Here is a 72,089-nt window from a genome sequence, read left to right on the forward strand (position 1 = left end):
AGATTTTGTGCACATAGTCACACTAAGGTTTTGCCCTGGCTGAGTTGCACGGAGGTTCTGTTGTCATTGTGGCTCTATGTACAGTCTTTTTCAGGACCACTGTACGGAGGTGGTGAAGTGCACAAAGGTTACCAGTCGTTCAATGAGGTCCAGTCTACATCAAGCTTGTACCTTGATTATAAGGGTCAGATGAAGCCTTCTCTCAGAACTGGGGGAAAATATCCCAAGTATCTTACATTTCAGGCAAAAAACACATAAAGACAATCACTTTTGCTTCCTCTTTTATTCAGTCAGAGTTGTGTTCAGAAACTGTTTTCAAGACAACTATATCACATTATTTACAATACCTATAAAACAGTATCTTAGTTCTTCAGGTATCAAAATGAATTAAATCCCAAAGGCATGAATGATATTCAATAGGTTCATCAGCTGAGTTCATCAGATGGATACAAGACATGTCCCTGGTGTCAAAGCCCAAGACACCTACAGACAACTAGCCTTGGCGAGATCCTGTATGTTGATGGGGCAGACACTAGTCCACTTATGCTCAGACTCGCAGTTATTCTGGATGACAGTTTTCTAACACTGAGTCACATGAACTAATTTCACAACAATCAATCAAACAAACCATGTTTGTGTAAGCAGTCTGTAATCAAGTTTGGACAAGACAATCCAGTGGTTGATAATGCATGCAGCCATCTGAGTACAATGATGCAATCAACCAAATTACCCATCTACACCATTACAGACAGCAAGCTGGGGAATGGTTCTACCGGTCCTAGATTTTCGAAGCTCTCTTAGTGCTAACATTGTCATAAGTGAATACTAATGTATGGTACGTACAACTGTCTTAGCGCAAAGGAAGCTTCGAAAATCTAGGCCTTGAGGAATACTCATGGCTCTATAACAGCTGTGAACAAATTGAATTTTGGGACCACTCGCCATTATTTATGAACAGTCCCTTAATGCACCCTGTGTAAAAACATATTTATAATACCTCACAAATAAATGTCGTTTTCTGATCAGCTAAGCGCTCTTCTATTATTTCAATGTACCCTACTACCCTAATGCAACTCTTTCGGTACTTTTGGGTAGTTCTTCATCTTGAATGACACTGAATCACGTATGATGCACAGAAATTACGGATGTTTTGCGAATGGAAATCGATGGAAGGGAGATAACTCTAAATCTGTTTTTCTTGTGTCATCTGCAAAATCTAGTGATGGCTATAGAAAGATTTCCCTCACATCCAATCAATAAATTTTGACAAAACGTTCAAATGTTGTGCCTGTGAATGCTAAGAAGGAGAATTACACCACAGTGACTTTACTAAGACAATATCTGTTGGAAAAACAGCAAGATGCAAGATTCGAATCTTTTTATTGACTGTTGGCTGAAGTGTATGATCCGATGCTTCAAACAGTTCAAAATTATCATTTAGGTGTTCAGGAAGATAAATACGTTGTTAACCGGTCCCACAGGGCCCATGGATTGATGTATCCTCAATGTTTGTTTATGTTCCCCTCGCCCTTAAGGCTCACGGAACATAAACAAACATCGTGGGTACAACAACCCTTGCCTCCCTTGTGACCAATGAACAACTTATATTGTATATATAACTTTCACCTGCAATCAGGCACACATATACATATTTATTAATTTAGCATTTAGGGAAGACTTTTGATTGGTTAGCTGCAAAATTACATGAAACCATTCTCTGAAGTTTCATGAGTAGTATGAATCCATCTTACCCTGGACAGTTTCAGATCTTTTGACTTTGTAGTCGGACTTACTTGCATAATTTCACAATTATTATCATGAACAGTTACTTTCATCATATTGTTTTTAGAATATGCTATCTTTTATCTATGAAGTGAATATGTTCTGTCCTGAAAGGTGGTATTATTTGAAATAAGCCACTTACTTCTAAGGTCACAAGAGTTATGCCCCTTTGACTATCAATCTCTAATGTTCTACTGTGACAACAAATTGATTTGTGTCCTATTTGAGTGCCCTGCCATGTCAGAAACCCCACAAGAGAAATTGATGAATCTGTTTTCAGAAAACACGGTTGCATCTAAATAATCTGAAGAGAAAGTTCCTGATGTCGAAGTAAACATAGATCTAAGTAGGCAGTACCATCACATACTTCAGTCCATTTGAGTCAAAATCCCTTCAAAGAATTGCACTTTAACTCAAAAACAAGTACTTGCAAATGCCTCAAATTAAAGCCAAAGTAAATAGGAAAGGCACACCAACTCTGCAGAATTTTCTAATAATATTTGTCAACAAAATATAAACATTGTTTAACAAACCATCATTATTTTCATTCGATACTGCAAGATTTGTGACATGGGTGTGGCAACACCCCAGGTAATGGCCAGGTAAACAAGAGGCAAAGGCCTGACAAGGAGCTTGGTAACAAACAATATCTTGCAAAATATGCCATTTTTCCTTAAGGTGATGTGTTAAGAGATTCATTTGGGTTTTTTCTGATCCAACTCCCAAGAATAAAACTTTAAATGTTTGATTTCAGATCCAAATCTCAATTCTGTATATGCCACAGCATGTATTTATAAGTCACAGTCTGTACACATAAGGCAAGAGTCTGTACATAAAAACAAACAACTGTACACAACATCTTTATGAAGAGCTTGGTGGCTTGGTCTTGATCTGCAGGCCATGCATTTCCTTTATTTCTTCTGACAGAGCCTGGAGCAAAACAGACTTAATATTTGAGCAAACACATACTGTGGGAGACCATATTTGACCTTAAAAATGTTTGAAGTGCAATTTTGAGACCTATAATGAATAATCCAGAAGGATTTCATAAACAACTTTCAACTTTGATGTTGGCTGAATGTTTTCAATTTGCAATGGTTATGAGGGTTTGATTTCTTGTTTAACGCCACACTCAGAAATATTTGATGTATGAGGCATCGGTCTCGTGAATTTAGTTTTACTCAGCAGTTAATTTTTTTTCCAGCTGTATGGCAGTGGTCTGTACATAATCAAGTCTAGATCAGACAATCCAGTGATCAACAACATGAGCACCAATCTATGCAACTGAGCAGCAATGAATTGTGTGAACCAAGTCAGCGTGCCTGACCATTAGATCCCAAAAGTCACCTCTTGCAACAAGGATGGGATACTAAAGATTAATTCTAACCCAGAACTTCACAAATGATGAAATTCTGTAAATAATTTCGGATGGACCAGAAAATCTAATGATCAACATCATGAGCATTGTTCTTCACAACTGGGAAAAGACAACATGTGTTAATCATGTCAGTGATACTGACAACCTAATTCCATTTACACTCTTACAACAAGCATGGGTTACTGAAGATCAATTCTAACCCGGATCTTCACGTGAGTGGGTGAGTGAGTGAGTTTATTTTACGCTGCACTTGGCAATGTTACAGCTATATGGTGGTGGTCTCTAAACAATCGAGTCTGGACCAGACAATCTAGTGATCAATAGCATGAGCATCGATCTGCGCAATTAGTAACCGATGACATGTGTCAAACAAGTCAGCGAGACTGACCACCTGATCCCGTTAGTTGCCTCTTACTACAAGCATTGTTGCCTTTTATGGCACGCATGTGTTACTGAAAGCCTATTCTACCCTGGGACCTTCACGGGTTTGCCTCTTTCAACAAGCATGGGTTACTGAAGATCAGTTATAACCTGTATCTTCAAGGATGCAATGATTATGAGAAAGACAAACTAAACCACACAGGGTTGTATAACAACTAATAGTACAATATGGTTTTGGTGTCTCCTATTCTTGCTTGTTTCCTATTCTCAAGGTAAACACGTTTTCTGTTGAGATCGCGATGTCTGATACTTAGTGGTTGTTTACATCACTGACCTGTAACTAGAAGTGGCTCAAGACTCTGAAGGATCAAAATTTTGCAATGTAACAAATATTGGTGAGTTTTTAATAACTTGGATAAATTATAAATTTTTCCCGCCGTTCCCGATAAGATTCCTCGTCCTTACACTTCATAACGTTACTTCCTTGTTATGCCGCGAGAATGGGAGACGCCTTGATAAGTCAGAGGTGGATGACCTGGTTTTTCTTTGAGCTCAAGAGTGGTAATACAACTGATGGATCAAGCAGTTGATAGATGCAGATTTTAGAAGGGGAGTCTCTTCATTTAAAAACAAGTACTCACACAATAAGAAATGTTTGCATTATTTTTTCAGCTGATATCCGTGAGTATCGCAAGAATAGGAAACACTAGTGTAAGTAAAGTATGCAAAAGTTTTCATTAGGACAATGAAATACAAATAAAATAACACAATCAAGTATTTTTCAGTATCTTTGTAACAACATGTTTGTTTTCATGCAATAGTTGCAGAACTAATCAATAAGATTAAATTTTAACTTTGCCAGACACACAGTTAGCATTGCATTCTCATGTAGACTGTTGCTTAGTCTCTGTATATAATTTTGAAAAAACATATAACATCTGTACCCATTTAAATTGAAAAGGAGCCCCACTGAGATAGGAAATGCATAACCTAATGAAATCTAGACTTGCTTCATTTAGATCTTTCACACTGCAGGAAGAATAATGTGGTTCAAGGACTGAGAGATAGACTAATTCTCATGATACAGTCAGGATTATACTGTCATGACCACGAAATGATTGTATGTCACTTTACTGAGTACTTGAAGACTTACCTTGTACACCATCCTCTGCTGTTGTAGTGTAGACTTCCCTGTGAACTCACTGGCTTCTATAGATATCTGATACATAGCGCCACATCCACCTGTTGAGGATAAAATGGTACTTGATCATATAGCTGTTGCAACATGCAGAATCTAATATTTGTTTGTTTGTATAGTTTAATGCTGAACTCTGCAATATTATGAAAGATGTTGGTTTTTAAACAGCAGAAAATAAACCTTTTCTTTATTTGGCTTAGTGTGATGCCTGACCCAACTAAAAGAAAAGTCTTAAAAATATATTTTGACAAACTAAAATATATAACAGCTCTCTCAAAGAGATGAGCTATCTTGCTGCAGTGTCCACCTGATGCGTTTTTTCCAGTTGCTAATGTACAGTGTTTGAACTTTAACTTGCAAAACAAAATAATCTAACCATCGTTTGGGGGTGCTATATTTGTGTGAGGGCGAAAGTATCGGGTGCATATTTTTCATGTGATATACTTGGGCAAAGTATTACTTTGTCATGGTAACATGACATCATGAACAATGCCATAACCTCGTGTTTCTTCCGTGATGTTGCAATCTACATGTGATGATGGGAAGTAGCCAGCTTATGTTTGAATTTAGATGTAGGTTTATTTTCCTAAATTTGACAACTTTGGTTGTAAACAGAACATCACATTTGTGCCTATATCATACAGTGTTTGTGTCATTCATGCCTTAATGATACTCAGTATAGTGCTCAATGTTGTTTGGGAACAATCAACATTAAGACATTCATGTGGTAAGTATATTATGACAAGGTTAGTCATATGATGAACAAAATTATCTGATCCCACGGAGTCACAGTAACTGCAACATTGATCACATTGATTGAACAAACTTAAGTCACATGACCCTAATTGGCACAGTCATCAACATTATTATTTAAAGCAAAGAAATGTACACAGATACAATGTGAACATTTCGACAAAAACCTACCTGATATGTCAGCAACCTGTACTGAGGTCGCCCCTGGGAACTTAACCCTGAGGGCATCTATGAGATTTTTCTCTCCTCGTGTCAGCTCGGGTGGAGCCTCGGTATTCAGACATCGGGGATGATCTGATACTGCAAGTCTCCAGATCTATGAAAAAGAAACTGTGAGTGACCATAAATCCATAAATGAACTAATTTGACTGATAAAGTAATTCGGAGGTACCCACAGGGGTTTGTAATGCAAAAAAATTTAAATGTTTTCAGTTTTTGTTTCTTTTTCACATTAATGTATACATACTGTCACTGAAGAGGTCTCTTAACACAATATTAAACAGTTTGGGCACGGAACTGAGAAATCCTGATTATTAGAGCAAGCTATCTCCCAAAGTACTACTTCAGTTTTTGTGATATATGTTTCAGTTTGTAGAATAATGTATTAGTTTGAAATGGCTTTAAATGCATGCATAATTTAATAGAATGTACACATTGAGCAGTGACAGCAGATATTAGTGATGGGAGTTTTTAGTGTTACAAAACCCTGTGGAGGCACTGTTATTTCGCTGCATCATTCTTGTTTTGAACAGATCCGTGAAGGTCCTGGGGTAGGATTGACCTTCAGCAACCCATGCCTGCCATTAAAGGCGACTGTGCTTGTCGTAAGAGGCGACTATTGGGATCGGGTGGTCAGGCTCGCTGACTTGGTTGACAAATGTCATCGGTTCCCAGTTGCGCAGACCGATGCTCATGTTGTTGATCACTGGAATGTCTGGTCCAGACTCGATTATTTACTGAACACCGCCATATGGCTGAAATATTGCTGAGTGCGGCGTAAACTAATCTCACTCACTCACTCACTTGTTTTGAACAGTGTTTTAGTTGCAATAATGGCATGACAACTTCATGTAGGAGGGTGCGTGAAGCATACTTGGTCTTATATATGTATGCTCTAAGTGACTGCCCCGCTAACACTGTTATGGTGACAGTTCCAAATAATGACCCAAACCTTTGACTTAACTTGAACTCGGATCTCGTGATACAGCCGCCCAGAATTGTCACAAAACTGTTGAACAATTACTGAATAAATTCATAGAGTCATTTATATGAATGGGCAGTTCTGTCAACGTACCATTTGCCTTTTGGTTAGGAAGCTGCGTATCATCTTGTCTATAGTCGGTACAAAGGTCACCACTATCTCCTTCTTTAGCAGGTAAACTCTACTTTTGTGTCCTTTACCTTGACCTATGGTCCCTGATGACAGGGACCACTGAGTACCAAGATGTAACCAAATAATGGATATATTTCAAAAGCATTTGTTTTCTAATAAATTATCTCGAAACATAAGAAAAACAAGTTTTATTACTTTTGACGTTTTACATATAGCATAAGTCCCTTTTAATTGCAGCCAAACAATCTCATTATTATTGTAAATGACATCTCCCTTTTAAACATCCGGGCTCTTACAAAATGTCTGCGCTCATGGATAAGTGTTGGAGACCGGTGATAAGGGCAGTGTACCAAAACGTACGGTTAAAGATTTTACTAGTTAAACTGTGGCGATGGTTTTAATTCATCTTAGACGTGATGAGATCGGTTTCTCACCAACTGTCACTGCATTACATTGCGTAACCAATGGCGTCACCTGATTTCGTGGTATCAATGATTCAGCGATATTGCACCAAATTTATCATGCACTTGTAATAATACAAGCTCAGTCTCCGGATAGGCAGGGACTCTCACTGACTAAACAGCATTCTAGCCAAATAAAGTTTACCCGGAGCAGCTTATTCAGCAGTATTCGCATATCCTAATGTAGTTCAGCAGGAACACGACGTTTAGCTAGCTGAACTAATCCTAATGTTTTTTTTATGACAGTTTTTTTCACCTGTCATCAGAGTGTTAGGGGTTTTCGACGGTATAAGACAAAAACGCAATTTTTATCTTTAATATCATTTTGAGTTTTGATTTTGCTAACCTTGAGTTATAAAGGTGTATTCATCTATTTCACAAAAAAGTATCATGTGTTTCCAGCAAAAATAGCGTTTATAACATCGTATCGGCGAAACTGTAGTCGCATGTCACATCCGAGTATTTTTGTATGTGTTTTCGACGGTGAGCCATACTTTTCCCTCCACACTGCGTGAGAGTGTTTTGATCACGTGGCTCCCTGTTTCATACATACCCTGTCACTATCAGACTACTAATCTTGTTGAATTTTGCTCGCTATTTTTTGTTATACAGGCAATTGATTTTGCATCTGAAGTGGTATTAATGATCGAGGGTAAATAATATTGTTGTTTATTTGCTGTTTACATAACTTAATTTCTTGATTTCAGTTGTCAATAAAACGTCTCACAACAGGAACTGGGCATCTGCCCTACCGATGAAACTGTTTGTGCACTCCTATCGCGCACGTACTTCCTCGATATAGCGCTAGCAATGCAATCGTTGAAATCATCAGAATGTCGAGTTCAGCTCGCTTTGGGATATATGGTCTCTGCTGTCATCATTGATTGATTATTTATACATGTACATCTCATCTCTGGCTTCGAGTAAAACTGGTATATATAACATGTTTCCTACACCTGTCCTTTAGTCACCAGAGTGTCGCAGGTCCTGGCTGCTTATAGAGTGGACTGAGGGGTAGTTGATTCAAATATGTTTATTCTGTTAAATATATAGATGAACAGCAAATGAAAATTATGTATGGTCGAGGCATGTAGCAACTCACCTCGGCCGTAGCGTGGCATGAAGTCGCCAACATGAAATAGTGCACAAGTTTTACCATTTTTTATATGGCCTTTACATTTTTTCATTTAATATTGCACTTGATGCTTTATAATAGCTATATTATAGATTAAAGGTCACATGCAACCAAAACGTCAAACATAATTTAAACACAATTATCACTTATTCATGACATACAGTATACATTGCTACTTGTAAAAAACAAAGAAAACTATAAGCGTACATTCGTGATTCAAAAGTGCAATATTTTCTACTGCCGGGCTTACTACCCTTGAAATGAAGCCTTTGGGAGACCGAACCCAGTCAGAGCAGGTGGGGGTGCACTCAAGTGTAATGACAGCTTCTGATTGGCTGGTTTATTTGCTGATACGCTGAGGGCTTATTGTGTGTACAGAAAGATCATCTGTTTGATGGGCATTTTAGAAGTCGAGTCACAAGAAAGTAAGATTCTTTATGGATAACAACTTCTTTTATTGTAGTTGATGTGTCGTTTCAGTATGGATTCATATATCGCTGTCAAATAAAATCATATACACTATATGATGTTATTATCCATAAAGAATGTGTATAGACATGTTGGGCTATGAAAATATATGTTCTCTGAATGTGCGTTTGATCCAATCAAAAATCATCTCAGTAGAGATGTAGTGAACTACTGCATGGCTGGAAACTCTCATTCGTCCACGTACAAAGCTGGACTTGAAACTGAGACAAAAGTTTGCACCAGTTTCCATCAGATCCAGTCATCCGAGAAAAATGGATGTAGTTTGTTTGCAATCCACAGACATAAAAACATGTCGTGTGTACAAGTATCACACCTGCCTAATTACGGAATGTGGCAGAGACAGGACTCGAATGCACTAGTCATAAATCAATTTATTTTGTTTATGGCGTATAGCCTGATAGGTGTAAAGTTTAAATTGTACATGGTCAGTGATTGAATTCGAAAAGAAATTTATTGAATCGTTTGAACTCAGATTTCATGGGCTTATTTTCATCGCGTTTTTTTCAACTTTATAGGCTGAATTGGCATTTTTGATGATATGTTTCGGTAAGTGCATACCAAAAGGTATCAGAATCTGCAAAGTTGTGTTTTACTTTGCATGTAACCTTTAATGTAAATACTATGATGAAATCATGAATCTTTAAGAGTATATGTTTCCTAGCAAAGAAAGAAAAGCATACAGGAAAGGTACAGGGAGTAGTGTTCTTTATTGGGCACACTTTTTCCTTTTTTTTTCCGATGGATATACTTGCACCAAAGGTAAGCCCTAACCTTTACTCACTAACCCTAAGGATCCAGAAGGGGGCTGCCCAAGGGCTAAGGATCTAGAAGGGGGGTGCTCAAGGGTTAAGGATCTAGAAGGGGGGTGCTCAAGCGCTAAGGATCTAGAAGGGGGGTGCTCAAGCGCTAAGGATCTAGAAGGGGGGTGCTCAAGCGCTAAGGATCTAGAAGGGGGGTGCTCAAGGGTTAAGGATCTAGAAGGGGGGTGCTCAAGGGTTAAGGATCTAGAAGGGGGGTGCTCAAGGGTTAAGGATCTAGAAGGGGGGTGCTCAAGCGCTAAGGATCTAGAAGGGGGGTGCTCAAGCGCTAAGGATCTAGAAGGGGGGTGCTCAAGCGCTAAGGATCTAGAAGGGGGGCGCTCAAGGGTTAAGGATCTAGAAGGGGGGTGCTCAAGGGTTAAGGATCTAGAAGGGGGGTGCTCAAGGGTTAAGGATCTAGAAGGGGGGTGCTCAAGGGTTAAGGATCTAGAAGGGGGGTGCTCAAGCGCTAAGGATCTAGAAGGGGGGGTGCTCAAGGGTTAAGGATCTAGAAGGGGGGTGCTCAAGGGCTAAGGATACAGCAGCATGCTCATTAGCAAACGCTCAGCAGTCGCCGGGTAGCGCGCCTGGTAAACTGCACTCTAGCCAAGGTACATACATGTAAAATATTTAGATGAAGAGGATGTATGACCAAGGGGTGTAACAACTCATCTCAGCTGTGATGTTGAAAAATTATGTGGAGCCCTGGTTTGTGGTGAATTTTTGTTAGGACCAAGCCTTATCATGCTTATATTGCAATTTTCCTTGCCACATCCATCTTTTGGTAATAGAGATGTGTGCAATTCCATACTGACATAAATCCTATGTTCTGCATGCTTGTTTGATTTCTAATGAATTGTGGTAGGATTTCCAGAGTATCAGGGTTTGGTTTATAGAGGAAAGGAATTCAGTTAAAAGTTCTTGCTTTATTCAAGATGTCATACTATACTGTGAATATAGTAAAACATAGCTATCCACAATTAAGCCTTTTTGTCTCAGTCTTTCAAGATGAACTACAAACCATCTTACTTTTCTAGGGTAGGCATGTTCGCCACAGCAGCTACAAGCCCTTGGACCAAGCAAAACACTTCCCACCTGTCTCCAATCCTATGTTGCCTCCAGGGACATTTGAAGGCAAGACAGCATTCATCACAGGTGGAGGAACTGGTCTGGGAAAAGGCATGGCATTGTGTTTGTCTCAGCTTGGTGCCAGAGTGGCCATTTCAGGCAGGTGAGTTGCTGCAACTCAATAAGCAACCAAGGAACAATATTTTGTGCTGATAACATCAGTACATGTACAGTGTGTGAACCCCGTTTCTGGTGTTCCTCCGAAGTGATATTGCTTGAATATTGCTAAGAGTGGCGTAAAACTATCCTCGCACACTGGTTGTCTCATTTTCTGACTAATTGTATACTGAGTGTGAGTGGAATGTGCTGTTCAGAGAAAATAGCCATCATTGTGATAGATATTTGTCTCATTTTGTACCTGTTATTTTATTGTTTACTTGCTGTGCTTGTTCGTAACATTTACATTTCTGACACCTTTTAGTGGCATTTTAGCTGCCTCCCTGGTATAGTGCATGTGGTTAGAGTATCTGCCTGAAAAGTGAAAGGTCTCAGGTTCGATCTCTGCCATGTCAAACCAAGAGACGTTAAAATAAGGTACTTGTAGGTTCCTGCTTGGTTCTTGGTCATTAATAGGGACAAGGAGTCTGAGTAGGGTATTCATGCTTAACTGCGGCATGGTATCCCAGTGAGCTAGCGAAATACATCCAGCATAAGTCTGGGCTAGTACAAGTAGCCACACATACACACACATGCACGTCGTCATATGAGTGAAATCTTCGTAAGTATGATGCTAAACCCCTTTCCACTTCACCTTGAGTGGCATTTTAGAAGTGGCAAAGTACAGTATTGGACAAAGTGTATGGATAATAATTTCTTCTATTTCATGAGTGCGACATTTTGATACAGATTCTTGTCAAGCAGGAGTCAGTCCAGATTAGCGACAGTCCTGGGTCATTCATGCTTAAGAACCTGCATGTAAACGTCGCACTCATTAAATTCAAGTTTGTTCAATGTTTTACATTCATCTTGCCCCTGCTGTGATATTGCTGAAGTATTGCTAAAAGTGGCCTAAAGCTAGAGTCACTCACTCTTAATACTTAAACGTATGTTTTTGGTTATGTATTTTCAGAAAAATGGAGCCTCTGCAACAAACAGCAACAGAAATAGCTGGCATAACAGGAAATAAGGTAAACAAATTGAGCAGCAATTGTTATATTAATGCCTACTATATCAGCAGTTTGAGCACACTTCGGAGTGGAGTTTTAACGCAATATAATCATTATTATTAATGTGATAAGCGCAAACAATATTTCAACCAAAGATATCTCTGGCCAGTATTCAGTGTAATGTTTTATAAGATATTTGGACAATATTTGATTAAGTCCAGCTTTTCAGTTGAAGAAAGAATGAGGTTAGTGAGCAGTCTGTTGTGCAAGAATTTTTGTTGCATATGGTGCAAAATGCATTCTTTAATGTGGAAGTAAATATGTTAATCACTAATGGTTTTGTTTGATTTAATACTATTAGAATTTAACTTTATGAAATATTTTGATAACATATGGATAGAATGTTCTTCTTTAGAAATTTTTTATTTTTATTGGAAACTTAGTAAATTGAAAAGTAATTTTGCTTTTAATTCAAACTTTATTGAAACATTTGATTAGCACACTGTATGGCTCTAAGTTAACACTGTTGGTGACAATTTATGTTTTCCCTATAATTTGTGATTTGTGTCCTTGTTTTCTCAGAATGCTGACTGATAACATGTTAAAAAAGCACCATTGTCACTTGACACCTATGTTTTATAAAACAAATGCATATTCATCCCAGCAGATGTCCTAAACATACTACATGTGAAGATCTGGGTTAGAACTAGTCTTCATGAAAGACTAGGGGGATATGGATTTGGTAGTCAGGCTCGCTGACTTGGTTAACACAACTGTGTATTCCAACTGTGTAGATAGAGGCTCGTGCTGTTGATCACTGGATTGTCTGGTCCACACTCGATTATTAACAGACCACTGCCATATAGCTGGAATATTGCTGAGTGCGGTGTAAGACAATAAACTTACGAACTTAAACTTAACATGGTTAATAAGATCTTGTTAGCTGCAGCTTACTCGTCGATAGAGGTGGCTAAGTTCATATTTTACAGAGCACCATTTTGGCGAATCCTAGATAGGACTCAACTCCGCAAAAGTATTACAACCAGTACTTCACCAAGAAATGTAATCCCAAATATAACATATGTTACACTTGACCACTTTCTAAATGGCAGACGGGTCCACAAACTCTCTTGTCTGGTCTACAAGTTGTTTGTGGCTGTGGCAGTGGCTGAAAAGGTTAGGCGGCTGACTTTTTGTGCTTGCGATTAGGTGCCTGACTCATGGTTCAAATCCCAGATGGGACTCATCCCAACAACAGTACTAGAATCTGTACTTAATTAAGAAAGTGTAATTCCAGTTATGACATTATGTACCTAGAATATCTCTCACTATGTCATTATTTTAGGATCAACAGACAAACTTCTTAATATTCATGAGGCGAACTACAGCATTAACTATTCCCAAACAATTATTTCAACTGCTAGGGGAGACAACTCTCATTAGCATACTACTTTGTACACATAATTATGCATCATGTCATTATCTGCAATGAATAAGAAGTACTTTGTACTGTATTAAAGATAACGGAAAAGATACTGACAGATCCATATCGCATCTGGCATCTAAATCTAAGCTATAGTGGCATCAGTAAATTAACAATGCTACGCTGTTGGAACAACATTCAAGCTAAGTCTGTTTCATAGATAATTTGTTACTCCATCATTAGGCAACTGAGATTGTTCAAAATTGCCTCTGCTCACCCAGCAGAAAATGGGTACCCGGTGGCATATGCCACATGACCATTAACCTTCTTTGGTCTCAATCAGCTTGTGTTATGTGGGGGAATGATAATCAAATTGTGACCTTTGAGCAAGAAATGAAGACTGGTGAGACGCTTTATATATATTTAACATCATTTTTTTTTATTTCTGTACTAGGTGCTTCCGATATCTGCAGATGTGAGGAGTGAAGATGCAGTGAAACAAGCCCTGGACAGCATCGCATCTGAGTTTGACCTACCCACCATCATCATCAACAACGCTGCTGGAAACTTTATCTCACCGACGGAGAGATTGTCGAACAATGCATGGAGGACTGTGGTTGATATTGTTCTGAATGGCACAGCTAATGTTACGTTGCAAGCAGGGAAGCGTCTGATTAAGGCAGGGAAAGGTAAAGAAGCAATGACGCTGTGGGTAACAGGTCTCCAGATAATGTTTTGAGACATCGTGTATTTACAGAGATTTTCCTAGGATTACGAGAGAAGGACCCTCAGCAAGAAAATTTGGGAGAATTTTTATTTTGATGAAATTGGTGATGTTTTACAAGTTGTTAATTTCTTTAATTATTAGGTATTTTATCAATGAATATATTAACACTGCACTCGATGCAATAATGCGAAAATTTGCTTTAAACATCTCTCCCTATTTTGGCCTTGAGTCTTGTCAGTGAAGTCGCTTCATATATACGTTATGTTGTACCTCTTTATTTCTCACATCCAAACAGATAGCATAGTAGGCCAATATGATTTAATTTATATATACTCATGGAAACAAATAAGGAACACATGAAAGTATGTGTTCCTTTATTCTTTTCTAGAATTTCATGCACAATGCAATACAATGCTTGTGAAAAGTCTGCAAAAGAATAAGGGAACACTTGTGCCCTGAGGTGTTCTCTTATTTTTTCCGTATGTACATTTTCTAATTATGTTTTGTTTTACTCTGGTATTGGTGAAGGGAGAAAATAAAAGACTGTCTGTCCTACCTAACATTCAGGAAGATGCATTGTAGGAAAAGATGCTGATGATCAGTACATTCTTGCAGGTGCTGCCTTTTTGTCCATATCCACCGATTATGCAGAGACTGGTTCCGGTTTTGTTGCACCAAGTGCTGCAGCCAAGTCAGGCGTTGAAGCACTCACAAAGTAAGCTGATATTTTCACATGAGGATTCAGTAAGAAACTATACTTGAGACCTGGGTTCGATTCCCTACATGGGTACAAAGTGTGAAGCTCATTTCTGGTGTCACCTGATGTAATATTGCTGAATTCACTCACTTAAAATGTAACAAATGTCCTTTACTGCAACCCTGCCCTGTGCTGCCTTATAAACACTAATTATCGATAGATTGCAATTGTTGATCTACTTATAGCAATTAATTGATGGTTGAGATGGAAAAACTACCAAAGTATTGACAGTTTGTGTGACTTTTATACCACCTTAAGAGTATTTTAGCAATATCATGGCAGGGGACACCAGAAATGGACTTCACACATTGTACTCATGTGGGGAATTGTCTTTGGCGTGACAAGTGTACGCCTTGACCACTAGGCTACCCAACCACACCGTTCCTAATTATACAGAAATTAAAAAAAATAAAAACCAGTAGTGAAAGTACATAAGACTTGATAATAGTGGTTAATCTGCAAACAATTATCAAACTTGATACATTTAACATGTATATATGATATACGTTAATGACTAGAGTTGTGATGATACGCCCATTCAACAATACGATACGTATCATGATACTGGTGGTCCGATACATACGATACAATACATATCACGATATTTTGTCCTTGTATACAGAAAAATAAAAGTACTGCACATTATTTCCAGTACTTTTATTTTTCTGTATACAAGGACAAAATATCGTGATATGTATTGTATCGTATGTATCGGACCACCAGTATCATGATACGTATCGTATTGTTGAATGGGCGTATCATCACAACTCTAGTCATTAACGTATATCATATATACATGTTAAATGTATCTGCTCTTGAATCCTGATAACTTGCATATCGATTAATCGTCACAACTCTATTAATGACAGTTTCCAAATTTCAGTACACCGGACCATTGTTCATCAAATGGATATTCATCACTCTATTTATAGAACATGCTTGAGTTGTCTGCAAAAAACAGAAGTTCTTGGTCCAATTTCTCTTATTTTGTGTTCCTTAGATCTCTCGCTGCCGAATGGGCAAGATATGGATTCCGATTCAACTGCCTGTCTCCTGGAGCTATTGAGACAAAAGTAAGTTCGCATCTTTTCACCAGTTTGATCCTGTGAAGAATCAGTCTTCCTTCCAAGCGACCACTGCTGATAGTGAAAGGCGACTAATTAGCTTGTCAGAATCTGTGATTCGGTTGATGCCTGTCATCATGCTGAGATGGCTTTGATCATTGTTTACAATAACAGTAAATGGGGTGTTTGTCCAACATGATTACATTTAGTGTTCTCACTTTGGACAGTTTGATAAATTTGAGATTCAAATAGCTATCTGGGCGGTGGGGTAGATAGTGTTTAATGCCCTCTCTCACCACATCAAAGTCCTGGATTCAATTCCTCACATGGGTACAATATGTGAAGCCCATTTCTGGTGTCCTCCTCCATGATATTGCTGGAGTATTGCTGCAACATGTTCAGCTTGGCCTGATCAAGCAGCATGACTGTGTCACAAAAGGTTTGGTCTATTATTGTGAAGGGGTGTTCCTTTGTTAATTGATTGTCAGTATGTCCGAATAGCTGAGACAAGGTTGCCGTTTGACATCTCAGTGTTGAGAAATTGTCAGCAATGACCTAATTTTCTTACAAATAAAGAAGCTACAGATGGTTTAATGTCTCTGATGTATACATGCTTCATACGAACACAGCTTTAACAACACTCTCTGCTTCCCTATTTGTATAAGTTAACTGGACCTGTCGTCGGTGCCATTTGACCTCCCAGTCATGCATATGAAGAGTAGCTCAGGTCAAGCTGAACAACCTGTAAACGTGGCAGTAAACCAAAGTGACTCTCTCTCTCTCCAACAGCTATCATGATGTCCCTGACTCGTGAAGGTCCGGGCTAGAATTGATCCTCAGTAACCTCTGCTTGTTGTAAGAGGTGACTAACAGGATCAGATGGTCATACTCACTGACTTGGCTGACGCATGTCATCGGTTCCCAATTGTGCAGATGTTGATCACCGGATTTTCTGGTCCGGACTCGATTATTTATGCTGGAATATTGCTAAGTGTGGCGTACAACTTAACTCCCTCACTCACTCATGATGTCCCAACATTCAGTAAGTTTGGGACAGTGGAAATTATTTTTTGACATGAGTGCCATAGATGTTCATGAGATATGTCTGCATAAAACGAAACTCCTTCATACACTGAACCACTCGTCCAACCAACTAACCATATGCTCTTATTTTCCACCAACCAAACCATCAAATTCACCACCCACTCACTCTGAAGCAGTAATGAGTAATAGTGTGACGTGCGTGAGTGAGTGAGTGAGTGAGTGAGTGAGTGAGTGAGTGAGTGAGTGAGTGCAGCAATATTCCAGCTATATGGTTTGTAAATAATTGAGTCTGGATCAGACAATCCAGTGATCAACATGATCACCAGTCTGGGTAATTGGGAACCGATGACATGTGTTAGCCAGGTCAGCGAGCCTGACCACCCGATGCTGTTAGTCACCTCTCGTGACAAGCATAGGTTGCTAAAGGCCTATTCAACCCTGGCACTTCACTGGTCTCATTGTTAAGTATCGATCCATCGACCCATCAGCTGCTAAGCTGTGTCAGACATAGTGCTCGCATCTTTCACAAATCTGTGTATAAAGTTAATTATCTCGTTTCCGAATGAACATTTGGTTTTGTTTTGATCTTAAGGTGTTTTATAGTTAGCGTTAGAATGAAAGATTTCAGTATTGCGATACGTGTCATATTGTCACCTTACGTCATGATTAGTATCATATTGCAACTAGTGTGCACAATACTTACCTGCCCGACGAAGGAGGGCAGTTGAAAACACCTCGGGCTTCTGCAAATGACAATGCCCTGAAAAATAGCTATATATTTTATAGCTAAAATGAATAGAATTGTTAATAAAATAAGAATAAAAACAGTGGCATCGGTTTAGAAGCATTTACTGCCAACAACAAAACGATGGAGGTCACTGACACACATTTTACAAATATAGTCACGTCATAGAACCACACAGATGACGTCACTATTGAGAGTGACGACATTCGACCTTGACCTTTGCTCATACTACCAGCCGCCATTGTTTTCAGTCATCAACAACGTTAGACTTTAAGTTGATATTTTCATTGGTGTATGTTGTCATTTATGGTACAATTGTGATGGCTGACACAGGCAGGAAAGCACATAATGGCACAGGCACATGTGACGAATGTGAGCCAGATATATGGTCAATAGTGAACCCAAGTTCTTTCGAGCCGTAGGTGATTGAACTTCAACAGCTGAACTACTTATGACATCACCTAACAACGGGCTTGATAATGGCCTGTCGTCAAGCATTTTGCGGGCGTTATCAAGTTACAGTGGACCGCTCATTTCTGATAACGTACGGTCGTTTTAATGATAATTCTATCTATTTTAGCTATAAGATATATCATATTTCGGGTTATTTGCCAATGACAGCATTACAAATAATGAGTAGTGGAAATGTCACCTGTAAATAAAACATATTTTGTTTACACAACAGAATTTAATAATAAAACAGAATGGTTTTCTTCATTTTGTTTCCTTTACCTGACCAAGCTTATAGGAGTTTTCACTGTAATATCTGAAAAGGAAGAGTGAGTAAATGAGTGTTGTTTCATGCCACTTTTAGCAATAGTCCAGTGATATCACAGCGGGGGACACCTGAAATGGGCTTCACATGTACCCATGTTGGGAATTGAACTCTTATGGACACCTGCTGTCTGTCTGAACTGATCTGTTTGTGCTGGAAGTGATAAAGGTCACCTCTCATTCATGTGATATGTTGATTATACACCTACAACTTTATTATACACCTTAAACAAATTATCATTGTTTCAATAACTAGAAACATGACTATAATTTGAGAAAACAATGAAAACAGTAATGATTATTGAGTGAGCGAATGTGGTATTATCCTGCGTCTAGCAATAGTCCAGCAATATCATGTTTGCATGTCGTACCCATGAGGGGAATTGAACCCAGGTCTTCGATGTGATGAGCGAATGCTTTAACCACTTGGCTACCCTACGGTCCACTGAAAAGAAACGGATAACATAAGTTCATGGTGCAGTGTTAATGTCTCTTTGCAGTCATATATAAGAAGACAAACAAACGTTGTGTTTCAGGGAGCATTCAGCCGCCTTGACCCAACTGGTCAGTTCATACAGAAGACTATACATCGTATCCCTGCTGGACGCCTTGGACAAGTGCCTGAACTAGCCAACTTGGCCACATATCTGGTCAGCGACTATGCCAGCTGGATCACTGGACAGGTAACTGACCGTAGACAGATGCTGATGGGAGTGTAGCATTGTGCATCCTCCCTTTGGTCCTGAAAGTTTTCTAAATGACCATTGAAGCCCATGCTAAAAATGAAATTTGCATGTTTGCAGAATCCATGACTGCAGTAGCAGTAAAAATATACAAATTGAACAAAAAAATAAATTAAATTATATTATCAAATAGCATATGTACCATACTCAAAAAATTCAACTTTGTACATACTTATTCCTAATTTAGGTATGTACATTGTTGATAACAGGTTCTTAGAATATCTATATATTGTGTATTAAATATGAAGATTCTTTGGAAAAGATCATACTCATTATTGGCCAAAATATTAATTGGATTAAATTAGGGTTGTCATCTCTTCATGTGTTATATGTGTTTATATATTTTAAATTGTTGATTGGGCCTTAAAGCCCCTATATGGCACCAAAAAGACCTCAATTTTGGTGGGTGATAATCTGTATGGACTCTGTTCCTGCAGGTGGTGAGACTGAACGGGGGTGAGTACCCAGGGTCATCGGGGATGTTTAGTCCTCTGGTAGAGGTCACCAAGGAGCAGTGGGACCAGCTGGAAGCCATGATTAGAGGGGTGAAAGGATCATGATCCATCCATGGGCGTCTGACATATCTTCAAACAGTCCCTCCAGCTAGCTCACACTATAGGGCACTGATTTATTTATGACTGAGGCATGGATCATTGATCACTGGGTCGTTGATCATTAGGGCTGCAATCATTCGATTCGATTTATCGGAAGCGGAATATGACTCCTGAACTTAGATGTTCAATAGCCATTATCACACACTATTTTGATTTGGTGTTTGAATGCTTATATATAATATTTCCACAGACACCGAACCTAATTTTGACTCTGGCAGTTTTGTACCTTGAAATAAGGCGAAATGTGATTGGTTGATGCTGGGCTAATTATCCAACGAAAAGTGTTTTTAGTAGACGTCGCTATTTTGATGATGGATTTCATGCTAAAAAATGATTACTCAGAGAGTTAAATGTTTATTCTTGTATGAAAAACTGATCGAATCTAGGTCTGGGTGAATCGTTGCAGCCCTATAGATTGTTCATGACTAAGTTCCTGATCGTTGATGATTAGGTCATTGATTGTTGATGGACAGGTCATTGATTGTTGATGGACAGGTCATCTAGTACTGAATAACCAGAATGGCTGTATATGAGTGTGCTTGAATGATTCATTGCATATTTTAAAGATGTAACCAGAGCATTTGTGTACATGATGATTGAGATTTGATCAATATAGTTTTGAAAGTCTTGATTGATGAGTTTGTGAATAATTATAAACGTAAAGTAATGCATCTTGTATTCCATAACATTGAGTTAAAAATTTGTTGATCATCAATTCAATGATTACTTTGCTCTATGTTATGTGACATTCTCTACAGCAAAATATGTTTCTGTTGTAAGGATTAAAATATTAAAACTGTTATATTTTCATTGGTTGTCTGTTTTATGACTTTGGCAAAGTGTGTGTTGTGTTTATTTTTTATATTACATCAGTACATTTTCAGTTTTCACAAATGTATACTCCTTGTCATTGGATCATTTCTCATAAAGGTGAATGGAGAAAATGTTTGCCAACAATTTGATTTAGGAATTGAGTTCCAGATCAATTTTGTTTTTAAGCCTTTATGGGAAAGGTAGTAAAAAATTGACAAATATGGACGATTTTATAAGGGTGGAATATCTTCATCTTTTGTGTGACCTCATGTGGTGCAGATTGATCCCTAGCTTTTATACTGGCCAAAAATAGTTAGGGATATAATAATTTTGAAATTATGAATAATGATCGATTTATTCATTGACACGTTGATGAAATATCAATCATAAAAATACCAATATCCCTGTATTATTTTGTCAAGTATATATAAAATTAGGATATTGATCTATGTGACCAGAGTGGTTGCCTTCCATGTGCCCCAAACAGGTGGATGCTTACTTCATTAGATTATATAATGTTTAAAATAATTTGCAATATATATGTATTTTTAATTTAAGGTTTTTGTTATGGAGCTTGATAATTGCTCACTGGCATAAAAAATACATTCACTGATCCACTTAAGACAAGCAAATTCTCTAAAATCCTTATGGTTTGTTTGAATAATTGAAGGCTCAGAAATGAACAAAGTTCAACATTGTTGAACATTCAGTACCCTTCAAAAAAGTAGGGGAACTTCATTTTTAAAAATTTATGATTAAAAATATTTAGGAGATTTATCCGAGTCAATCAATGTTGATATATTATTGAATGTTTTGAGAGTGCATCACCATTTGCACTTCCTTACAACCATAGTTTTATTTGAAATGTAGTCGCTTTTGAAAGATGATTGGTGTGTGGCATGTAATTTGCATGTATATGATTTTCATTTTAAACCAAATGACTAGAAACAAACACTATGAAATGTATGATTCAAGATGAGTGTCAAAATTAATGTTCTATGTGATTTCTTGACCGTCTTGAGAAAACACCAAAATCAAGAATGGGACTCCCATGAGAATGGGGCTACTGCATTGTGCACATGCGTATCATGCGTTGTTTATGGGTGGTAATAGAGGGAAATGTTGGTGCGTTCATAACATGTCTGTCCTTGAAATGCTTGTTACCATTTACACTTCCTATCCAAATTGAAAGTTCAGGTTCCCCTACTTTTTTTAAGAGTATATTTTTCACCAGTATTGAAAATGAAAAGCTAAACAGATATATTTATTCTTTGACTTATTGGCTATCTATCACATATATAGTGACATAGATATACCCACATGTCTTCAGAGTGTGAGGACAATTAGTCAGATGCTGAAGGAAGTGTCACCTGTAGTTTATTGAGATAATTTGTGACTAGATGAAGTTTGGGAGCCGAAAGTTTTGGCTAGAAGCCATCCCATGGTCATGAAGATCCTGGTTATGATTGGTCGCTTGTTATAAGAGGGGACTGGTATTGGTTGGTTCACAGGTCATCGCATCCCCCTTGTGTAGATCGATGCTCATGCTGTTGATCACTGAATTGTCTGGACCAGCTGCTATTATTTACAGACTGGAATATTACTGATTGGCCTTAAGCAAGAATCTACTCATGGGTGTCAATTATGTTCCTCAGTACAGCATTGTGGCTACTTGCCCTTAATTCAAATGCTAACAGGTTGTGATTCAGACCAGTAATATACAGAAAGGAGACATTGCATTGTGATAAATGACATTTAAGTATCAATGAACCTATTTGAACCTATTTTTTAAAATATAATCCAAAAGTTTGTGAAAACTATGAATCATGGTCATATGGCCTGTATTACCCTATAAAGTATTGTTTGAGATTTAGGTTAGAAATGGTTTTGTTTGTGGAAAGGGAAGTTTCCACATGTCTGAAAACAGCTAAATCCTGGTTCACCTGACTGTGTCGTATATCCAAGCTTTAGAGTGTGATTCAAAACCCCAGTTCAGCAGTAAAGATACCATATTTGTTTTTGTTATATATCACTGACACCCACCCCTCTGTTTTCGAGATGATGAGAAACAAAGCTTGCTGTAACTCTCTCACTATTCCAAAGAGACAGGAACCATAGCAAATGTGAAACATACAATCTACTGGCAAATGAAAAACAAAAAAATGATTCCAATTCATATTGTTTTAATTGTGTAACCAATGTCATTTGGTCACTATTGATTTTTGATGAAAATAATCACTGCACATGTATGGCTATAGCATTGTCAATGGCTGACCATAATACAAGAAATTATGCACAAGAAATGTCACATGTTAACGTCAGATGTGTCTGGCATCAGTATCGGGTGTGGATGACAGCTTGAATTCTCCTCCTCATGCTACTATTAAACCTTCTGATAAGATCAAGTTGCAATTCCTGCCATTCTTCATGCAAAGCTGCTTCCAGCTGTGCAAGATTCTGGAGAGGGGGTTCTCTCAATCTCACACTACGTCCAAGAAAGTCCCATTCATGTCCCAACGATGGTTAACAATTGCTCTGCTATCATGACATATATCAGGGGGTACTTAATTAAGTTCCAGGTGTATAGATAAAAATGTATTACTGGAGTAACCAGAATCTACCTGCTAAATGAAAAACCATTTTTTAAGATTTCACCATCTTGTTTTCTGTGTTCTTCTCTGTCAAAACAAACCATTGGTGTGGTAAATGCATGCTGCAGAAAATACAACAAAACACAAATTAACTAACAATCTTTATTTTAAAAATCCACCATAAGGAATTCATTATTATCAAATGAACACAGCATTAACACAACATGTAACTTTGCTACCAAAGTAGGAGGAGAGATCAAATAATTAACCTCAATCACAGCCATGTCTCCATTTCTCCTGGTAGACATTTATTTATTATTTTAACTCACGTGACAGTCGCTGTTGTCACTATTTGTTCTGTTTCACATGGATCCTCCTAACCTAGTAATCACCATCTAAATATATAAAAACTTAGTTCTTAGCTTAGATTTTGGTGTAGGCTATTTGGCTCAAAAGCGGACCGATGAACTGCAGTCTCACTTGAAAACTGATACTCAATGAAACACTGATCGTAATCAAAACATCAGACAAATTCTGCAATTTTTTGGTAGAATTTATGTTCTTAAAGTAAAAAAGTAGTTTAATGAACTGTCATTAAAATTTTGACACTGTTCAACACTTGTTAAGGGGGAGGAGTGCAAAGAGAGGAACAGCCAGGTGTACGTGAACCCCATGTACAACACCTGGCTGTACCTCCCTTTGCACTCCTCCATCAAAACAAAGAGTGAACTGTGCAAATACTTGTTAAACAACAAAGTTTTAGGACATACATTCTGCAAAAAATACCCAGAATTGGTCTGATGTTTTAATCATGATCAGTGTTTCCTTTAGTAGCATATATTTATTAGTTTTCAAATTAGATTCCAATTCATCAGTCCACTTTTGAGCCTAACAGACTACAGCAGTGTGTTCGTTCTTGTGAATCTGGTAACATGGATCTTTTAATAATAATTTTGCAAAATTTAAACCAATTCATGATCACTTTACCATATTCATATACTGAATAAACAACACAAAAATAAAGGTGACTTGAAAATTTTTTTTTTCAAAAATAGTTACAACTTCTATGTATAAATATGGTAAACTATTTGTTATATTCTAAAATTTAACAAATTTCTCCTTCTTAGCAATCTCAATAGTAGTATATTTTAACAAACACATGCACTATCCCATTTGGTGAACACTGCAAAATACTGGCTTCAAGTCAAGGTTAGTCTAAGCATAAGGAGTCAATAATGATTTAGTATGGCAGTAGATGCTACTTAAATATAAACACAATAGCATCAGCTACACATGAATAATACATTAAATACTTTTCAGAACTTTCCAATCCATATAAAGATGGACTGAATTATTTCTCAAAATTTTCAACATAAAATACATTGTATAACCTGGAAAAAAATATCTTCAAAACTTCTAAGCAATTACTAAATGCATAGTCAGCATATGAAGAAGATTGGTGAATTCCTCCAACAGGTGAAAATGACAAATTCAATCAACATAAATAAAAGAATGATTTTTTGCTAAAGTTTATATTTTGTGAATTATATCAAATTTAATTCAATTAATAAACAATGATAAATCATTCAACACAAAGGAATGGCTTTATCGACAAATTCACAAGGTAGCCACCAGAAATGTGATTCACATATTTCATTTAGTTAGGAATTTTATTTGGACCTTTCACATGAGAAACATCAGTTTAACCACTTTGTTATCACGCTACCAACAATTGGAACTAATCCTTTCAATGATATCTTACATACCTATTGTTCCACTGTATGATCTTGCAAAGATACTCGATGAAACAAAGTCTATCTGCTACATTTCCAGCTAGTGTTCTTAATATTCAATTTTTATTTTGACATTGACAAAATATATCTGAGAAAGGTAAAAATAGGTTCAAATACACACATCTGATATTAACACAAGTATAAAATATATGATCACCAGCACACCACTGTTAGTACTTGATTTTAACAACATTAGTCAGATCTCAGTTAAACATTCACAGGAAGTCATATTGTAGGGCATGTTCATACAAACATATCTCACATGAGGTCTATGGTCTCTGTTTCACAAACTACCTGATATCAAACATAGCAGTCATGTTGAAAGGTAATGCTGGCTTTGTTTGGAGGCCCAACAATTGCACATACATAGCAGCCAGTTTGAATGCATCCATCACAATCTCAGGACATCACACGGTACATTAAATCTTGCATTAATTAGGCCACATTAAGGTCAGTTTAAAGGGCCAAAGGGGCACACTACCAAATTTATCAAAAGTACTTAGCACTGGCTTACATCAAAGGAACACCCCACTGGATTATATGAAAGGACCATTCAAATGGCTTATGTCAAATGATACACAGCAACAATGAAGGTTCATACTACAGGGCTATCTCAAAGGACCTTTCCACTTGTTTATATCAAAGAACCACAGCACGATGTAATAATAAAGGTCCATACTTACGGCTTAAATCAAAGGAAAACCCCACTGGATTATATGAAGGTCCACAGCATGGGGTAATAAAGTTGTATACTACTGGCTTATGTCAAAGGACCACAGCATGGGGTAATATAAAGTTGTATACTACTGGCTTATGTCAAAGGACCACAGCATGGGGTAATCATGCAGGTCCATATTTCTGGCTTATACCAAAAAACATTCCACCATGCTAAATAAATCATACCACTAGCTTATATATATATTTAAAAAAAGAAACACAATAAAGACATATCACTGACACATATCAAATAAACAGAAAACTACTTGATGTCATTGGACCATATATAGGCCTCTATCAAATGACCGTACCACAGATATGCATATATAAAAGGATCGTATCACTGACTTATTTCAAGGAACCTACAAAAGGGCTCAAATAAAGGATCATAACAATTGTTAAAAATGCCTTCATGCATATTTCAGAGGACCATATCCTTCAGCTCTAATGATTTTTTTAAAAATCAAAGGCCACACCAAAGGATTTTTATCAAGGGGTCCTATGCCACAGTATTCATATCACTTGGCCTTTATCACAGAGCTCAAATCACATATTGACCAATGGGAATTAAATGTTCAGTTCTATAAAGGCATCTCTGTGAGAGGTGAACATTTTCTGTTACATAGAAACGTGTGATTAGGACAAACCAATTAACATGGTACATTTAACAGGCACAAAACTGGACAGAAAGCAACAGGAAAATAACATAAAATACAACTGAAAATGCCACTGATCTCCAGCAAACATCCTTTGAGTTGGGTGTAGAGCTGAGCTTAGCCTTATTTCACTTATATTCTGGCGTGTCAGTTCAGTGTGGGGGGCAAAGGCCAAAGTGTTGAAAGTCTTCTTATATTCCACATTTGGGTGAAACCCACAGCACTGTTATAGCACTTTCAAACCTAAAACAGGTGTGCAGCAAGAATTTTTTTTCGAATAAGCCCAACAGGTTGCAATGTTTTATATTTAGATAGTATTAAGGGCTTTAACCAACTTTAATAGCAAAAATCATGTGTAAGCCTGGGCTTTTTATCATAATGGCAGCTATGCCCCTGACAAACAATCTGAATGATCTAGGATTCGAACCCACAATCATGTCTCTTGACGTGCTAAAGTGACACAGTACTACGGCAACATAGACAAGCGGGCCATCTCTGACTTTTAAAACTCAGCAGAAGTCACACCATTAGCTAAAATAAGTAAGTTAAATAGGTATTTCAAACATAACCGCATTTGGGGAAAACATTTCTCCATTCTATTCATCTCATTTCTTCTTCTTGGATGAAGGTCAGGTGGTACTAATCACATTATCAAGTCTTCAAAGCTTGGAAGAAACAGACACAATCCTGCCTTACTGTTTAAAAGACTAGCAGAGTGAGTGAGTGAATTTTGTTTTATGCCACACTCAGCAATATTCCAGCTATATGACAGCGGTGCGTAATAGAGGAGTCTGGACCAGACAATCCAGTGATCAACAGCATGAGCATCGACCTGCCTAATTAGTAACCGATGACATGTCAACCAAGCCAGCGAGCCTGTCCATCTGATCCTCTTCTATGACAAGCATGACCTTTACGGGTCACACTCATTGGAAGAGACGGACACAATCCTACCATACTCTTTCAATATTGGAAGCATGTTGGATCTACAATGCCTCACCATCAACAATACTATCATCCTATTCACTAATCATACACCGTACCTAGGATATGTACCACTTCAAAATTTCGGTCAGATTGCAAAAAATATTTCACAAAGTAAATCGAACAGAAAAAATATTTTATGAAAAAATATTCAAGAACACCAAAAGAACACTATCATTAATTTGTTACTACCAGATAGATAAACTTGGGTATTTTGAAAAAATCTGGGTGTTTTTTTTTAAATTGTTGGATATAAATGTTCAGATTAGGGCTGGGATGGGTCCAAATTTTCTACCCAGGTACCCCACCCTTTATTACCCTACCTTACCTGGATACCCTTTATGTTAATTTCTGACATAAATTTTTAAAGAAATGGCAATGTATTCTTCAGCTGGGAGGTTAAAAGTTAGAGTTTTTCAATATATGTTGACCGTTGACCATGTATTATTTTCAAAAGAAATGACTAATGATGTCTTAATCTTCAAAGACAATACAATCTTTTACACATGAAAGAATAACATATTACATTCTTAATCTATTAGTGACTAAAGTCACATGATCATAACGGGTCTGGGTATTGAGATGGGTGCCTAGGCCTAACCCTTTACTCATCCATCCTGGGCTAGCCATCCGAACCATAGTTTAGATTCCTTGTTCAAGGACAGGTCAGTGCAGATCCTTTGCTATACAGTGTATGAACTCTCAAACACCGACTCACTACCTTCACCAAACTTCCAAAACAAATATATAGTTAGCTGTCCATATGAAGCATCAGATTAGAAGACAAAAAAATAATGAATATTAGTAAAAAAATGTTAAATATATCAAAATATATCATACCTGTATGAAACCTGTAAGTGGAAGAGTACATTCTTATATCAGTGTGAAATGCTTGTGTTTGGTGCTGGCCAACAACTGTCTGTGTAACATCAATACCCTTCTGTAGAACACATTATATATTCCATTGCACATTCCAGCCAAAGAGTAAACTTCGCCAATTTGTATAATGACCAAAATTTACAGTCATTTGGCAATATGACATATACACTCAGACATTTTACAATATTTCAGCAATTCTGCAAACAAGCTAAGTTTACACCCTGACTATGACAAAAATACATGACAAATTTTTGTAGACAACTAGATAACAACAACTTTTATTCTTTAGGCTAGACCAATTTTATTTCTTGTTTTATGATTTTTTGTACTCAGAAAACCTAAATGCAGGAGGGAAAGAAATATGTTATCGGTCAGGCCTTACACAATATTTCAGAGCTAATTCTTGTTCCTTAATCATGGCAATGAATGAGCAACAATTAGCACTGAAACATTACATAAAGAATAAAAAGTTGTTGTCCATAAAAACATGTCATGCATTAACGTTTGTCCAATTTCTAAATGCCTGTCAAGAATGACTGTAACATTACAAACCCACCAGGGCTGGACTGGTTGACATGGGAAAGAACTTGCAAGTTTCAAACATTCAACTTCGTCATAAAAACTGTATAAATGCACATTGATTGAGCAAATATATTTGTGCAAGTGTAATTATTAGTCATGTTGAGTGGGCAGTATTTAATATTTCAATATAACTTGCAATTGTAGTGCTTCAGCCAGGATTTTCTTGAGTGTTGCCAGTTGGAGCTCTAACTACTAAAATGAGACTTTAGCTATTCATGGTAACAATGGTATAGAAGGCCTGTGGATTATCTCAAATTTTGCACCAATATGTATGCTTTAGCTCTGAAAAAGAAAGCGCCATTGCATACCTTTTAGCATAAATGGCGTGACTGCCCTACCTGACTGATGCTCTGCAATTGTGGATCAGTGCTGCACTGGACTGTTTCAGTTTTAATGAATTCTGTCTATAGTACAGCAAGTAGCCCCTTTCATGACTCTTTCAGAAATAATCCTCTAAATCAAACTGCAACTGGTGAGGAATAACATATTAAGTACGTGTTAGAATAGTTAACTTAAGGACAACTTTTTCTTGCTAATTGCATTATTATAGGAAGACTTGTCATCAACTTACAAAAGTGAAGCTGCTTTTGCCAATATTCCAGCAATGTCTTTATGAGGACATCAGGAATGGACATTGTACCGGTGTGGGGAATCGAACACAGGTCTCCAGTATGACGATCACACGCTTTAACCACCAAACAAACCCACCGTCCCAAATACAAAATTTTATGTTAACACAAGCCATCATCTGAGTATTTACAATGTCTGTGTGACACAACACATCTTCTCATAGCATGAACACTGTCAGGAATAAACACTGCTATTTAAAGACATATTGTCTGATGATTTAACAGCTGTAGCATTTTACTGACATAAAACATCCTAATGAGAATCTTTAACATGTCACAGCCGTTAACCCATGAGGGTGAATGAATGTGTGAATATTATGCCATTTCAAAAGGCGTACCAATGGGTTTGTTACTGATGCTTGTGTTTATGAATATATGATTATACAAACAAACACGTTACCCACTGCTGTAACATGTACAAGTTTGAGACAGCGATATGGCTTAATCCTGCTTTTAACAGCACAGATATATGAAGAGCATCCATGACAAAAATATACTCCATTCATTTCTAAATATCACAAATATTTTACATGGCGATAGACCCCCAAAAGCCTGTGTTAATAGTAACGCCAGCAGACATTTATTCGAATGGACAAAGGCCAGTTTGGCTGAAGTTCATCTCACAACAGTTCATTCACAATGGCTCAACTGAGTCATTCAGTTACTGTCATATTTCTTTTCCAGCCTCTTGATCTCTTCTTCAAAAGTCAAAGGTTTTTCAGTTTTTAGTTTTGAGCTCCAGTTCCATCCAAAAAGAGGATCTGGAGTAGTGTCATGTTCAAACTTATCAAAATAGTAAGGCCTGTGAGTGGAATATAATGCTTTTAGAAAGTCGCTATCTTTTCTTGCATTGTCAATTTCTTTTAAAATTGCAGGATTAACTGTAGGATAGTCAAACTTGAATGTTGGTTCCTGGTTGGTTGAGCTGTTAGAGGAAGACGGATAGTGGCGGAGCACGGATGCTGCGATGAGACCTGCCACAACAAACACACCCATTACTGCTCCTAGTAAACAAACTGACCACTTCTTCCTGGCTGCAGTCTGTGACCGAGGGTCAGATGGTGAACTTCCACGTCCAGAACTATCTCTGTTAGGTTGTGACCGGTTCTGAAGCAAATATTGCAGAAATTAAGTGAATGAGTGAGCGAGTTTAGTTTGCAACTTTTGGTAATACTTCAGCAATAACGTGGCGAGGGACACCAGCAATGGGCTTCACACATTGTACCCATGTGGTGAATCAACCTGGGTATTTGGCAAGACAATCAGGAGCTAAACATAACATTGATTAGCATAAACAAAAATGTAATTAATATGATTATGCTTAAAACTCTACTTATGGAAGATACATACAAATACCATTACTGTTGTGAGTGAAAATGTTCATTATTAGCACATGCAGCATGCAAGTGGTTGCTTTAGAAGCCAGTTGTTCAGTTAGCTTTACTGTAGAGAAGAAACAGAACACAATAATGCGGAAATTAACTGTAGTGCAACGAGAGAGCTACTGGAATATCACGTATGGATGCAACGAACAGTCAAATCACTTGGTTGGTTGGTTGTTTAACACAGTATTCCAGCTATATGCTGACGGTCTGTAAATAATCAAGTCTTGACCAGACAATCCAGTGATCAACAGTATAAGCACTGATCTGCGCAACTGGGAACTGATGACATGTGTCAACCATGCCAGTGAGTCTGACCACCCGATCCCGTTAGTCGTCTCTCACGACAAGCATAGTCACTGTTCGTGGCAAGCATGGGTTGCTGAAAATCTGGTATATCGATGCAAATTGGAGAGGTCATATGCAAAATTTAGGGACTACGTTTACAGTGTAAGCATAGGAATCATGGTGCACAATGTCATGCAAACATTAATGAGTAATTGTTGTTCAAAAGGTTAATAGAAGGTTTCTGAACTTCCACGTGAGTTTGTTGTTATTTTTCAAACATAAGCTAAGATTTGTTGACAACAATACGCCCTTTAACATAAAGCTAACTGTGAAGTAGATGACGTTGCATAGTCAAATGAGTGTTCAGTAGAAAATTGCATCACCAAGCTTGTGATGTCACACATTACTATGCACAGATTTGTGACATCAGAGATATGCGGGCACGTCCCACAAAGTTTAGTTTCATGATCTGTGGCAAATAAAATGTTTTTCAATTTTAAAATTATAAAGTAAGAATGACATTGTTAGTTACACACTTAAGTGTTTTGGGATGGTTAATATCGCTAAATACAATGTTAATTCCTAATGCAGGATATTAACCATTCCAAAACACACTCGCATGATAACCTATATCTATCCTGGTAATCCCTTGTTATCCCTTTATCCATTATATCACTTGTTAACTGGTCTTCCATTGTGTGACCCGTGAAGGTCCCGGGGTAGACATGTAGAATAGGCCCTCAGCAACCCATGCTTGCCATAAAAGGCGACTTTGCTTGTCGTAAGAGGCGACTAATGGGATCGGGTGGTCAGGTTCGCTGACTTGGTTGACACATGTCATCAGTTCCCGAATTGCGCAGAACGATTCTCATGTTGTTGGTCACTGGATTGTCTGGTCCAGACTCGATTATTTAGAGACCGCTGCCATGTAGCTGGAATATTGCTGAGTGCAGCATAAAATTAAACTCACTCTTCCGTTGTGTGTGTGTGTGAGTGTGTGTGTTTTTGTTTTTTCATTTTGTGTGTGTATATATATCAATCACCTGTTCTCTCCCTGTATCAGTCACACTTGAAAATGATACAAGAACCTGCATCGAAAAGTCATCCTTTAGAATTAAAGAAGTTGTCATCCACATATACTTGTTCCATCTGACTTCCAACTTTTAAATATGCCACTCAAACAAGCCCTGATATCTGTCTGGGTTTGGGGCTTTTTTCACTGTTACATACTGCTTGTTATTACTGTTGCTATTTTTCACAAACAAATAACAAATACAAACAAACACATCACTTAGCATCCTCACATTACCTACCTGTGAAGTGGATTGATGTAAAATCCTGGGTTGCCTCCCTTGTCTGGGGTGATCAGCCCTTTCGATGCTAACAATAATTAGTCCAGTGAGGTCATTTGTGCTCTGCTCCTCGGGCTGGTCAGAAGGGAGATAATTGCTGGGGAACACATCATCCTTAGTAGCCTCTGTGTAAGAAGGTGGAGGTTCATCATTGCTGGCAATTTCACATCTGGGAATCTCTGGGGCAGGTGTCTGTACAGCTTCCTCATATGATGGTGGTGAAATTGGAGCATCAAAAGAAAGTGACGAAGCAGCCATATTGGAAGATCTTGAGGAATGATTAAGCATTTGTCAGAGTAGAACGAGTAGGCCCTTGTGCTTTTACACCCTAGACGTTCTCATCATATCATCATCCTGCAACAAACACAAGGATTAAAAATTTTGCATACTTTGTACATCACCTCAAAGCCAAAATGCCCTTGTGTCCCTGTAATAATGAGTTATAAGCAAGGCAACAAGACCTAAGGCAAAAATGTAGCCTTGACTGGAAATAAAAAAGAATAATGTTTGTTAAAAAGTGAGACATGAAACATGTTGAGGTTTTCACCTTAAATTTAGAGTTATTTCAAAAGTGCCTGCAATGCAACAGTTTATTACTAAGGGTATGACTGGACCCATGTCACCTGTTTCTTGGACATGTCATAGGTAAAATAAAAGTCAACTCAGCGAATTCATGAGATTAGTTAATACGTCTGGGTATTGTCAAAATGTTTGTATTGTCATTTATTGTGATATGTGTTGGTATATTGCAGTATGTAGTGCAACATATTGTGAAAGTGTAACACATGTTTAAGGTAATGAAACTATAGTTTCCTTTCTTTTGAAACAATGCCACTCGCCACTGTCATGACCCAGATGTGTCTGTTGAAATGTTTCCAAATTGAAGGCCGCACTCTAAAGTTTCAAACTTGAGAAAAAAGTGTCTGCAGTGGCATCTATCATTTTGGTTTGTTTACTAAATATGGTTTTAAAGCAACGCAAAGTCTATTGTATGACCAATAAACATTCTCAAAACCATTAATGTAAAACAACATAAATGAAAAAAGGAATACATTCTGAAAATTATCGATCATGGTGACGGAAATTGCTGAGTGAACCAGTTCGCAAAAAGTGTACCACAACATATCGTATTGTGAAATTTGTGTTGCAATATACTGGTTAAATGGCAATATCTCCAACCCCTATTAGTTAAACTATAACAACAGTTCTAATATTGAGTTCTAACGGAACAAATATGTGAAATGAATAAATATACTGTGACACAGTGAGCGAAAATCCATGAGGATAAAACTCCACAGTTGCGGGCCTGACTGGTTAGTGCAATATATCACTCTCTCCGACTCTTTAATTCATAATACACTTTTGAATCATACAAACTTATGGCCTGATCAGTTATGGTATTTTATCTTTTTGTAATCTTTTGCTAAGTTTCTACATTCAAATTTTGTTTCTACAACTAAATTATTTTGTGGGCTAGAGTGATTAGGGGTAATCAGCGGCCCAGCAAATTATGAGATACTCCAAAGGGTATAACATGCTGAACAACAAGGACAAAATATATGTATCCTTTTTTCTTCATAATCTGATATATCTGATGTATGATCGTTCTGGGCCAAGAAACTGTATCATTGTTGTTTAGCGACCTATAGTTTCATTAGGGTAAATAGATTTCATGATCTCTGATTTCATGCTGTTGCCAAACACTTTTTCGGCTGGGTCGTATTTAGATCTACGACTGTGTTCACTGGCATTGTTACGAGGGGCGTCACACGGTCATTGTAAACATCCGTATAATTTTATGCTTATTTTATTAGTTGTGATATATTCTACAAGTGCTCATGCGATAATCGAGACAACAACGGACGTTCTTTCGTGGACGTAAACGTAACATGAGGACATATTGTTGACAAACAACGACACAATGTCAACACAGGTCAGCCATCGTAAAGTGTCGATGAAGTGACAACAGACACAGTACGTATTCCCATACAAAACTGTTTGTCAAAAGACTTATTAAATCAGTTATAGTCAGATATGTCATCATATAAGGAGGTTGGAACATAAGAACTGTTGTTTTAACCTACATAATATATATCTACATCACGGTCAGGCGTCTGTTCACAAACACTTGAAACAGCCTCCGGTCCATTTCTGGAACGTTTGTGGACGAAGTGTTTAACAACTTCAGACAAGAGTTTTGAGAACAATTTCACCTAGACATATATTTAAATATGAGCTTTTGGCCGTTACCTACCTTAAGGCTCAAATGATGACGACAAATTCGTGACACAAGTTCAGGAAAAACGACCACAAACAGACTGCAAACTATGATATTGTATCTGAAAACTCGTCGAATCTCAATACACGCCATATGCAGTTACCTCCCTTTCGTTACTATGAAACCTGGAAGGGTTATGTATCACTCGTGCTATGACGCACTCACAACACAGACCGTTTCCCCTTCGAAAACAGAATATGTGACAAATTTCTTTTCATGTACTAATATTACTGCGTATCTACTTGTCACGAAATGTGACTATGATGCAGATATTGTTTCAGGGTTTATTTGTCAAAACTGGATCATCCGCGATGTTTTTAATGGTGACCTGGGTCAGCCATAGTGAATGAAAGAATAGATGCTCAAGTTTAAGGCTCATAAATGAAAAATGTCATCCTTTTTTGAGACAGTGTTGATTTCACACACGTCATGTTTCAAAGCCACATTGAGCTGAGTCATCTCTTTACATTCATTGCTGAAGATATTTCATGACAATAGTTTTTCGTGTTTTTTTAAAAACATGTAATTTATAGAAAATGTCCTTTAAACTTGATGTCACCACTCTTCATTATCACTTGCATGGTGTTAATCACTGGATTATCTGGTTTATTATCTACAGACCGCTGACAAAGGACTGTAATATATTGCTGAATGCAAACAAACATGTGTAGGTACACTTTCAACGTTGAAAGGAATATAGGTTTGCTGTTACGTGTTGAAACCAAAATGCATATTTAACAATAAAATAAACACAAAATTATGACTACATACCGACTGCCCCGCAGAAGAGCCACACTGTTGAAGCTGTGTCGTGTTCTTTGTTATGTCTTGAACTTGAGTGAGTGAGAGCGTTTAGTTTTAAGCCGCACCCAGCAATATTCCAGCTACATGGTGGCGGTCTGTAATCAATCGAGTCTGGACCAGATAAAGCAGTAATCAACAGCATGATGATGATGATGATGATGATAATGATATGGAGATTGATTATATGCACTTTCCCACATGACACGTATTTGGTCTACGGCAATTTAGTTTCGAAGAGAGGGTCGGTCATTTTGAGCGAAATGTATGGTAGCCTGAAGCGGATATTAGGTTTGCATATTTATATTTGTATGAATTTGAAACTTGGACATTTGCCAGAAGTGGTAGGAGGAGCTGAACTAGTGGGTTATTTTGTCGATATATGTTTTAAGTGTTTTATTTAAGATTTTGTGGTTTGGTTTGTTCATAATCTAGCGGCCAAAAGAAACGCAACCAAAATAAAAACGACTGTAAATTGTCAAAATAATTGTCGGTCTGTTTGAAAATAGCGAAAAACACATCTCTCGAACAAGTCTTTTCCCAGAACACTTGCACTTGCATTCCGTATTTTCACAAAGTGAGTGAGTGTAGTTTTACGTCGCTTTTAGCTATATTCCAGCAATATCACGGCGGAGGACACCAGACAATGAGCTTCACACTATTTTCACAAAATATAAACAAAACTACAAAAAGAACAACAAAACAAAACAAAACAAAACAAAACAAAACAAAAGCCCTGGAATTTACACAAATATTAAGCTAACCAGGTTTATTCTGTTACATCATTTTAATCGAGTGGGTGACAACCAGGAACATGCCACGTTTAGCACCAGAGCAGACGTAGAGAGCAATCAATATGTTACAGATTGAACAAGAATGTCAAAAATGGATTCTCTTCTATGACGTCAAACGTCAACGTATAAAGATAAGGGGGCATAACTCCACCATGCTTAATACTAGGCCAATGCATAGGGAGAATTTGTTGTAGATACGGACGCTATATTTTCGTTTTGTTTTGTTCATGGAGAACCAAACTATTCCGGTACAAAGTTCCCCAATGTGAGCGGATACCATTTGGTAGTTTCACAGTTTATAAGAAAGGATGCCAATTTACTACATGAGAAAACAGGCAATGGCGATTTGGATGGCCCTAAGGGATACGTAGGTCAGTTCTTCGAATCTCACGTTCTCCCGTTTTTGCAGATGTATTTTGACCAATTTCGCATCATTATTAACAGAGTTACGGCCACAGCTTCAAATATGATAAGATGACTGAAGACAATGCAAAATGTTAGTTGACGTCATGACATAATTTGTCATTTTGTGACGTCGGAAAAAGATGACACTGGTTTGCTATATATCTCACTTAGTTTTCATTAACTGTATAAGATATCACGGCTGCTATGGCAGAATTCAACACACTTTTGACAAAATATAAGATTAATGGTTTTACCATTGAAATGGTGTCCTGAATATATCAACAATTAGACGACTTAACTGCCTGTCTTATTGTGGGCAACACGCGCATCTGTTTGGCATCACATTTAATGTAAATGATAAAAATTATCCCACAGCACCTGAATATTCATTGAATATTCATTTAGAATGTACATTTTTCTTTTTATGATTTATGATTATGTAACTATTTTTCTTTATAAGTATGCAATGAAAGGTACAAAGAGATCGTTGTTTTCAATAGGGAACTATATATTAGAATGTGGACGTAAGGTTTGTCAAAAATAAGAAATGATCCGGTTTATATATTTTAAAACAATTTTCGTATAAATATTGTTTGAGTTAGATATCCTGAAATCACTATATATTTTAATCGAATTTCAAATCAATTCAATTGAGTGTACTATTGAAAACACTGACAATGAATCACAAAACGTTTTTGACAAACTCACACCCAGTCAGTCAATTGTCATAAATGTTTTGTCTATAAAACGACACAAATTCAATGAACAAGACAATTCCTTTAAACATATGCGCCTTTACATTTCATAAAATGTATACATCATTTTCATTAATATCATCAGTTTTACTTATAGGGTTGAATTAAATTGCTGTTTGTCAACCTGTTCATATGAAACTGCAACATTAGTCATCCCAACGTATTGAATATTGTACATCACAGGAACTAAAGCACATGTTGCAGTAATGGCTATGTGTGATCTGCTAACACTTGTGTAACGGCTTCAATTGTGGCATGCTATACTAAATATGTAAGTTTCCTACGTAAATGTTCAGACAATAAAAAAACTTTCAAATAATAAAAACACATATCCTATATCCATGTATGATATGGTATTGAACAAGGCTAAATGAAGGTACTGAAATTAGTTTCATGAAAAAATATCTCGACGATATGCAAAATATAAATCCCAACCGATTTTGGTTCCTCGGCGACGTTTCAGAATTATCGTTACATGAAAACATGATGTCAGTGATCATTAATATGCTGTTTTTGAAATACTCCCAGTAATTATCCGATTTTCACATTTCAAAGTATACAGCAAATAACGCTGTGAATCACGATTTTGTATTGTGTGAAACATGGCGACATAGTTATTTGGAAATGTAGTCGCTTTGAAAAGATGATTGGTGCAGTTTGCGTGTAAATGATTTTCATTTTAAAACAAACGACTGGAAACAAACACTAACAAATGTGTGATGCAAGATGAGTGTCAAAATTAATGTTCTAAGTGATTTCTCGACCTTGATAAAACGTCAAAATCAAGAATGGGAACCCATGCACGTGTATGGGGCTACTGCGTTGTGCACGTGCATATCATGCGTTGTGTTTAGGGGTGGTAATAGAGGGAAATGCTGGTGCACTCATAAGATATCTGTCCTTGAAACGTTTGTTAACGTTTACTCTTCCTATACAAATTGAAAGTTCATTATCCCCTACTTTGTAAGAGTATAATTAGAATGTTATTGGACTTCAAAGTGAAGAAGGGTTGAAGAGGAAGGACATATATGCCCCTGTGGCATCAAGGGGTATAAAGTAATATTACATCTATAGAAATACCACATTGTAACGTCCAAAAAACATTATAAGTAAAGATGCCAGTACAATAACGTTGAAGTGAAACCCTTTTTCATCTTCATTCCCAAAATATAGCCTCAGTCACAATTGTTCCTTCCAACTTGGTTGTCAAAGGGGAAGTAAACGTAGGTGTTTCTCACCATAGTATCTGAAGTGAAGACCTCTCTTGTCTAACCTGAACTTGAGGCCGCAAGTGTTCCGTCTGACTTGTTCCGGAATGTCAAAAGCACTACTTGGACGTTATGGAGATATCTTGCATTGTCTTTATATGGTTTAAATATATATCGTATTTCCCAAAGAAACACGGATTAATAATCACTCAAAATAAAATAAAAACCAAACCAAACCAAAACAAACAAAAAGAAAATATCAACCAAACCAACAAAACCACAAACAAACAAACAAAACACAACAATATAAACAACAACAAATAAAACAAAAACAAACAAACAAACAAACAAAAACCCGCAAAAAGCGCTTACATCAATGCCGCTATGGTAAGAATGATCAATGCGACTTATCTGAACGTAAAACAAGGCCTTAATATGTAAGAACATTGTCTTGATGTCTTTCAGCGGCTTTTAGAAGTTGTTTTGTATGAGCAAGATCTTTGACTGATGATTTTAAAAGCTTCTTCTAATTCTTTGACACACAACGTTTCGTGTATACTGAATGTCTTGTTATATATCTATTCATACGTTATTGTTGTATGTATTTCATATGTATGCCATATGGACCTGTGGCCTATGACTTGAGAAAAATAAACTATTCTAAAGATAAGTATCTACGTACCCTTAGTAATACCCTAAGATATAACCTTCCGAGAATACACATGTTCGTTAGAATCAAAAATTGTCTTTATTGAAAAGGATCGTTAAAGCTTTGAAGCTATTTTGGTCAAGAGCAGGCCTTTTCCCGTTGAGAAAAATAAAATGAAGGTGGGCGACCCAAATGTGGTTAACGCATGAGAAACTGACCTTTATCTTGTACAATATATTTCTGTTTATTTCCAGGTGACGCTTTCCTTGCCTTTGCATGTGTGATACCACCGATGTGTCAGGATAAGCTAAACATTTCGCGACCACTTGGTTTCTCTCCTATATAATGATGTTTAAGCTTTCGTTAAATATTATGAGTGAGTGAGTGATTTTAGTTTGACACCACTCTTTGCAATATTCCAGTACTAACAGGGCGATGCACACCGGAAATGGGCTTCGCAAATTTTACCTATGTGGAGAATCGAACCCGGTGTTTCGGCGTGACGGACGAACGCTCTAACCACTTGGCTACCACACCGCCCCAATTGTTATGAAGATACATTCAACTAAATGGTCGCTCAGAATTATGACCATTCCCCCGTGAATGCTGTATTGGTTATTTGGTTTATTTGGTTTGAAGTTAATTATAAAGTTTGAAGAATATTTAGCTATGCAACAGTATATTTTGTGTTCAGTTTCTTCACAGTTACATACAAAGTCACGTACTTTTTGGGTAGGGTCAAACGCAGGCCACTCACGGCGTAAGACACAAAAGTTTATATAAGGCGTTTGGCTTTTATCAACCTGACCTATAGTGCTAGGGGGTAGTCTTGTCTGTCCGTCCATCCGTCCGTCCGTCCGTAATTTGTATAACTGAAAAAGCGTGTCAGCCTGCTACATTCATTAACCAAAGGCTCATCTGGTACCTTTGCTGTTTAGGGAGTTTAAGAAAATGGATTCTTTCCTTTTCCATGACAACTGTGTTGCAATTCTATTCTCAGTTGGGGCGGTGGGGTAGCCTAGTTGTTAAAGCCAAGGTTCAATGTCCAACTTGGGTACAATGTGTGAAGCTAATTTCTGATGTCCCCCCGCCGTGATAATGCTGGAATATTGCTAAACGCGACGTAAAACAAAACTCACTGTTCATATAGTGGCGTGTTTGACCGGGACACATATCTGTAAAACCAACCGTGTTCTTTCATGAAACAAGTGTCCTGCGCCCACAGACCAGGTTGTCAACCGAGGACGCTAAAAATGTTAGATGTTTAATGGAATAAGCCGGGAAACGATATTATTTCTAATTTTCTACACACATTTTCTTCCAGATCATCCACTTATATAATAACTGAACTGTGTGTAGTGTGATACTGAAACAATACTGAACCCTGAACAAGCCTGAACCCTGAAATGGTTGTTTGAAAAGATTACCTATCCGGTCCTGTGTCGTCTTCTTAGCAGTCGTCCTGCCTCCCCGAGGATTCTTGGTCCATATCTGCCGATGGAATGGCATCTAACCTTCTAACGTGATTGTAAAGTATGATTTCTAAAGTTGCATTACAAATTAGACTAATATTATATAATGACACAGATGTATTTTTTGATTCAATGCAAACAGAAAGTAAACAAAACAGACACAGCTGAATTAGCCATTCGTCCCATGTGCCTTACGCCGCTAAACGAAAAATGTACGCATTCAGATATGTGAGATATATAGTTGTGTTTGATGCCACTAACAGCGTACAAACGTACCACCGCCATCACCTGGGACACTACCATCTCGACATCGCCACTACATAGAACACCACCGCCACTACATGAAACGCCACCATCACCACAACCACCACTAATCGGGACACTTCCACACTGTTATGATATAGTTGGTATGTTATGGGTGGCATGTAGTGTAGCTGGTGTGGTATACCCGGTTTGATATATTTGGTGTTTTATGTGTGGCATATTATATTGCTAGTATGATATGGTTGGTACGTAATGGCTTGTATGATATGCATTCATCAATAAAAAGAAACGCACAGACCACGTATTAAAAAAACCATGTATTAAACGTATTTAGGTGTACGTGACTCTATCAAACATAAACGAAGCATAGGTGAAGGAAATTTGACGCACTGGTGGACATATGTATCGCTGTTATTGTCAGCATTAATTCAGTTAAATCACTGCGCACGTGTGAACACAAAGGGGCGTTCAGGTCAGTACCTGGTCATGTCACCCTGTGCCTTGGAAGTGATCGTTGGATTTATGTTTGAAGAATTCTTTACCATTTCTCCCGCAACTCGTTGGCAAATTTTGCAGGTGTCGATGATGACGTTTACGGACGCGTCAATCAAGTTTGTCCCATAGATGCTAGATCCTGCTCAGACAGGGCGATTTGGAAGGCCAGGGAAAGACACTGACGTTCGCACGGGATACCTGCACACGAGCTGTTTCAAGTGTTTGGAGTCGAGCATTGTCTTGTTGAAACATGTCCCTCTGGTGGTTAAACAGTAGGAGACGAGGTGACAGACTTCGGTCGATGTTTGCTGAAAGATAGCATTGAACCACTACTAGCTCCGATATATCCGTGTAGGACATGATTCCCCATACCATGACTCTACATGTCAAAACGTTGATTACACACCAGTCTCGTTTCATGTTGACTGGGTTCCATCCTATTGAGCAACTAGACTTATTTATTTAACTGGATACATAAGTATTGATCAGTATGATTTCATAAATATAAGCACTTGTATATTGCAACACCACACTCCTTCTAGTCCTTGCAAACACCTCGTACAGCTTGCTCTGTCGTACAGCGATCTGACAAAACAGAAACCTGGAAATCGTGGCAATCTCAAAACGAGGTTCTGCCGCCAGAAACTTTGGGCGGTCTGGTACGGAATTGATATTGTATCAATCTCATTGTGCTTTACATAGCTAACCTAACGCGTCACCAGTTCTGATTTCTCGATTTAGGCAATCCCATAAGTTTTCTATGGGATTCACGCCGGAAGAACATGATGGGCACAGCAAAATAACGATGTTAGCGTTATGCATGAAGTCGTCTGTCAGTGTTGCTGTATGGGGTATTGCGTTATCGTGTTGGTAGACAATACCACATGGTTGTTGCTGGACAAACGACATACATACACATACCATCACGCTTCCGGCTTCAAAGCCAGACTTGCTGAACGCAATTCGGCGCTGAACACGAACCCAGCCGTCATTACTGTGCAGCAAAAACAATTTACTCTCATCGGTTAACATCCCACGTCGCCAGTCACGCACCTGCCAACGTCGACCTCGTCTGGCTAACCTCAATCGACAACGTCGGTTTTGCAGAGTCAGATGCACTCCTCGGTAGGGTCAACGTGCTCGAACACTGTACACTGAATGTCAACGGATACGGTGTCCTAGTACCGTCGCTGCCGTTGACGTCACCATTGCAAAGCGACGTCATGACTATGTCGTTGTTACACGTGGTCGACCACTCCAACGCCTGTCTGCCGTATCGCCTGATTGTCAGAGGCGTAGCACAAAAAACATGTGCTTACACTTTAAAATTTGATAAAAGCAAGTATAAAAGATATACTGGGCTTCTTGTAAACTACTTCTCTATTTCACTGGTGACAGTCATCAGACAGTCAGCTCTGTTCTTCGTGGAAAACGATGACCGGAACAATGTTTATGGAAGTGTCAACATATGTTTGTATTTAGCTGTGTTGCATTAGCCTCTTTGCTTATGTCAGACCAAACACTTACGTATTGCCAAGTTGTTAAAATCTATTCGTATCCAAATACAAGTATTTTTGCAAATTAATGTTTAGGAAACTAGAATTAATATAGACAACAAGTGAGATTTGGTCTCCATCGGAAATAATGAGTAAAAGGGTTAAAAATGACAGCTGTAAAAAATTATTTTTTTATTTTTCTTGTAAAATTGTAGTCAAAAACAGGTTCCATCTGCTAGTTCAACCAACACGAATTGCATAGAATTCCTGGTGCTCTGTTGAGGAAGCAACTTTTAAGCCTTCACTGGTATCAGATTCAGAGAAACTTTCCTACAGTTTCTGTTATACTGATATTAGTTTGTACACCGAAAGCGAACTAAAATTAGAACAAATTCATTCTACTCTTCTGAAAGAATTAATCTATCCTTTAACGGATATAAGAGGTGCAAAATGGAAATTTGATCCAACACATCTTGATAACTATGATTGGCTGAGATATTCTCCTTCAACAGATGGCGTCATTTGCTTACCATGTGCCGTTTTTGTAAATGACACCAGAAAGGTGCATTTGTTACATTGCACGTTCAGGTCTAGGGAAATACACAGTTATTAAGAGACATATCAAACTTGATTCCCATCACTATTGTGACGAGAAATCTGTGAATGATAGAACAATTGTCAGTCATAAACAGGATCATGGTATTTGTTGCCAACTGGTTGAAAGCAATCGTTCAGTTCTCAAACACTGTTTGAAACACTCGTTTTGTACGGGAGCCAGAATGTTATAATTAGAGGTCGTGATGCTGAGAAAAGCAATTTTGTAGCCCTCTTACATTATCGTGCAAAGCACAATGAGCTACTGAACATCATCAACATAATTAAGAACAAATATATATCACCAGCCATTCAAAATAAGCTTCTTGATATTTGCTCATTGCAAATTAGAGACCAGTTGGTTAATGTCAGCAATTCACAGAAATGTTTTTCTCTCATTGCTGAAGAGACAACATATTCCTCAACAAGAGAACAAATTTCTATCTGTGTTCGAAAATTTCATTGAACGACCAGGATGAAACCATAGTCAAGGAATCATTTTAGGTTTCACGGAGGCTGACAGTGCCAATGCACATGCCTTAGCCACAGGCCCTCGTAACATTGTGAGGATTAAAGATGTTTAAAAACATATATATATAAAACATTTGAGATGGCCCCCGACTTGAAACCCATCACAGTACATTATCCACAGAAAATCCAGATGTAGATACATTGTATGGTGAAGCGTTTCAAGTCGGGGGTCATCTCTTTTTTAAATCTTTAATCCTCGCAATGAAACGATGGACTTAGCCGAGTCATTCCTGTCAGAACTAGACAAGTATGAAGGTACGATGAGTCACGTTTTAACCACTAGCTCGGACTCCACATCACCTCCTCCCCGGTGTCGAAAAAGAAGGCTGTGACATGAACGACTTGTACAGCGACTAAAAGGTTTACGAGACGACCCCTCTTTTACCGGCATGCGTTGTGCCGTTGCACATACATTACGTGCATTACATATTAGTACTGTTCCTGCTACCGCTTTGCCCCCCTCCGGTAAAGATGTCAGTGTGTACTTTTTATAAATAAAACAGAAACAGCAGATATTATTGGGTACAGGGTTTTCATTGACATTTAGTAGAATATTCCCGTGTTTAGCTATTTTGCAATTCACAATTCTCATTTGGACTGATACAATCACTTTTAATGGTAAAAAATGTTCTTGCGAAAACAACCTTTTTGGCTATGCTGTGAAAATCTATATAATTCATGAGAAATATTGAAATTATGATTATAAGCACATTCGGAATCAATACAAGGGCCCGGAGATCGATGCCTGAAATCAAGGGCAGATAATTCAAGGGCAGCCACATTTAACAAGCTCTTGTCAGAGATGGTGTTGGGTTGTTCCGCTGGAGCCATCTACAGATCAGGTAAGATGTTTCATGCACTTATTTCTTCAGAAATTGTGAATTCCACCGTGGTTTGCTTAACAATGCAAAACATTTCAATGATTCATTTGAATGGTTTCAAATGTACGTAGACACAAATGCAGGAGCTTGCTAGAATGGACATGAATGGACATAGTTGATTACAGGAGAGTTGAAGGCACCCCTCCTTGTCATGAAGTCACAGTTGTTTGTCTCTCTAACTGATTTGTTTGCTTGCTTGTTGTTTAACGTCGCACTCAGCAATATCCCAGCTATATGGCGGTCGTCTGTAAATAAACGAGTCTGGACCAGACAATCCAGTGTCTATATCCAGTATATCTATCTACGCCATTGGAGTACGAATACACGTATCAATCAAGTCAGCGAGCCTGACCACGCGTTCCCGTTAGTCGCCTCTAACGACAAGTATGGATTACTGAAGATCAGCTCTAACCCGGATCTTCACGGGGTCTTGAGTCTATGAAGAGTGACACATACACTATGAATCTAAATATGAAACAGAGGAGACATTGTCACTGGTCTGGTCTATTAATGGATAAAACAATGGAAAAAGTTTGTTTCCCTACCTCCAGCAAATAAAAGTATATTGAAAAATGTTACTCATACAAAATGTGATTCTGAAATATATTATCATGCTGGTTTCTTTCTAAGGATTTCAAGTGATTGTGGTTAAGCAAATGACCGGAAAGCGTTACTATGTCAAGTCGTGGAACAACCATCTATGACATTAGGTGAAAAATGTGAAACCTGCATAATATATGAATTTGCTCAACCCTGTTGAAAGTCGAAATCGTCTAAGGCGCCACCAGATCGAGTTATGTCCCTTGATTTTGTCAGTCGGGTTCATATTTACACGCAAAGAACTTATATAAGCACAACGTGTATTCTTGCAATGATATGTTTTCAGCACGTACATAAAACGTCTCCCTGTAACATCGCTGGTAAAACCTTGGATGCTTTCTTACCCGCATGATCCATTGACTCCATGATCAGATTCCATACTGATTTTATTTTGATAACTGCTCATTTTGAAAACCCACTGATATCATACAAAACCAAATCTGTACAAGTACGGCCTTGGAATGCTTGATGTTGACTTTATTGGTAAATGCGTGTCTTACACCATTCAAAGTCAAAACCGAGTGTAACCTCCATGTTACTGTAATGCAGCAAGCACTGTCATCCTCATGCCCCCTGCAAACCTCCTGATCCTGGGCCAGGTTATGTACAGGGTGATCCCTCGTTGCACGCGACGACCATTCATGTCCCAGATATGCTCCAAAGGGCTAGGAATTGGCTCATTCAATCGTGAGAATGTCAGTCGGTGCTTAACTAAGTTCTTTGTGCATAACTCCCCTAAGAGTTATGTTACATAGGCCTTTTTATAAGACGGCATGGCGAGATACAGTTAGACATTGTTCAAAGTTTGAACCACTCTCACTCGTAACTTGTATTTCAGGAAAATGACATCCAGTATTCATCGCCCTGACCGAATAGCTTCTGTATACACACTGCCGTCCTATGAAGAACTGGTCAGATACTCGGAAAACCAACCAACCTACCACCAGACCTTCGGGGCAATTCATCTGGAACGGACCGTTACTGTTCGAGCTTCACCACGCGTGATTATATATTGCATCACATAGGCAACATATGTTATATTTGGGATTACACTTTCTCAGTAAAGTACAGATTCTAGTACTTTGGTTGGTTTAGATCCCATTTGGGATTCGAACCCACATCACTAGAGTCAGGCAACTTATCGCCAGTACACAAAGTTAGCTGTGGAAGTCGCAGTGGCTGAGTGGGTTAAGGGGCCGACTGAGAGTGTAGATTCGATAAGTGGAATTTTGAGGACCAAACAAAACAGTCTGTAGTAGGTTGCTGTCTTTTCTATGGGTCAAAGTTTTCGAGGGGTAAGGCAACAATATCAAATCGCTGCACACGTACAATCATACCTCCCATTGAGAAGCGAGAAAATAACCTTAAACTATGTTTATTTTCTGAACAGTCAGTTCATCATCACCCTTGAACATCCGGGTTAGAGTTGATCTTCAGTAACACAAGAGCTGTCGTAAGAGGCTCGCTGGCTGGGTTGACACATGGCATTGTATCCCAGTGGTGGATCGATGCTCATGTTGTTGATCCCTGGATTATCTGGTCCAGACCCGATCATTTACAGGCCGCCGCAATATAGTTGCAAAATTGCTGAGTGCATTACACTAAGCTCACTCACTCTGTCATCGGGTCAGTTCAGAAGGGATCAGGTTAGTCTAAGCTGTTGTCCCTGAAATAACGTTATCTTACTGAAAAACAGATCTACAAAAGGTATAATAACGATACCAAAAAGTTCAAGAACAATTCTTACTTTGCTGACCTAGATCAACCAATCGACCAACGTGTCCTGTCACTCCTGACTTGAGTATATTGTATTTTCTCTAGGCGACAGACTTGGGTTCCACACGGTGTAACATATGTCTACCTTAGGGTTTCCTTTATTTTCTTTCGTAAATATTTTCTATATCGATCGTTTCCCTGTATTGATTTGTTCTGGAACGTTTTTCTGTCCCTGTATTGACATAATTATCAACGTGTTGATTAATCATGAAATCGTTAATACGTTCTATAGTATTGCCAATAAATAAATCATTTTAGTTATACATCTATTCATGAGTGAAATGAGGGGAAATTACCTGATAAAATATTGTTAAACTGGAGGCCAATGTCCTTTAGAGCGAGATAATATACTGAAGTACAAAAGACAGTAAACACCTGCCAAGAAACGACGTAAACATTTTGAAAACTGTTTTCATAGAATAGTGTAGGCTGGACGAGTAACACGAGGTACTTGTAAGTCCGCAACATGGTACGGCATGTGGTGTTCTGTCAACACGGGATGAAGTAAAAACGGACCCCAGCGAAAAAGGCCAAAAAAATCGGTCGTCAAACCACTTTCATCTATTGTCTACAGTATGTCTATGTCTGGCGGCATGTACTTTACAACCTGAGTGGGTTACTTCGTTTGTAAGAACGAAACATTTTGCAATATAGATATAATTGTGAATTCTTATACATTTTGAATATTATAGTTATTATGAGTGAAATATTTGCACTCTTCATTTATTGACCGTTTTTTCTTGGCACAGGGGCCGTTTTCTCTATGTTCGGAGGCCGTTCTCTCAATCGCGGTGGCCGTTTTCTCGATATTTTAGAGTCCGTTTGACATATGTCATCGTGTCCCAGTTGTGTAAATAGATGTTCAAGCTGTTGACCACTGGATTGTCTGATCCAGAATCAATTATTTACTGGCTGCCTCCATGTGGATGGAACACTATTGAATGCGGCATAAAACAACAAGCAACTACCTTAGTTCGAAGAGTTTAATCGCAAATATGCTTCAGATACTAAGACGATTGTTAGTAGACATCAGACTAGCTATTCTCGGAACGTTCGTAGCGCTACGAACTTCTTAAACTCATTCTTAACACATTGGCTACGATCAAGGTTAAGAATTCTTAGGGCTACGAACGTTTCGAGAACAAGGGCCCAGCTGTGTAGCATTGGAAAAGAAGGCGACACAAGGCCTTCTGTTCGGTCTCCTTCTGTTCGGTATAGGATAACTTACATAGGGGAAAATAACAGTCGTCCCGCAAAAAAGGTACAGATTTTGACAAAATGATTCGATGTCTGGATATTTAGAAAAAAGTTAATAAAATGACGGTACGAAAACCGAAAATACCAAAACTTTGGATTGCATTTGGGAACCGAAGGCAAAATACCAGACGTGTTCATCTAATACCGTATTATACCGTTTTATTCCTACTGAAATGCCAACCCGCAGTTTTCCACACTGACAGCACTGATCAACCCAGTATAACTGACTCGAGCCACAAGCGATGGTCAGACCCGGTGACGCGAGTGGTGCGTTTCTGATGCAATGACCTCTATTTTCAGAACCCATTAAATCGGCCACGAGTCCTCCGAGAAGACTGGCACAGGAAAGTATACCGCTCTCTCTGTCCGATCGTGTGCTGTGCTATGGTAATAGTGGCTGGATTCGTCATTTACAAGTTAGTTCAGTAGATGTCTTCAGGGAGTTACGTCCCATAGGAGGATGAAACGCGACGCTTGCCGTCGACAGAGGGCAGTATTAAGCATGGGGAAGAGGAGGAATATGCAAAAGGATGCGTCTTTTGATGGATACAAGGATTTATTCCATACACTCTGAAATACTCAAACTTTGAACAAGTGGGGTAATTTCAAAATATGCTGCGGCGCATTTGTGACGAAATATATTGCAAAATGTTCTGTTTCCTATCCTTTTTCACCTGTACCAGATGTGTTTTCATGTGAACCATTGACCTGTCTTTGCGTGTGTTTGTGACTTGTCGTTACATGCGTGTAAAAGCGATTTAGAAAGACATTGCAACGAGGAAGGTGTAATTATAGACTCTAATTTTAGCAGAGATTTCATGTACCCTCTCAGGCTCTAACAGAATATATTAAATGACTGGTCCCTGAGGGATGTACGTGACGTGGTACACATACCATGAATTCACAACGCCTTAAAAAGTGAAACCTGAAATTCTCATTGGGATCCAGGGTCAAGCTGACCCGTTACACAAACAAGTGATACACAAGTGTATTTGTGTTTAGTTTGAAAACAGTTTCCGAAACCAGTAGAAAAATGAAGATGAATGTGTTGTGCTTTAAATGTGTTAAAAGCAACTTTCAATGGAAGTGTACCCACTAGGTTGAGTAAATCTTCTACAACTACACCTACATCTACATATCTACACCTACACCTACACCTACACTTACACCTACACCTACACCTACACCTACACCTACACCTACACTTACACCTACACCTACACCTACACCTACACCTACACCTACACCTACACCTACACTTACACCTACACCTACACCTACACTTACATCTACACCTACACCTACACCTACACCTACACCTACACCTATATCTACACCTATATCTACACCTACACCTACACCTACACCTACACCTACACCTACACTTACACCTACACCTACACCTACACCTACACCTACACCTACACCTACACCTACACCTACACTTACACCTACACCTACACCTACACTTACATCTACATCTACACCTACACCTACACCTACACCTACACCTACACCTATATCTACACCTACACCTACACCTATATCTACACCTACACCTACACCTACACCTACACCTACACCTACACCTATATCTACACCTACACCTACACCTATATCTACACCTACACCTACGCCTACACCTACACCTACACCTACACCTATATCTACACCTACACCTACACCTACACCTACACCTACACCTACACTTACACCTACACCTACGCCTACACCTATATCTACACCTACACCTACACCTACACCTACACCTACACCTACACCTACACTTACACCTACACCTACACCTACACCTATATCTACACCTACACCTACACCTACACCTACACCTACACCTACACCTACACCTACACTTACACCTACATCTACACCTACACCTACACCTACACCTACACCTACACCTACACCTACACCTACACCTACACCAAAACCTAAACCTACTGGATTAACAAGGCATCATGACACGTGAAGATCCGTGATTTGGTGGTCAGGTGTGAAATACTATCCCAGTGTACGATAAAGTTAATTACTGCATTGCCTGGTCCAAACTGGACCATTTACAGAACGTCGTAATACAGCTTAAAATTACTTTGTCCGGCGCTCAGCAACAAACAAACAGATAAGGTGTCATTGTATGCCCAGGTGTCTTTGCTTTATAAAAGCTGGTGCAACACATGACTTTAAATGTAAACGCCGAGCTGTGTAAGCGAGACTGTTTTCCGACCTGGGTATCTTTCCGAGGATCCTGAGATAAAGATTGTAACTTGTTATCATTGTTCGGGCCTTGAGCCTTGAGTAGTATAGTTCAGTGTGACACGTTAATAACTCTCTCGTCAGTCTAAGTATTCATATTTATGTTTACATCTGAGGCACACCAATTAGCTGTGCTGAGTTCATTTGATCACTCGACAAAACTTGGACGGTAAATTCGAATTCGGGTATTGAAATTCTTGAGATTCCAGTCCAGCTATACATATATATAAGATACTGATATATTTTATTGGGGGTGTAAGATAATCTAGTAAATGACATGCAGTTAGAGAAATTGTCTCCTTTTTCGTTCACACCTTAAATTCACACCTGTGTGGAATGTGTATATGAATATGTATGTAGGCATATATGACCTCCATACATAATAAGGATGTGATGAAGTGGTTTGTTTCTCGGTTCGTCTATACGAGGGGCGGTGGGGAAGCCTAATGGTTAAAGCGTTTGCTCGTCACGCTGAAGACCCGGGTTCGATTCCCCACATGGGTACAATATATGAAGCCCATTTCTGGTGTTACTTGCTGTTATATTGCAGGAATATTGCTAAAACCATACTCACTCACTAGGATCGTCAATACCATATATTCCTGGCTGTAGATTTCACCAAATGGTCACTGGTCACAATGGTCAATGGTCACCGTCTGAGACTGACATCACTTCAGACTTTATCCCACATGACCCTCACACCGTGGTGTAAATGTAAGCAGCATTGGAACTAGCTTACCCAGTTCACACTGAACCTTGTCCATTTGTGACATATACAGTCATAACAAACACGCACCTGTCATTTAACACAATCAGTTAGCAACACAATAAAGTAACTAATCGGAGTTAAAACAGTGTTTCGAGTTTTTTTTGTGTGTTTTTTCCCAGAGAGTGGACATGCGTGTTTTTGAACCAAGATGGTATGTTTTCACGTAAATCCTGAGAAATTAGTCTTGGGTCATTGACAGCATCAATATCAGAAGCTAGTTCGCTACATTTTCAGTGACAAAGCATGCATTATAGCTCACTATAAACCTAAAGCATGTGACGTTGCCACAGTGATACTCATGACCTGTGACTGTGTACTGTATCAGATACCAAACGAAATATACATAGGAAACAAGTAGTTTCTGAAATAATAACAGTATTAGGGCAATATCAGCCCAAAAGTATTGGCTGACCTGGCCAACAAACCAACATTCCTTCTGTACATATATGACAAGTAGTTTCTGAAATAATCACACAACACGGATCTTCTCCCTGAAATAATAACACGACGCGGATCTTCTCCCTGAAATAATAACACGACGCGGATCTTCTCCTGTGCCGTGTTATTATTTCAGGGAGAAGATCCGTGTTGTGTGATTATTTCAGAAACTACTTGTCATATATGTACAGAAGGAATGTTGGTTTGTTGGCCAGGTCAGCCAATACTTTTGGGCTGATATTGCCCTAATACTGGTTTATCAAAAATGGATGCTTTTGAGCACACGCACGTACGCACTCAGCGCTCGAAATGATCGCCAACCCAGGGACTCAGCGCCGGTTGTTATTGTCTCGGGCCTATAGTTTCAAATATCTGCAGTCTCTTGTCGCCTTCAGTATATTATCTGTCTCTTTTTCAACTGTAAATACGTTGTTGCACGTGCATTACGGGAAAGAGAAACAGAGCAAATGAATGTCACACAATACTGTCACTTTGGAAAGCTCAACTCCTGCGCTTGCGATCGTTAAAAAAATTAAAAGGCTACTGAAACGCATAGTATGCCGAGGCTAACGTCTGCACAACGTCATGAGGCCATTGGGATGGTCAATGACAAGTGGCTACACGAGAGGAATCGCTTTAATTGGAGGTGGTTTCGTGATGATTTGGGATGGAAAAACAGAACGCCGAAGAACTCCTTTGGTGATTATTCAGGGCAGCTAACTGGTGGGGGCTACAGGGATCGACCTGTGGCAATTCCTTTTTCTTCAACGTCATGGCCTCGGGTTAACATTCCAACAGGACAATGCCCGCTCTCATACGGCAAGGGTTGCTATGGATTTCTTGCAAAACCACAACGTTGACTTACTGTCTTTCCCTGCAAATTCACCCGATCTCTCCCCGATAGAGCATGTTTGGAACGAGATGGATCGACGTCTACGCCTTCTTCTGGCGTGACATCCCACAAGCCTTCCTTGCACGTTTGATAGACTCTATGCGTCGCCTGTGCACCGTTGTTCTCAATGCCAATGGTGGATATACCCGTTATTGACCTTGTGGCATAGTCGTTTGACCCATCCCGCTTGTGGACTCGTGACCTCATTGTGATTGGCTTTCAGTTGAAATTCTCCCGACTTGTTATGATCTCTTGATCCCTCTATTAAAGTTCATATGTACCTTTGACATTGTTGTCGTACTTATCAACAGGTGTAATAGCTTGACAATGCACAGTTGCACATATGTCTTTAGTATATATGACCCGCCGAAATATACTGTGTGAATATCACTCCCTCAATCCCTCCCTCCCTCCCTCCCTCACTCACTCACTCACTCACTCACTCACTCACTGCTTTTATGTTTACCAGGTCAAGCGTGTTTCATCTAGAAGTGCGTTAGCCTCGCTTCTTTACATAATAGATGTAAATGACACACGAGACACATGTCATTGTCCGCAGACCTAGACACAGTTAGGAAACAAAGCTTACTGATCAATGATCATGCCGTAAAGATGTCATTATTTATAAGCCTTTGAGAAGGAGTTACGGTTGCAGGATTCTAAAAACATTGTTCCTTGTGTTACTATCGACCAGTTTGATAACAATACTTTTTTAAAATCCTAGCAACCGACCGTCCAGATAAGAGCAGTTATGTGGGGTTATATTGTAATCAATATGAGAGAGCTGCTAATTATAGCAACAGCATAAACAAATCAATTATAATATGGATGCTATTACTCATCAACTAACGAAATAGGATTGTGTGTTCAACAAGTCTGTCTTGAATTAATTGCTATCATTATAACGCAAATACTTGAAGACAATAGATGTCTTACATTGTGATGCACAGATACATGTGCATACAAGTATAAACTGTTCACTGGGCATGGAGTTGTGGAAGGCAAGGTGTTTTGGTTTCAACATATACAACATAAATTATTTGTAGCGATAACAGATAACCGACGGAAACATTTCACCCCGTCAAATAAAAATGCCACATATCCACTGAATAAAAGATACTTGATTCCTAAGTGACACTGCAAAAAATCCAGATCACCCTATAAATAGACAGCATTACAAAATGTGTACATAACACGACGCCTGTTCACGGTAGCTGATCACACGTGACTCGCGAGACTGGGTATAAGCACAATAGCGACAACCGCACGCTCCAGATAAATCCATAAGTATTGACTCGTCCGCTGGCTGAAGGCGACTCGCCACACCTGTGACTGGCATCTGTGTTGTCCCCGGTAGTTGTGACGATATACACCGTCACAGACATCGACGTAGACGCATGTTGACGAGGCATCGAAATGCAGGAACCAATGCTGAAAAGATAAGGACGGATGATATCCCCGCGTCGTACCCCTACTGATAGACGGAAGTGACTCGTTCTATAGGTGGTGAGTTCGTGCGTCACATGTTCTCTTTCGTGACTTGCAATAATCAACAGTACCAACTATTCTTATCCTAACGTAAATAACATCTTACGAAACGTGACGACGAATATATTGTCAGAATTCTGGAGTTTAATGATGCAAAACACCTGCTTTGTATTACCTTGCCTGCGATATTTTGTGTATAACACCCAGTTGCTGTGACCTTGTTTCAACGGATTTGACCTTATATCAACAGATTAAAAGCTGTTTCCACACGCACAGATCAAATTCTACCATTTTGCATCACGTATTCAGATCCATGATGTGTTTCATATCCAGTACTGACCTACTTACCGGTATTGACAAGATCTGTCACTGTTTTGACGAATGTCGTTCATGAACTGCAGACCCAGTTAATGTTACAAGTTACTGAGTTACAATTTATAACACGTGGCACATCTGTTAAACCACGTTGAGCAGTGGAATACAACGTATATTCCTTGGAAAATACGAGAGATAATCCATGTTCCGGGCGCATTTCCTAATGGATAATTGTAGGTATAGAAAAAGTATTTCTCTTTGGAGGTTTGTGTTGGTTTAAAATTTTAGAGTTTACATAAATTTGTAGTTCGTACTTGCTTATATTTTGAAAATAATTTCATTTCTTATCATGGCTAGTGAAGCGATAATCTTACACAGAGAGACACAGAACGTTCGTTCTTTCCTTTATTAAGTTGGAGGTGGTGTAGCCTAGTAGTTACAGCGGTCACTCGTCAGGCCGAAGACCCGGGTTCGATTCCCCGTATGGGTACCATGTATGAAGCCCATTTCTGTTGTCACCTGCCGTGATATAGCTTGTTTATCGGTAAAAGCGGCGCAAAACTATACTATCTCACTCACTGTTGTTGATCCTGTATAGGGTACCCGGCATGCTTACAAGACTGTGAGTCAGTTCGTTGATGCTTGACCTGCTGTGACTAACTGTATGATTTATGATGTTCTTGAAGACATAAATGGAACACCTTCAGTTACATTATATTGCCGCATGCAATGCCTGAACGAGTCAACGTGATATCAGATTGTAGCTTATCTATACAATTGTGAAACATGCGTGTCACAGATATGGAAGTTTCATTTGATTTTGCGTCGTGTGTTGGTGTCCCTTGTAACATTTGGCGTGTACATTGTCATAAATCGTTAAAGGTTCTATGAAATGTAATGTGTTGACATGATAGATAACACCTGTTGTTGTATATCGGCTCAATAATCATTTAGGAACAGAGTGAGTGAGTGAGTGAGTGAAATGCGCATACGCGAGTATCCCAATGGAATAGTTTAGCATTATCACGACTCGCCACATTTTGGAGGTTTGGAGGAATGCGTCCGTGCGTGTGTGCGTGTGTGCGTGTGTGCGTGTGTGCGTACGTGCGTGCGTACGTGCGTGCGTGTGAGAGAGTGAAACGGTATTCTTGTACAATCAGTTTCCCACTCGCGCTCGGAAGTTTCACAACGTATGCACCTGGCATCCTTATTACTGTAAGTGGCCTTGATCAATCAATCCGTCAGTCAACAAGCGTGACTGGCTGTGCAGCATCTAAACACAATCACGCATTCTCAAGGTGTTCATCTTTATCTGTGACATGCTATGGCATTTATGCCACGTCGTCTCTCACATAACCCACATGTGTTTACACAATGCATGTCTACAGACAGAATGTATTTACATGATGTAGTTACAAACGTTTCAGATCTGTAACAAGGTCAAAACATGCAGTTGTTTGAAAGGATCAATGTTTACTACCATTTGTATTGATTCATATCATTCTGATAACATGCATAATGATCGATTGCCTGTTACTCTACTCTGGTAGCTTTATTTTGCTGACGCATGCCGTCGTACCACGGTTACGTCGCTCGAAGCTCATGATATCAATCATTGTTTTGTCGATCCAGATTCAAGTGTGTACAGACAGAGTCAGAATATTGCAGAGTGCGACGTTAAACAACAAACATGTAAACAGAGACTATTACACGGTGTATGTTCTGATAGGACTTGGCGTTCACATTAAGAAGTAACCTTGCATATTTCACCAGGAAACAATGTCTGAACAACACATCAACGACACAAATCATATTTCACCGGGAAACAATGTCTGAACAACACATCAACGACACAAATCATATTTCACCGGGAAACAATGTCTGAACAACACATCAACGACACAAATCATATTTCACCGGGAAACAATGTCTGAACAACACATCAACGACACAAATCATATTTCACCAGGAAACAATGTCTGAACAACACATCAACGACACAAATCATATTTCACCGGGAAACAATGTCTGAACAACACATCAACGACACAAATCATATTTCACCAGGAAACAATGTCTGAACAACACATCAACGACACAAATCATATTTCACCGGGAAACAATGTCTGAACAACACATCAACGACACAAATCATATTTCACCAGGAAACAATGTCTGAACAACACATCAACGACACAAATCATATTTCACCGGGAAACAATGTCTGAACAACACATCAACGACACAAATCATATTTCACAGTTCACCTGAAAGCATTTCACATAAAACGATTACGGCAAAATCATTTTCATATCCATAAAAATCATTGTTAATGAATCATTATTTTATAATTATAATAACAAGTTTTCGCGAAAATGTTATCCTGCCTCCCTTGTGCCATATGCATCCTTCATTGACAAAAGCAAAGGCTTGACTGTTGTTCACCTGAAACATGTCTGGAATGTATGGTACAAAAGTCAAAATAGGGAATTGCATCGGATATGATTCTTGTCACTAAGTCCTCACGTTTAGAAACGCCTTTATATCTGCCATATACTGTTTTGAAAGCTTAACCGATGCTTTCAATGTAGCCGTCATTGTACAAATTCAATGGCACTCTTTTGAAATCTTGATGCAAAAACGTTTGATGCTCTGTTGCATCCCAAGAGCTGTGAAAATCCTGGGACTGTCGGAATACTGCTCGACATTAAAGACCAATTATTGTCATCGTTTTTGTTACGAGGAAACTTGAGGTAGGCATTTTGTCAGTCTGCATCTTGAGGCACAGATCTAAAATACGAAACAAGAAGTTGCCTCACTGATGTCTCCTATTTCGAGTTCCGGTAGTTGGTTAAATCTGTGGAAGGGAACTGGCTTTTTGATTGTTATCGAAAGACAACAGGTCTTAGATAAAGTTCTTATTACCATGGTTTGGTTGTGCTAACCGCAGAAATTAGGACTCATATGCATGACGAAACAGGCCCGAGACGTAGGGTTTGGAACACAATTATAGGCTGCTGGAAAATTTAGCTCTTGTCTCAACGTTTCAACCCCTAATTTCACGTAGCTTTTATCAACGACTTAAAACGTCGATCATGTACATGTTGTTTTCTCAGTAAACCTGCAGTGACATTTGAAGAAAGCCCTTCCTTGACCGTGCTGTAAGCCCATCCTTGACAGTGTTGTAAGCCCTTTCTTGACAGTGCTGTAAGCCCTTCCTGGACAGTGCTGTAAGCCCTTTCTTGACAGCGCTGTAAGCCCTTCCTGGACAGTGATGTAAGCCCTTTCTTGACAGCGCTGTAAGCCCATCTTTGACAGTGCTGTAAGCCCTTCCTTGACAGTGATGTAAGCCCTTCCTGGACAGCGCTGTAAGCCCATCTTGGACAGTGCTGTAAGCCCTTTCTTGACAGTGATGTAAGCCCTTCCTGGACAGCGCTGTAAGCCCTTCCTGGACAGTGCTGTTAGCCCTTCCTGGACAGTGTTGTAAGCCCTTTCTTGACAGCGCTGTAAGCCCATCCTTGACAGTGATGTAAGCCCTTCCTGGACAGTGCTGTAAGCCCATCTTTGACAGTGCTGTAAGCCCTTCCTTGACAGTGTTGTAAGCCCATCCTGGACAGTGCTGCAAGCCCATCTTTGACAGTGCTGTTAGCCCTTCCTGGACAGTGCTGTAAGCCCTTCCTGGACAGTGCTGTAAGCCCTTCCTGGACAGCGCTGTAAGCCCATCTTTGACAGTGCTGTAAGCCCTTTCTTGACAGTGCTGTAAGCCCTTCCTGGACAGCGCTGTAAGCCCATCTTTGACAGTGCTGTAAGCCCTTCCTGGACAGTGCTGTAAGCCCTTCCTGGACAGTGCTGTAAGCCCACCATTGACAGTGCTGTAAGCCCATCTTTGACAGTACTGTAAGCCTATCCGTGACAGTGCTAATGGTTATGGTCAAAGTCTGACTCAGTGATTTGGTGGCACATTTGTTGGACCCAGTCTTATATCGTCTTGTGCGGACCTCTATGGAGCACATGTCCACAAAAGAGGAATGAACATGTTCTATGGGTTCAGGGTCAAGCCAGTAGATATTGCATGTTGAATTTTTTTGTTACCTGTAACTCATACCAAGTGCTTTGATCAAACAATCAACATAGTAAAGGCCCTGCGCAGTATCCAATAAAATGTCTCTTCACATATAGATCCGGGTTCAGCAACCAATGCTTGTCCCCATCCGTGAAGATCCGGGTTAAGATCTTGCCTTGAGAAGCGACTAACGGGCTGACTCACCAAACTTTACCATCGTATCCCAATTGCGTAGATCGATGCTCATGATGTTTGATCACTGGATTATTTGGTTCACATTGGATTATTTACGGTCCGGTGCCATGTAGTTGGAATAATGCTGAGTACGGTTTTAAACAGCAATAAACATATAATTTCACTTTGTACGCCAGATAGAGTCGGTCCCGGAAGGTAATTGAATCTAGCTGATATATTATCTGGCGTTGACGTCTACTATTTATGACATGGTGGTAATCTGTTCACGCTATGAACACACTCACTCTCACTGTTTCAGAAAATGACCTCAGACACCCCAACCTCCGATCTCCCTTCACCGCAGGTTTTCACCATCTTCACGTTACCTTCGTATGAAGACGCTGTCAAGAGTTCTGGCGAACCTCCTACATATGAACAGTCCTTGTCGGATCCCAGAGTTGATCATCTAGAACATAATTTCACCTCTCCTCTTCCCCCTAACGTGGTGGTGCCCACGTATCCGGCGGTGAGACCATTAACCGATGCTTTGACGTGCACTGCAAACCTCGAGAAACAAACCCCATGCAAGCTGCACTGCAGTCCCAGCTCTGATGATCTTGGCCCCCTATAGCGTTTTCCACAATTGGATTTTGGCATCATACGAGGGTTCACCTACAAAACAAATCAGGGCCGTACCACACTTTCCTTTGTAATTTGGCACTATTCACGTTAAAAGAGTGTTATATCAATACTTTGGTGCACAGAAAGCGAAAAATGCAATCTTTAAGAAAATTTCGAGGGTGAGCTGCTCTTAGCCACCCCGGTCTCCCTACGACTCTGAAAAAGAGGCAAATGCAAATTTTACTACACATACTCAGTCAACCGCAAGCAAATTGCTTTTGCCATGTTCCAGCCTCACGATCCCCATTTTGTTTGACATTATGTTATTATATCTTGGTCGCGTCCCATTGGCCATTAGGCCATTTGTAGGACTGAAACGATCACCTTATATTTAGGCCATTTGTAGGACTGAAGCAAAAATCTTAACTTTAGGCCATTTGTAGGACTGAAACGATTACCTTATATTTAGGCCACTTGTAGGACTGAAACGATTGCCTTATATTTAGGCCACTTGTAGGACTGAAACGATTGCCTTATATTTAGGCCACTTGTAGGACTGAAACGATTGCCTTATATTTAGGCCATTTGTAGGACTGAAACAAAAATCTTACCTTTAGGCCATTTGTAAGACTGAAACAAAAATCTTAACTTTGTAGGACTGAAACAAAAATCTTAACTTTAGGCCATTTGTAGGACTGAAACGATCACCTTATGTTTAGGCCATTTGTAGGACTGAAACAAAAATCTTACCTTTAGGCCATTTGTAAGACTGAAACAAAAATCTTAACTTTGTAGGACTGAAACGATCACATTATATTTAGGCCATATGTAGGACTGAAACAATAATCCTATCCTTATTTGTTGGGCAAAAAACGATAAGCTTAAATACAATTATAATCAATATATTTAATTTATTAACATTGTATGGATGAAAAAAGAGCTTTAGGTCACACTGTCGCTTTTGAGGTACCAAAACGTAGTAGCAAGGGGAAAAAAAAGCTGCAGTCACTCTTTAACTGTTCAAATTTAGATGCTGCAAACATAATTATATACTATGAGTTTTAGTTACTGAAGCCTTACTTTTCATTTCCCAGAATCAAACCAGACCTCGACCGTACCACCAAAATGACTGTCGACGCAGATTCTACCGTTCGCTATGCTGGGTCATTGCTGGGGCAGTGATTTTGTTGCTTGGTTACATAATATATATAGGAATATGGAGGAATATAAACACCCAAACGAAAACGTGACACATGACTACAACCACGCCATAATGCATGTGACCTGTGACAATACGGATGCTCATTCTTGCTGTCATTTTCATTGGGAAACTCTCTGCAGAAGTCCGCGCTTCGAATGGTCTACAAAACTGCCTTTACGTACACGCAATTACATGGATGTTGACTGGGACACTTTCTGCAGAAGTCTAAGCTTCAGATTTGTTCACAAAAACGCCTTTAATTTCAAGCAGTCGCATCGATTCTGATTGGGAGACTCCGGCAATACCGCCTTTAAGTTAAAACAATGTCCGTTCTTTGAGCGCCTTGCGGCTTAGGTATTTTAATGTCTGTATCTTATTTCTGAACATCTAACTTTATAGAAGTAAGTCCAGACCAAGTCTTCATAGATGGAATAATTAAAAGAAGACTATAGTAACACTTTTGTGCAAGACCTATGCGTTTGGATAAATAACTTGTGCCAAATCTGATTGTCAGTAATTGTCAGTAACTAACCATGTCGGGAGGTCCGTAAATAAGCGACCAGACAATCAAGTAAACTACGTTTAAAAGGAACAGACGGACAATTCGAACTCGATTTGGGGCACTTGTACTTCTTTGTCGAACTACGGCGATAACAAACTAATGTCAACGCTCTCTCTGAGTTAGTTCGTTAAAACTTCTGTTTACCGTATTTATATCAACAAGTCGCCCATGCATCAATAATTTAGCAGGACTGACCGCCGAATTTTTTCTCATAGCCTCTTATGGGTTTCTGAAGACAAATTCTAATAGGGCGTTTACGGTAGAATGACTAACTGTAATATCATTTAATGTAAAGGTTACAGACAAGCGGATTTTTGGTTAGTACAAGGTAGTTACCAAGGACTTCCACTTGACCAAACCGTAGTTTCACTTTAAGAATCCAGTTTCGTGGTCAGTTGCAGTCTGGAGCTGAATTAGTGTTTGTGAAACCAGATTGAACTGGATTGAACTAAATGTCGATCCTTCAACATGGTATACCAGACGTGTGAAGTGGACTGTGAATAAGAAGACGCCATAGTGAAGTTGACACAAGCCATAGGATTGATTGTGTTGAATATCTGGCAACTATACTTCCGTGAATCCTTTAAGCCTGGAAACAATGGAACGAATTCGTGAGGTTTCTACGGAAGGATATTGAAGTGAAACTGACAGTGTGTTTGTACGTGTTGTTTTTTTCTTCAAGCTTTTTTGGAAACACTTTTAGTGAAACAACCTCGTTGAGCCTGAAGTGTCTTGTTAACCAAACATGACGACGAGGGCTACAGGAGTTGCCTCCCCTGTGTGGGAAGCTGCCCTTGACCTCAAGTGTGTACGGACCCAGATGTGCCATAAATCAAATCAGTTGAAATACATCCTTGTTTCAACCAGGATACATGTACACTACGCTGAGACATAGAGACGTTGTTTATTGCTATTTACGTTACCCGTGATATTACACAGTGCTGTATCTTTCAGTTGCTGCTTTGGAGGGCTGCATGCGTTGCTTCCGTGTTTTATTCAATGGAAATCCATCAAACCTTTGCAGGTTGTTGTACGTTAAGTGCACTCTAAGCTTAGTATTTGTCACAGTTCACGGAACAGTGCGTATATCATTTAACTATTCGTATTTGTCTAACGGTGGGTGTTAAATATAAGGTCATGCATATTTTAAACATAAACGCGTCCGAAACACGCACACGCACACGCACACGCACACGCACACGCACACGCACACGCATTAGCGGACTCAGCAGCTTTCTTGTTTTGTGTATTTATACTCAGAAACTATCATAGTCAAACAAAATTAATCAACTGACAAATTTCTAATAGATAAATCTTCGCAGATCGATATTTTAACATGAACCGTAGTACTGGAGTTTTTACCATTATGAAATTATATATACCAGTTGTTATTTTTTAGTACTGACGTAATAATACACACACTTCTGTCAAAACACGGTGTGTTTACACATGAATATTTATATAACATAATCAGAAAAAAACATGACATCAAAACGAACGGCGCTTAATGATAAACGTATTAATACGATTGAACCAAATTTACAATTTATAGAGTGTGCCATGATTCAGCATAACGGTTTTAGTGACATCAATGAACGTCGAACAAAATTTTACACCAATATTTGTCCAGGGTTTCCATAAAAAATACTACACTCTCTCAAATCGCAGTAATATTATTTTCATGTACGAAATCGTATTTTCACACGGCCAGGTATATCAAATGCGACGGAGTGAGTGAGTATGGTTTATTCACAATATCATGGTGGGATTCAACGGAAACGGACTTCTCACATTGTACCCATCGTGGGGGAATGGAACCCTGGTCTTCGGTTTGACGAGTCAACGCTTTAACCACTTGGCTACCCCACCGCCCCTCAAATATGACAGACGAAAATACATGTATTATTTCATTGTATTAAGCTGCATGGCTGTATGTTTGTTCTGTTATAATGATAGTCATCATGTATCGTTCTTTCTTCAAGAGGAACTTGAGGTAGCCTGGAGGTTAAAGCGTTCGCTCGTCTCATCGAAGACCCGGATTTGATTACCCGCAAGGTCTCAGAGAGCAAATTTTAGTGTCCCGTCATGATATTTCTAGAATATGGCTAAATGACATACTCACTCACTTACTCACCCCAATGTTGATGTAATGGTGATATTTATGGTGATATTTATGGAGAATTGATTGAAATGAAAAATCTCCCCATGAAAATGTATATTTGTTTGCACAATGATCATAGTTTATTTTGTCTCACATTTTCAAAATCTTTGATATTATGTTTACACCCCTGCCGTATAATTATTGATGAAAGTGAAGTGATATTGTACATGCGGATGTCAGTGTCTTACTTGTATGAAGGCGATGTTGATTGTTTGTATTCTTTGTGAACATATGTTGATGCAGCAAGGGGATCATGAATACAATCATCATAATCATACCTATATAACGATTATGTTATGCATATTTTTGTTGCATGTCCTTTTGTAAGTCCCGATCTTTATATTTCAGTTATTTGTTATTTATATCTTGTACTAATAAAACTAATGACAAAATTGATTAGAAAAGTACTAAGTCTTGAATCATCTACCCATAGGATCAATACGGTAAAATGTTATCACCGGGAATAGCTGCCAACAGCTGATGCGGCAATGAATAATATTCACTCGTTCATGGTAAACTGCCTGCAAGAGGACCTGCATTTTATGAGTGAGTGAGTTTAGCGTTATGCCGTTTTAGCAATATTCTGGCAGCATCACGACATCAACTCTAAAAATAGAATCCACACACTGTATCCATGTGGGGAATCGAACCCTGGTCGTCGGCGGGACGTGCGAGTGTGTGAGTTGAAGTTTACGCCCGCACTCAGCAATGTGCAATGTGTCTGGCCCAGACAATCCAGTGATCAACAACAGACGCATCGATCTGCGCAGTTGGGAAACCGATGACATGTGTCAACCAAGTCAGCGAGCCTGATCACCCGATCTCGTTAGTCGCTTCTTACGACAAGTATAGTCGCTTCTTACGACAAGTATAGTCGCCTCTTATCTAGCATGTGTTGTTGAAGGCCTATTCTACCCCGGGACCTTCACGGGTCCGTGACGTGTGAACGCTTTAACCACAAGCGTACAGCCTAGTGAAATTGATTGAGCACCGTACACACGCAATACGTAACCCGAGGCACATAAAGAAATCATGACTGTGTGGAAAACGAACCGCGAAATTAAAAAAACCCCATGAAAATAAACCCAAAGCCAAACAACATATTTTCATTTTATGCCTTACCGATTCAAAGATGAAAAAAACTGCATATGCGAATAAGATAAACAAAAAAACAACAAACAAACACAACGATCACACAGTTATGCAAAATGTCTGAATGATCTGACTCGGCCAACGAAACACCATAGCACGGGACATGGATGGTCCGTGTATTCATCATTCGAGGGTTATATACCATTAAGAAAGTAGGGGCTATTCCATTTTGCGAGCTTACCACTAGCCAATGCCAGTGAATATGAGAGAAAGTAATATATATATATATTCATGCAGATGAAACATTTCCATAGGAATGGAATAAAGTGTCACAGTTTTTCTCATTTCCTCTACATCGCCTCTTTCCTTATTCACTCATCATTTGCATTTTATCAATCTTTTAAAAAGAATATCTCCGACTTTTTTGGGATGGTATATCTCAATGTGTTAGATCAAGGAAGTTCAATGCTCTGCGAATCAGACCAGTGTATCTTTCGTTTTGACCTCAGTGTACCCCATCATGAAACTGTCGAGGGTGCATGTGGTTGGAGATTGTAAAGATACACCCAGGAAGATATCGTTTGATATAGTTTTTATCTATTGAGCCAAAAAAAGGTGTCGCTGTCCTACATCTAAGCAAACACGTTTCTCATTCACGACGTCAAAGACGATCATGTCATCTCACGTACTATCATGTCCCTTGTTCGTTGGCCGAGTCAGATCATTCAGACATTTTGCATAACTGTGTGATCGTTGTGTTTTTTTGGTTTATCTTATTCGCATATGCAGTTTTTTCATCTTTGAATCGGTAAGGCATAAAATGAAAATATGTTGTTTGGCTTTGGGTTTTTTTTCATGTTTTTTTTTTTAATTTCGCGGATCGTTTGGGTGGTCCTTCTATCCTGCTTGTCATTCTGAAGCTTCCCTGTCTTGCGGTTGTGTTGTCTCTCTGGTTGTTCTGTAGCTAGTGATTGTGTGTCTGGTGTTGGTCTGGTGGGTGTTTGTCAGTTGATGCTCTGTAACTAGGGTTGTTATTGCTTTGTAACTAATGACTATCTAGTGTTTTTCTGTATCTAGTGGTTCTCTGGAAATGTTCTGTAACTACTGCTAGTTTGTGCCTTGTTGTTCTGTATCTCGTGGTTATCTCTTTGGTGTTGTTCTGTAGCTAGTGGTTGTCTAGTAGTGTTCTGTATCTAATGGTTATCTGTCTGGTATTGTTCTGTATCTAGTGGTTGTCTGTCTGGCATTGTTCTGTATCTAGTGGTTGTCTGTCTGGCATTGTTCTGTATCTAGTGGTTCTCTGTATGGAAATGTTCTGTAACTACTGCTAGTTTGTCTCTTGCAGTTCTGTATCTCGTGGTTGTCTCTTTGCTCTTGTTCTGTAGCTAGTGGTTATCTGGTATTGTTCTGTATTTAGTGGTTGTCTGTCTGGCATTGTTCTGTATCTTGTTGTTGTCTGTCTGGTATTGATCTGTATCAAGTGTTGTCTGTCTGGCATTGTTCTGTATCTAGTGGTTGTCTGTCTGATATTGGTCTGTATCTAGTGGTTTTCTGTTTGGTATTGTTCTGTAATAGTGGTTGTCTGCCTGGGCGTTTTCTGTACCTGGTGGTTGTGTGTCTGATCTGGATGTATTGGTTGTCTGTCTGGTATTGTTTTGCAAGCAATGGCTGAATTGGCTTAATTGTCATGCTCGGATGTGTAACTGCCTGTCTTGTTTTCGGTATTGTGAGAATTGATGGTTGATGTAAACATGCTGATATGATAAACGTGTTACTGGATGGATCCTCTAATTAAAGTGTAAAAACATGCAACAAGAAATAAAATATTTTCTACAGGTGTGTGTTTCAGACAAGCGTATTTTTCAGTGAAATAGCGATGATATGAGGTGTTCGCAAGAGTGTCGCTGACGATGTGTCAGGTTATGACTTGTGCATAGCTACCCATTCTGTCTTAAGAGGCAAATAACGGGATCAGGTGGTCATTCTCGCTGACTGGTTGAAATCGTATCCCTAAATCGATGCTCATGATGTTGATCACTGGATTCTCAAATAAAACACTCGATAATCTACAAACTACCATTAAATACAAAATACATTTGTTGTTTGAAAAAAAGAGGTCTCATGATTCATCACTTTTAGCTGTCTTAAAAACGAAATAGTCTTTACACTTCTAAATCACAATAGTAAATCGGCATATCTTTTATGTGTGCTGTAGAAATGTACGATATGCTCAGTCGCCCTTCAACAATGGCGTCTGGCAGGATAGCTAATGATCTGGTATCACATTTCACAATTGAACCATGTGTGCGTTGGATCGTATGACAATCGCAACACACGTGGCAGATAGGACTTCCTTGTTGAATAAAACAGAATGAATCACAAATGTGTACGTCACTTAAATAGCTCATAAAGTGTCCACAGCATTGCATAATATTGTCAGACCTGCCTTTGCACGAATCAACAGACCCAAGAATGTATTGTGAAGGTGATTACGGATCGACGTATCGGAGTATAACTTAACAAAGAGATAGAGCTTCCTCATTGCTTAAGGACACCCGTCTGGTGATAAATAGAACCCACGGTTCTTTATACAAGGGAGGCGACTAGATAGTGAACAAGTGTTGAAATGAGCAAGATTCGTGATCTGGATAAGATGATGGACTTAAGAGATAATCTCAAAGATCATGTGTCTGATTCTCCTGCTACTGGTACAGATGGGATACAGCTCATGGGTGATGGATCCTTGTGTGGTGATCTCGCAGAACCACATGTTATCTCGCATGGTCCGTGGGAAGACATGGACTCGGATATGGCATGTTCTCTGTGTTCTGATGATTCAAACAGTTCATGGCAGGACCAGGAATCCATGTGTCTGTTCACTGAGAATGCACAGAGTGACCATCCTCATGGAACTTATTTTACTTCAACTTCCAAAGACGGAGACTTTGTGATTGGAATCGGAGAGACAATTAGCAGGTCGACGGAATATTGCATTTGGGACTTTAAGTTAGAAGAAACTGCTGATCGAGATGCCAGTGTATGTATGACAATCACAACACACGTGGCATGTATGTATGTATGTATGTGTGTGTGTGTGTGTGTGTGTGTGTGTGTGTGTGTGTGTGTATGTATGTCTGCATGTGTGTGTGTGTGTGTGTGTGTATGTATGTATGTATGTATGTATGTATGTCTGTATGTATGCATGCATGCAGGTATGTATGTATGCATGCATGCAGGTATGTATGTATGTATGTCGCACGCATGCACGCACGTATTTATGTATGTACGTACGCATGCATGTAAGCATGGCTTGGTGGATGGATGGATTCATGTATGTAAGTATGTAAGTATCATATATCATATAATGTATGCATGGATGGATATGTAATGTACATGTATATTTTTTATCAAGAACCTGTAAGAAAATTAATATGGAATGATCTGAGCTCCGATGCTGTAGCATATTGTCTTTAAAATCTTTGGACGACATTTTATTGTTGCGTTAGAATTTCAGAACAAGTATTTGTGAAGATTACGTTCAATCATTTCAGGTTAAAGCCGCATCGGATAAGTCACAACTTCGACAAAGTCGCATCCAGGCAGTCGTCATCGTAGTAGCATTTGTCCTCAGCAGCATCGTCCTCCTCTGTGTCTTCATCCTGGCCCTGGTGTGAAAGAACCCTCTTCCTCTCCTGACCATGAACCCGAGATCCGTTACACCGTAAGAATGGTCCTTGTTTCAAAGAAGGCTCAACTTGGAATATATCGCATATATATGGATAATCAGTGTTATATGATACATTTTATAATTAATTTACCAGCACGAATAATGCATGCATGCATACCACTAAGGTGATATCACCACAGAACTGAACTGACACATACAGTGAAGTCATAATTCAAGTACAGTGTCGTAGATTTGAGCCCCAGAGGGGACAGGAGTCCAGGACTGGCACGATCAACGTAAATCACGGCAATGATATTAGCGCATGACTAATATGGCATATACAAAATCGCATTGATGATTTCAGACCACGACTGATATGACATATATAAACCACAGCGATGATGTCAGACCATAGCTGACATGACATATATAAACCACAGTGATGATGTCAGACCATAGCTGACATCACATATATAAACCACAGTGATGATGTCAGACCATAACTGACATCACATATATGAACCACACTGATGATGTTAGACCATAGTTGACATGACATATATACACCACAGTGATGATGCCAGACAATATCTGACATCACATATATAAACCACAGTGATGATGCCAATCCATAGTTGGCATGACATATATAAACCACAGTGATGATGCCAGACAATAACTGACATGACATATATAAACCACAGTGATGATGCCAGACAATAACTGACATGACATATATAAACCACAGTGATGATGCCAGACCATAGTTGGCATGACATATATAAACCACAGTGATGATGTCAGACCATAACTGACATGACATATATAAACCACAGTGATGATACCAGACCATAACTGACATCACATATATAAACCACAGTGATGATGCCAGACCATAGCTGGCATGGCATATATAAACCACAGTGATGATGTCAGACCATAACTGACATGACATATATAAACCACAGTGATGATGTCAGACCATAACTTACATGACATATATAAACCACAGTGATGATGTCAGACCATAACTGGCATGACATATATAAACCACAGTGATGATGTCAGACCATAACTGGCATGACATATATAAACCACAGTGATGATGCCAGACGATAGTTGACATCACATATATAAACCACAGTGATGATGTCAGACCATAGTTGACATCACATATATAAACCACAGTGATGATGTCAGACCATAGCTGGCATGGCATATATAAACCACAGTGATGATGTCAGACCATAGCTGACATCACATATATAAACCACAGTGATGATGTCAGACCATAACTGACATGACATATATAAACCACAGTGATGATGTCAGACCATAGTTGGCATGACATATATAAACCACAGTGATGATGTCAGACCATAACTGGCATGAGATAAATAAACACCAGAGATGACATTATTTCAGGACTGATTGACATAAATAAACACAACATGATAGCTGGTTCAGAACTGACATGACATAAAGAAACACCAGAGATGACATATATAAACACCAGGAATGACATTATCCTGGGCTGACTAGACTTAAATAAATGCCACAGATGACAAATAAATACCAGGAGTGACATTAGTCCTGGACTGCCATGACATAAATAAATAAATAAACACAAGATGGCTTTAGCCAAGGACTGGCCTGACTCTCTCTCTCTCTCTCTCTCTCTCTCTCTTTCTGTGTGTGTGCGTCTCTCTCTCTCTCTTCCTGCAGTGTGTAAGAACACGAGTCAAAAGATTTTTTAGATAAACCATGGTGGGCTTTTAACAGGCACAGTAAATTTTTGCTGAGGCATCCATTGATACATTTAACCCATTTTCCTTATGTGGTTATGAGTTAGTGAGTGCGTGACATGCGATACCCACACTGACAAAAATGTATACGTGTACAGTCAGTCAATCGTGAGGTGTGTCTGAACTTGTGCCGTATTTCTTTGAAGTATACAAAGGGAGCTAACCCTATCTTTCTTACCCTGGATACTCACCCAGAGCCTGGTTGGTCGATTATTTAGAGACCGTCGCCATATTGATGGGATATTACTGAGTGCGTAAAACTAAACTCACTTGCTCACATTATTACTATAATCTCTGCATTTATCTTATATTGCCTGTGAATGGGAACTGACATTGTAGCGCCTTTGTTGTGATATGTATCAACTTCCATCCATGTTAATTTTGGAATATATTATTGGTTACATCCCATCTCTTTGTTGATTGTTTATTTCACATCAGGTTCTTTTACTCCGTAAGTTCAAGTGCGGTATCCTCCCATTAGTTATACGTGCCATTAGTTCCACATCCTTATACAAATAACTTCACAGATGACTGCACATCTAATCTCCATCCTATTACCTTGAGAATTTAGAATGGAATGAGCCATACTTCTGTATGATTAAAAAAATATTTACGACAGTATGGACAAACGATATTGAATCCGAGAATAAGACAACATAAATAGCACTGGGCAATTAAGAATAAGACAAAGCCCTGTAGAATGAGTTTAAGTTACAGAACCCGAAAATAAGGGTTATCCGAGGACAATCAAGTGTCTGATGGCATCAAAGTATTCGTGACTTTGATCTCTGTTGGTGTTGGTCTTTCAGTCTCCGGATACTGTCCTGTAACTCCACGTAGACACGTGTCCGTGTTCCCTACTGTGTTAGGGAATCAACAGATTCGTTTCATAGTTCCAACTACCATCCCCTATGTGAGATCATGTGTATGAATGGGTTAATTACGTTTTCCGCCGTAGTCAGCAATATTTCAGGGATGTGGCTGCTGTCTGTAAAGAATTGAGTCTGGACCAGACAACCAGTGATCAACAGCATAGCACTGATATACTGGGATACGATGATATTTGTCTACCGAGCCTCCCCACCCGATCCCGTTAGCCGCCTCTTACCCCAAGCACGGGTTACAATGAAGAAGAAAAGAAGATGAATTCTAACCCGGATATACACGGGTTGAGGTGAGGTGAGGTGAGGTGAGGTGAGGTGAGGTGAGGTGAGGTGAGGTGAGGTGAGGTGAGGTGAGGTGAGGTGAGGTGAGGTGAGGTGAGCCTTAACGTCTCCATTATTGCACTTCCATAGCGACGCGCATACGAATGCCTGTGCATAGGCGTATCCTCCTCCTCCCCCAACTCCCTCCCAACCCCTTTTGTGATGAAATTTATTTAAGTGACCATTGAAACTCGATTGAAAATGAAGTGTGCACCTCTCCTTTTCGCAATAGTGTGCGTCCCCACTTTCTCAAAAAGCTGTGTCAGCCCCTGCTGTGTGGGCCTGAGCATGCATATGCGTGAGCGCGCAGGTCGACTAACGCCGTTATACTTTGTGCAAGCCCACAGGAACTCCATGTCGCAGCTGTAAGACTCTAACTCAGCTCTAACACGGTATGCTTAAGTTGAGTCCACCAGTCTTTGTTTTATATAGTTAACATTCTAGTTCCAGGCTAGGTGACATTAAACACAATCTTTAGTCGATTGGTATGAAGCGCCTGAGAATCGAACCACCAACCTGCTGGCATGACCTAGGTTCGTGTACTCCCACGCACAACGCTGTAAAGTATATCTATGGTCTTTGGGCAACAGATAGTGCTGCGTGCGGCGTAA

The 72,089-nt window shown here is 39.0% G+C and overlaps 4 protein-coding genes and 1 long non-coding RNA gene across 5 annotated transcripts; 3 read left to right on the forward strand and 2 right to left on the reverse strand.

Annotated features, from left to right (window-relative positions):
• Positions 1–264: 264 nt before the first annotated feature.
• On the reverse strand, positions 265–7,119 carry LOC137257613 (bolA-like protein 3). Its single transcript, XM_067794933.1, has 4 exons — positions 6,787–7,119; positions 5,664–5,808; positions 4,695–4,783; positions 265–2,712 (listed from the first exon to the last, which is right to left on the reverse strand). Exons 1-4 carry the CDS (start codon positions 6,817–6,819, stop codon positions 2,644–2,646), a joined length of 336 nt encoding a protein of 111 aa, XP_067651034.1. The 5' UTR covers positions 6,820–7,119; the 3' UTR covers positions 265–2,643.
• On the forward strand, positions 7,092–20,642 carry LOC137257611 (2,4-dienoyl-CoA reductase [(3E)-enoyl-CoA-producing], mitochondrial-like). Its single transcript, XM_067794932.1, has 8 exons — positions 7,092–7,181; positions 10,745–10,938; positions 11,905–11,962; positions 13,819–14,053; positions 14,707–14,806; positions 15,849–15,921; positions 19,012–19,158; positions 19,656–20,642. The coding sequence occupies exons 1-8, from the start codon at positions 7,125–7,127 to the stop codon at positions 19,776–19,778; spliced, it is 987 nt and encodes a 328-aa protein (XP_067651033.1). The 5' UTR covers positions 7,092–7,124; the 3' UTR covers positions 19,779–20,642.
• Positions 20,643–30,050: 9,408 nt separating this feature from the next.
• On the reverse strand, positions 30,051–34,896 carry LOC137258537 (uncharacterized). Its single transcript, XM_067796246.1, has 3 exons — positions 34,753–34,896; positions 32,460–32,852; positions 30,051–30,583 (listed from the first exon to the last, which is right to left on the reverse strand). The coding sequence occupies exons 2-3, from the start codon at positions 32,784–32,786 to the stop codon at positions 30,134–30,136; spliced, it is 777 nt and encodes a 258-aa protein (XP_067652347.1). The 5' UTR covers positions 32,787–32,852; positions 34,753–34,896; the 3' UTR covers positions 30,051–30,133.
• Positions 34,897–54,341: 19,445 nt separating this feature from the next.
• LOC137258902 (uncharacterized) lies at positions 54,342–64,105 on the forward strand. The gene is made up of 3 exons (XR_010954664.1): positions 54,342–54,630; positions 59,484–59,690; positions 60,880–64,105. It is a non-coding gene; the product is annotated as an uncharacterized lncRNA (long non-coding RNA).
• A 3,225-nt stretch (positions 64,106–67,330) lies between these two features.
• Positions 67,331–70,681, forward strand: LOC137258403 (uncharacterized). Its single transcript, XM_067796075.1, has 2 exons — positions 67,331–67,838; positions 68,353–70,681. Exons 1-2 carry the CDS (start codon positions 67,428–67,430, stop codon positions 68,473–68,475), a joined length of 534 nt encoding a protein of 177 aa, XP_067652176.1. The 5' UTR covers positions 67,331–67,427; the 3' UTR covers positions 68,476–70,681.
• Positions 70,682–72,089: the final 1,408 nt, after the last annotated feature.

Source organism: Haliotis asinina, chromosome 12 (genome assembly GCF_037392515.1).
Source record: "Haliotis asinina isolate JCU_RB_2024 chromosome 12, JCU_Hal_asi_v2, whole genome shotgun sequence".
Lineage (NCBI taxonomy): Eukaryota > Metazoa > Mollusca > Gastropoda > Lepetellida > Haliotidae > Haliotis > Haliotis asinina.

What these genes read in the sequence shown, in the direction of transcription:
- LOC137257613 (XM_067794933.1), bottom strand. Translation starts at nt 6,819, where the DNA reads ATGATACGCAGCTTCCTAACCAAAAGGCAAATG. An exon ending in TCCTAACCAAAAGGCAAATG is followed by an intron (nt 5,809 to 6,786) that starts GTACGTTGACAG and finishes TCTTTTTCATAG; the next exon opens with ATCTGGAGACTTGCAGTATC. An exon ending in ACAGGTTGCTGACATATCAG is followed by an intron (nt 4,784 to 5,663) that starts GTAGGTTTTTGT and finishes TATCCTCAACAG; the next exon opens with GTGGATGTGGCGCTATGTAT.
- LOC137257611 (XM_067794932.1), top strand. Translation starts at nt 7,125, where the DNA reads ATGTCTGCGCTCATGGATAAGTGTTGGAGACCGGTGATAAGGGCAGTG. An exon ending in AGAGTGGCCATTTCAGGCAG is followed by an intron (nt 10,939 to 11,904) that starts GTGAGTTGCTGC and finishes ATGTATTTTCAG; the next exon opens with AAAAATGGAGCCTCTGCAAC. An exon ending in CCAGCTGGATCACTGGACAG is followed by an intron (nt 19,159 to 19,655) that starts GTAACTGACCGT and finishes CTGTTCCTGCAG; the next exon opens with GTGGTGAGACTGAACGGGGG.
- LOC137258537 (XM_067796246.1), bottom strand. Translation starts at nt 32,786, where the DNA reads ATGCTTAATCATTCCTCAAGATCTTCCAATATGGCTGCTTCGTCACTT. An exon ending in TACATCAATCCACTTCACAG is followed by an intron (nt 30,584 to 32,459) that starts GTAGGTAATGTG and finishes TATTTGCTTCAG; the next exon opens with AACCGGTCACAACCTAACAG.
- LOC137258403 (XM_067796075.1), top strand. Translation starts at nt 67,428, where the DNA reads ATGAGCAAGATTCGTGATCTGGATAAGATGATGGACTTAAGAGATAAT. An exon ending in CTGCTGATCGAGATGCCAGT is followed by an intron (nt 67,839 to 68,352) that starts GTATGTATGACA and finishes CAATCATTTCAG; the next exon opens with GTTAAAGCCGCATCGGATAA.